Consider the following 70,926-nt stretch of genomic DNA (forward strand, 5'->3'; position numbering starts at 1 on the left):
TCCGCCTCCTGGGTTCAAGCGATTCTCCTGCCTCAGCCTCCCAAGTAGCTGGGACTACGGCACACGCCACCATTCCCAGCTAGTTTTTGTAATTTTAGTCGAGACAGGGTTTCACCATATTGGTCAGGCTGGTCTCAAATTCCTGACCTCAGGTGATCCACCCACCTCGGCCTCTCAAAGTGCTGGGATTACAGGCGTGAGCCACCGTGCCCAGCCACTCTCATTTTAATACTATGAAAAATGCTACTTCGATTTCTTTCTATACTACCTACAATCCAAGTTATTAAAGTTTAAAACCATATGAAAGCATTTATGAAGATCCTGAATTGTATTTCTCATTAAAGGAAAAGAAATGCTTGGTGAGTCATGTCCCGAGGCTTACGTAGAGGAAAAACCAGAAGGCCATTGTCAGTCATTTTGAAAGTTAAAACTCAGCACTTAATGTGAATTTAGATCCATTTAAGAAAGGATTCCTCAGTTTTATGGGTTTGTGCTTCTCTGAGCATCCTCAGGGAAGTGAGAACACAAGACTTCTTCTGTTCTTCTAAGCAAAAATCATTATCAAATGAATTTATTAAAGAGCTATGCCGAGCAAATTGCAATTGTAGGTGTGTAGCTACATAGGCTTCCATGGGAATTGTAAATGGCTAGCTGAGGGCACTTTCAATTGATTCAGAGTAAAACAATCTGAGGCTGGTAACAAATGTACAAAAAACTAAAATCAATGAGTCACTCTAATATGAAGAACCTGTTTGCATTCCTTATGTTACAGTTTGCTTGTAAACTGTATGTATTTTGTTTCTTTTCTCAACACTGTTTTAAAACTCCAGCATTTTCGGCCGGGCGCGGTGGCTCACGCCTGTAATCCCAGCACTTTGGGAGGCCGAGGCGGGCGGATCACAAGGTCAGGAGATCGAGACCACGGTGAAACCCCGTCTCTACTAAAAATACAAAAAATTAGCCGGGCGCGGTTGTGGGTGCCTGTAGTCCCAGCTACTCGGGAGGCTGAGGCAGGAGAATGGCGTGAACCCGGGAGGCGGAGCTTGCAGTGAGCCGAGATCGCGCCACTGCACTCCAGCCTGGGCTGGGCGACAGAGCGAGACTCCGTCTCAAAAAAAAAAAAAAAAAAAAAAAAAAAACTCCAGCATTTTCACCTAAAAGAAAACACAGGCTCTTCATAAATACCTGTGAACAAATAAATGAAATGGTGACTGGGGGCGATTTCTGCAGTAGCTTTCTCTCAAAGATAATGTTTTATCTTGAAGCTAGTGCATCGATTTTTAAAGCTCATTTAATTTTCTACATACTCAGGATTTGCATATTGACTTAAAATCTTGACTATCATCCATGCCATTATCAACTAGACAAAAAAATGTATCAAGCACCCACAGGATGCACAGATCTATCTCTGAAATGGTGTAGTGGTATTAATCTGTTCTAAGACTAGGATTACATTTTTTTTTTTAAAGCTACAATCCATTGAAAAGGAAGTATTATGGTTTTTCTAAATACTGCAGCAGACTCAGGCTTTTCCTGAGAAAAGCCACAAACAAAATCATCTCTGAAATTTTTTAAGCAACAGCTTCCTGAAGCCTGGAATTTACGGGGCCAGTGAGACACTAAAATTCCACAACTCTCACATATGTATCTACCTACGGCTCAGTGAAGAAAATTCCACAACTCTCACATACATGTCTATCTAGGACGCAGTGAAGAAAATTCTACAACTCTCACATATGCATCTGTCCAGGACTCAGTGAAGAAAATTCCACAACTCTCACATATGTATCTACCTACGGCTCAGTGAAGAAAATTCCACAACTCTCACATACACGTCTATCTAGGACTCAGTGAAGAAAATTCCACAACTCTCACATATGTATCTATCCAGGACTCAGTGAAGAAAATTCCACAACTCTCACATACGCATCTGTCCAGGACTCAGTGAAGAAAATTCCACAACTCTCACATATGTATCTATCCAGGACTCAGTGAAGAAAATTCCACAACTCTCACATATGTATCTATCCAGGACTCAGTGAAGAAAATTCCACAACTGTCACATACGCGTCTGTCCAGGACTCAGTGAAGAAAATTCCACAACTCTCACATATGTATCTATCCAGGACTCAGTGAAGAAAATTCCACAACTCTCACATACGCATCTGTCCAGGACTCAGTGAAGAAAATTCCACAACTCTCACATATGTATCTATCCAGGACTCAGTGAAGAAAATTCCACAACTCTCACATATGTATCTATCCAGGACTCAGTGAAGAAAATTCCACAACTGTCACATACGCGTCTGTCCAGGACTCAGTGAAGAAAATTCCACAACTCTCACATACGCGTCTGTCTAGGACTCAGTGAAGAAAATTCCATAACTCTCACATACGCATCTGTCCAGGACTCATTTGAAGATGTTCCTCAGATTTTTGTTTAAGTTAAATTGGTAAAATACGAAAAGAAAATCTGGATTGAGTTTCAAATCATCTTAAATAGCAATCCTATGAACAATTATAACTGCAATTTCAAACACTAAGACTTAAATATATCACTTGATCATACAATTATCTGAAAACATATGATCAAAAACTTTGGTCAAGAGCTTCTTTCATGAATTCTTCAAGGACAGCTACCACATTTTTGGCTTCAGGCATTTCTTCATGTTCCACTTTAACAATCTTCAAAAGTATATCTCCACTACCACAGTTCTTTAGGAACATGTAACATTTAAACAAAGCATAATGATTCATTTCTGCCTGTCGGATAAATCTCTTCAAATTGTTTGTGTCTTGTATGGCCTAGAAAAAGATTACCCAGTTAAAAATGTGTTCAGTGAAATAATAATGAAGCTAAAAAAAATAACTCCTATCCAGCTGAGAACTCAACATATCTTCCTGAATTGTTTGCTTTTCATATTACATATTTCCAAAATTTACAGTGCAGTATGCTTTGCCCTTGGTAGAAGAAAATCTCTCTGTTTTTTTCTTGTTTCGCTCTTGTTGCCCAGGCTGGAGTACAATGGCTCGATCTTGGAGTTTGTTCTCCGCCTCCTGGGTTCAAGTGATTTTCCTGCCTCAGCCTCTGAAGTAGCTGGGACTACAGGTGTGCGCCACCACACCCGGCTAATTTTGTATTTTTAGTAGAGACAGGGTTTCACCATGTTGGCCAGGCTGGTCTCAAACTTCTGACCTCAAGTGATCCACCTGCCTCAGCCTCCCAAAGTGTTGGAATTAAAGGCGTGAGCCACTACGCCCAGCTGAAAATCTCTTATACGAAGTAAAAATACTTTAAAATAATCTCCTGCCTAGCATGGTGGCTCATGGCTGTAATCCCAACACTTTGGGAGCCCCAGGCAAAAGGATTGCTTAAGGGCCGGTAGTTTGAGACTAGCCTGGGCAACACAGTGAGATCCCATCTCTACAAAAAATAAAATAATTAGCCGAGTGTGGTGGTGCACACCTGTAGTTTCAGCTACTCAGGAGGCTGAGACAGGAAGATTGCTTGAACCCAGGAGGTTAAGGCTGCAGTGAGCCATTATTGCACCACTGCACTCCAGCCTGAGTGAGAGCGTAATATTCTGTCTCTTTAAAACAAACAAAACTCCTAAATAAGGTGACAACAAGTCTCCATCAGAATTCTTTTTTTTTTTTTTTTTTTTAGACAAAGTCTCACTCTGTCACCCAGGCCAGAGTGCAGTGGCATAATCTGGGCTCATTGCAACCTCTGCCTCCTGGGTTCAAGCAATTTTCATGCCTCAGCCTCCTGACATAGCTGGGATAACAGGCAGGTGCCACAATGCCCAGCTAATTTTTGTAATTTTAGTAGAGACAGGGTTTTGCCATGTTGACCAGGCTGGTCTTGAACTCCTGGCCTCAAGCACTCCACCTGCCATGGTCTCCCAAAGTGCTGGGATTACAGGCGTGAGCCACCGCGCCCAGCCCCCAACAGAATTTTGAAAACTTAGGCACTGAACCACTTTTTTTGTGCTTTGCAACTAAGATAAGTCACAAATTGTGACCAAGACTGATGTTCCTTAAATATAAGCAAGCATTCAACCCAATTTATTAGAAATGATATGTATACAGAAGCTACCAAAAACTAAAGTAAGTGTCTTCTGATAATTCCAGTTTTGAGAACATCCTAATTAACAAGCATCACAGCTATAAAGCAAGTTTGTTACTCTGTCACTGGTACTAATTAAAATTCAGACAAAAATTTCATGTGCGACTTGGCACACAGCCAACTAATTACCTTTAGTTTAAAGTTCTCCAGTACTTGTCGGAAAAGAAAAGGGTTACCTCCTTCAGCACCATTTAAAAAAGCTTGCATCCAATCCTCACAAAACCGGTTACTTCCTATAAAACATTTCAGAGAGACTAAATAAAATGAAATTTTACAAAGCTTTATTTATTTATTTCAGACAGAGTTTCGCTCTTGTTGCCCAGGCTGGAGTGCAATGGCATGATCTTGGCTCACTGCAACCTCCGCCTCCTGGATTTAAGTGATTCTCCTGCCTCAGCCTCCTGAGTAGCTGGGATTACAGGTGCCTGCCACCATGCCTGGCTAATTTTTTTGTATTTTTAGTAGAGACAGGGTTTCACAATATTGGCCAGGCTGGTCTCGAACTCCTGACCTCCGATCCACCTGCCTCAGCCTCCCAAAGTGCTGGGATTACAGCTGTGAGCCACCAAGCCCGACTCATTTATTTATATATAAAACATCTATAATTAATTATTTAAGACTTATATAATGGCCTAAAAAAAATGGTGTGCTCACCACATGGCTAAGGAATACCAAAATGGCTGAAGCCCCCTGTATGCCCCTTCCCAATCACATCCCCCTTCCTTTCCCATCAGAAAGCATGATCATTCCCACAGACGTCTTTAAACTTTTCCCATATACCTTTGTGTGTGCCAGCCTTATCTACATTATTCTGCATATGTTAAAACTTTTATGTATTTTTTCTTTTATGGTTATTTCACTAAATAGTATGTTTGAGAGCTATATTGACACAAGTAGCTCTAGTTCATTCATTTTCACTGCTCTGTTATATTCCATTGCATGAATATAGCAGTTTATCAGTTTTCCTGTTGATAAACACTTAAATTGCTTCCAATTCCTTCCTTTTTTCAAATAATGCCTTTATGGACATTTTAAAATTCGTCTCCTTATGTACACATACTAGAATTTCTTTATGTACTAGGCGTGGAATTGCTAGGCATAGCATGATTTCCATGTTTCTAGAATTATATTGTTTTCAGCAAGTGGTTTCTCATTGTTTGAGATAACCATGTAAAACTGCGCAAGGCAGGAAGAATAAGGTTGTATCATATGCTCTCAGTGCAAAGATGGGGACTCGCAAGAGATGTAGGAAGGCTGCTTCAGAGGTTGTAGCTCACCTGCATTGCAGAACTGAGGCTGGGAGCTGCTGCAATCGATGACCACAGACTTATGTTGCTCCTCTGTCATGGCCATGCACAAAGAAGTCATGGTGCCTTCATGAATAAGTCCTTGAAGACTGGCCACACTCAGAAACCTGCCACACACACAAGTCCATTTCCACAAACAATATTGCAGGACGGAAGGGTGAAAACAAATTTATTTTGCACTAGGCTGGTGGGGAAGGGATGGGAGGAGCAGTTTACAAACATAGATGTCAATCTTGCTGTGGAAAATATTTTCTCTTTGAAAAAACTGTGTTCTTTACCTGTTAATGTCTCTCTTTGTTTTTTCATCTGATTCTTTAACTTCAACAGGAGTATAACTCAAAGCCTATGAGAGAAAAATGAAACCTGATTGGTATATATATTCCAGTTTTTCTTGAGCAGCTACTCATGACTAAATGTCCCTATAAGTCCCTACCACACTGGACAACGATTGACGGGCACTGGTCACAAACTCTCCAGAGCCTTGTTCAGCCACTGCTCATTAACATTTTATAGAATCAAAATTGCTTTGGATTTTTATTTACCTTTTCAAATTGTTTTGGAAACTATACCTTTCCCAGATGACTTTGAAAAGTAATTATTTTAAAATGTTTTATCCTATTAGGAAGACTTAGCATTTGAAATCCAGCTCTACCTTAGTAATATCACTTTCTAGATCTGAGAAAATAAAGTGTGGTCTATCTTGATAGCAAGCGTAGTTTCAATATTTGGGGAGGGATGGGAGTCATACTCGGAGAAAATCAGTATGTTTCTAAATGATCCAAAGTGATTCTCAGTTAAGGAAATGCTCTCGTTTGGGCAGTACTTACAGCATGTAGCAGAAAGGTAAGCTTTTCCTGAAAGAGAAGAACAACCCTTTGGATTGGGCATACAACATCCTCAAACCAGCTGCTCAGATAGGACTTTCTGTGACTCTCCAGGCCCCTTTCCTAAATCAAGAAAGAATGCCATTTGCTTTAATAGAAGCCTTCCCTTTAGTGGACTTCATATTTTCTTCATCATGTCCTTGATGGTAAAAAAGACCAGGATAGATACCTCCCTTTTTAAAGCTAACACCACCAATTCAAAAAAAGAAACTGCGATATATCTTTCCTGGCTTGTTGGGCAGGGTGAGGATTAATTCTGTGCTGAATTTATTTAAAACACACCAAGAAATACATTCTATAAAATGAAGAGACTGAATTAATAGGGTTCCATGCTATTTCTTCACAGGGAAGAGTTGGGCATTCACATGCCCCTGTCCTCCCACGATACTGTGCACTCAATGGAGATACTCACTCAATAATCCTCATTTCCCCAGCACTTGCGGTACAGTGTCTAAAACATGTATAGTATGAGCTTATTAAGTGCCTATTGAATGACTAAAGGCATGTAGATACAGAATTCATTCGTATTCAGAATGTGAATAGGGAAGGATACAAGTAACTCATCAAAGCACTCCACCCCACTTCAGATGTCAGGCATGCTGAGCACATCTGGCTTTCTAGGCTATGCTGCTCCCTAAAGACCAGTGTCACACAGGAAGAGCTCTAGTCTGGGAGAACAGCTCTATTAGACTTGCATCCCTTGCTCACTCCTGCACTATCCCTTCCTCTCTCCTGCAGTATCTTCTAAGTATGTGAAAAGTAAAACTACTACTATATATGTAATAGGTTGTAAATTTGTGAGAGTCATGACTAACAACTGCTACAAGCTGAAAGCAGTTTTTGTTTGCTTTTTTGGGACAAGGTGTCACTCTGTCATCCAGGCTGGAGTGCAGTGGTGCGATCATAGCTACTGCAGCCTCAACTTCCCAGGCTCAAGCGATCCTCCCACCTCAGCTTTCCAAGTAGCTAGGACCACAGGTGCGTGCCACCATGTCTGGCTAATTTTTGTATTTTTTGTAGAGAAGGGGTTTCACCTTGTTGCTCAGGCTGGTCTTGAACTCCTGGGCTCAAGTGATCTGCCCGCTTCAGCCTCTCAAAGTGCTGAGATTACAGGTGTGAGCCACCACACCCAGCCAGTTTTTCAAAGGTTTGAATAAGTTGATATGGATATGCCTAATTCATAAAAGATCAATTAATGAAAATAGAATGTTTTTAAGAATCTTTGATGTTGAGTTCAAGAACAGCCATACTATTGCATAGCATGTCTTTGTGCCAGAGGCTGCATGGACCACTACTTCTGACCATAATACAAATCTTATATGCCTAGAAATCAGGAAAAGGACATCCTCTTCCTCGCCAGGCATGTTACTACATGCCATTGAATAGATCAAATTTTTCTTTCTTTTTTTTTTTTTTGAGACGGAGTCTCGCTCCGTCCCCCAGGCTGGAGTGCAGTGGCGCGATCTTAGCTCACTGCAAGCTCCGCCTCCCGGGTTCACGCCATTCTCCTGCCTCAGCCTCCTGCGTAGCTGGGACTACAGGCACCCGCCACCGCGCCCGGGCTAATTTTTTGTATTTTTAGTAGAGACGGGGTTTCACCGTGGTCTCAATCTCCTGACCTTGTGATCCGCCCGCCTCAGCCTCCCAAAGTGCTGGGATTACAGGCATGAGCCACCGCGCCCGGCTAGATCAAATTTTTCATAGATACAAAACATCAGAAGTAGTCTTGTGAAACTTTCAGCACTTACAGAACTATGTTCCCTGTATCCCTTTAAAATCACCTGTGCTGGGTGTGGTGGCTCACACCTGTAATCCCAGCATTTTGGGAGGCTGAGGCAGGTGGATTACTTGAGCTCAGGAGTTCAAGACAAGCCTGGGCAAAATGGCAAAACCCCACCTCTACCAAAAATACAATTATCTGGGCATGGTGGTGCATGCCTGTGGTATCAGCTACTTGGGAGGCTGAGGTGGGAGGATCACTGGAGCCCAGAAAAGGCTGCAGTAAGCCATGATCGTGCCACTGCACTCCAGCCTGGGTGATAGAGTGAGACCCTATCTCAAAAAATAAAAAAGAAAAAGAAAAAAAAAAAGAAACCACCTATAGGCCAGGCACAATGGCTTGCATCTGTAATCTCAGCACTTTGGGTGGCTGCGTTGGGAGGATTGCTTGAGGCCAGGAATCCTAGACCAGCCTGGGCAACAAAGTGAGACCCCCATCTCGACAAAAAATACCAAAAGTTAACCAGGAGTGTTGGTATCTGCCTGTAGTCCCAGCTATTTGGGAGGCTGAGGCGAGAAGATTGCTTGAGCCCCAAGAGGCTGAGGCTGCAGTGAGCCTGATCGCACCACTGCCCTGCAGCTTGGGCAACAAAGCAAGACCCTGTCTTAAAAAAAAAAAAAAAAAAAGTCACCTCTCTACTAGCTCACAAAGTGGCAAGTTTCTAGAATATAGGTGTCTTTGTGTCTATATGATTTGACAAGTAGAGCAATCACAGTATATTAATCATTTCAGTCTTTATTTAATTTTTTTAATTCTTTTGAGACGGAGTCTCACTCTGTTGCTCAGGCTGGAGTGCAGTGGTGCGATCTCGGCTCACTGAAACCTCTGCCTCCCGGGTTCAAGTGATTCGCCTGCCTCAGCCTCCTGAGTAGCTGGGATTACAGGCACCCGCTACCATGCCCGGCTAATTTTTCCATTTTTAGTAGAGTCGAGGTTTCATCATATTGACCAGGCTGGTCTCTGACCTTGTGATCTGCCCACCTCGGCCTCCCGAAGTGCTGGGATTACAGGTGTGAGCCACTGAGCCTGGCCCCATTTCAGTCTTTAAAAACCATTAAGTCAGTCACCTTACCTCACAATTCATGTTATTTTTCAGCCCTTGAACGTACTTGTCCAATTCAAGCCTGAAAGTATGTTCTTAAGGAAGCAATAAAGGATGAATAATGAAGACAGTATTTTGTCTCTCAACGAGAAATATAAAATCTCTCAAATAATGTGAGCTGCAAATGCAAGCAAGCCAAGGCAAAATGGCCACATGAAGGTATGAAATTCAACTAAATACACGAGGAGTAGAAAAGCTTTTTGGAGGTTGGTAGTAATAGTCTTCCACCTGCCTTCCCATGTTTTTCTTCCTGATGTTCTCAAAAACCAAAGAAAGGATATAGCTCAAGTCCTTTTTCAGACCCTCCTAAAAAACAGACCACATATTCTGAAGGGTTATGTTCAGAGTCTGTCATTACTGTTTCAGGAAGCAATTTTTCATTTTGGAAAAGGCAGTAATAACAACCAACTCGGTAACCTGGAATTCTAGAAAAGAAAGAAAATGTAAAATGCATTATTTTGGTTACTCATGCATCTATAATTTTGTGGACTGCTCTGAATCTCGGTCATCTTGATCTGGCAACACCATTAAACTGCCCACTAACTCAGAGATTCCCAGACTTCTTGTTGGTGTGCTTGTAGCAGCAAAGAAAAACGAATGTATACCCTGGAGGGCTTTAGTTAAAGCAGCCACTACCATACATGAAATTTCTTTGAATTCTCCTGTCTTACGTGAAGAATTCACACAAATTTCACTCTAGTTCATACCCACGTTTATATTTTTTTAAAAAGCATGTTCTCCCCTCTCCCAAACTTTTACAAATTGATGTTTCAGGCAGATGTGCCTGAAGGTGGCCTCATCCTTGGGATGTGGCCTCAAACTCCTGAGGGAACCTGTATGCTAACTTCACGGCCTGAGTTGAACTATAATTAAGAGGTGTAATGGAGGCTGGACGTGGTGGCTCACACCTGTAATCCCAGCACTTTGGGAGGCCAAGGCAAGTGAATCACCTGAGGTCAGGAGTATGAGACCAGCCTGGCCAACATGGTGAAATCCCATCTCTACTAAAAATATAAAAAGTAGCCAGGTGTGGTGGTGCATGCCTGTAATCCCAGCTATTCGGGATGCTGAGGCAGGAGAATTGCTTGAACTAGGGAGGTGGAGGTTGCAGTGAGCCAAGATCAGACTACTGTACTCCAGCCTGGGCAACAGAATGAATCTCTGTTTAAAAAAAAGAAAGAAAAAAAAATAGAGGTGTAATGGAAAGACAGTTGGAATTGAACTAAGAATGCTCATGTTTAAGCCTGAACTCCATCAATTTGACCAGCCTCATGACCTGAGCTTACATAAACTTCTCTGAGTTTATTTCCTCATCTGAAAATGAAAATAAAAGTACCTGCTATATTTCCCCTTTGTAAGGAAAACTACAAAAGTTTGTGAAAATACTTTAGAAACTGTATACAAATTTAGTTTTAATAATCAACTCTTTCTTCTAAGTACAAAACTTACTAGTCTGGGCAACATAGTGGGATGCCATTTCTACAAAAAAAAAATTTAAAAATTAGTTGGGCATAGTTGTGCCTGCCTGCAGTCCCAGATACTTGGGAGGCTGAGGTGAGAGGATTGCTTAAGCCCAGGAGGTCAAGGCTGCAGTGAGCTGTAATCACGCCACTGCACTCCAGCTTGGGCAACAAAGCAAGACCTTGTCTCAAAAAAATGAGCTAATTAAATAAAGTGCAATTGCGTGCCAGGGTCTCTGCCATTCAGTTAATTCCATTCCACAAATGTTTATGTGTGAGGCTCGGGCTGCCAGAGAACAAAGACAAATTCTGCAGGTCTAGTAGGAGCTGATCTTTTGGAGTTTCTCATCACTTCTCATATTTAGTTCAGAAACAAAAACTCAGGACACAGCACATTTTGCACTTACTTCAGCTCCACAGATGCAACATTACCCAGCCCTTCAAAGACTGCACCTTTTGAAAGACGCTTAGCAATAAAACTGCGCAGCTCTGGCTCCACTTCGGATGGTAGATTAGTATCCGCCAAGGAGAGGCTTGACAAATGAAAGACACACATTCTTTACCAGTGGACTAGTGTATTCACACCCATTAAGTCAGACAGAATGGTACCAAAGCCAGGGGCTCTTTTAAGGACGGGGGAAAGCTGTCCTTATAAATCCTATTGGTGAAGCTCCTAGGAATGTATGTCACTAAGTATGATCTACCTCATCAAATAGCTTAAAATATTCCTATCTTTCCAGCTCATTCTCTCCAGTACTGTGACTCCACTGGAACCCCCAATCCACTGACCCTACCTCTTTTTCACAGTCTCTCAAGTTTCTCATCTCATTTCCCTCCTTATTCCACCTTAATTCCATGGTCAGTCATTATAATCACACCCCTGCACACATTCTTATCTTTTTTATCTTTCAACTTCATTGAGGTATAATTGATGATTTAAAATTTTCAGGGCTGGGACCGGGCGCAGTGGCTCATGCCTATAATCCCAGCACTTTGGGAGGTTGAGGTGGGTGGACCACGAGGTCAGGAGATTGAGATCATCCTGGCTAACACAGTGAAACCCGTCTCTACTAAAAAAATACAAAAAAATTAGCCAGGCATGGTGGTGGGTGCCGGTAGTCCCAGCTACTCGGGAGGCTGAGGCAGAAGAATGGCCTGAACCCGGGAGGCGGAGCTTGCAGTGAGCCGAGATCGTGCCACTGCACTCCAGCCTGGCCAACAGAGGGAGACTGTCTCAAAAAACAACAACAACAAAAAAAAAAAATTTCAGGACTGGGCAAGGTGGCTCATGCCTGTAATCCCAACACTTTGGGAGGCAGAAGTGGGCAGATCACTTCAGTCCAGGAGTTCAAGACTAGACTGGGCAACATGGCGTATTTCTCTATCAGAAATACAAAAATTAGCCAGGCGTGGCGGTCAGTAGTCCCAGATACTGGGGAGGCTGTAGTGAGAGGATCACCTGAGGCCGGGGAGGTTGATGCTGCAGCGAGCCAAGATCATGCCACTGCACTCCAACCTGGGCAGCAGAGCAAGACCCAGTCTCAATTTAAAAGGAAAAAAAAAAGGATTTCTTTCTAGCTAATCACCAAGCACAAGTATGTGGATTTGTTTGTCCCAGCCTTGAATGAACCAGCCAATGAGGAAATCAGGATGAGGTTCCTAGGGGACAGGAGGAATTGATGGTTTGACTCAGGGAAAGCTCAGTGGAAATAGAGTACCCACTGACACGCACAGGCCAGAGATACAGGGAAGATAAAAGCACATGCATGAATTACGGTGAAGCTCTTTTTACCTGAAATCATCACCAGAGGGAGTTTCTGCATTTGTGCCACTTGGGCTTCCGTCATCACTGTCCCCTCGTTGCTGTGCCAATCTGCAAGCCACAAAACCAATAGTGCTATCAATTGTGGGCTCTAAACCAAGAGGAGTATGGGGGCCTTGCAAGCAGGGTAAGGCAAGGAGTCAACTAAAAATGCTGCAAGGTGGAAGTGCACTGCCTATCCTCATGACAAGGAAAACCCATACAGCAGTGCTGACAAGAGCCCCTTCTCTCTCCAGGCCACCTAAGGGATGGAGGAAAGGCTAAATACCCAGAAGGTTCAAGGAGACTCCTTTGAAAACCAAACTTGACAGGGCCAAGAAGGTTCCAGGAAAGTCAGTCAGGAGAAGGGAAAAGAGGAAGCAAGAACAGAGGAAAACCAGAGGGTGGGGATGGGGGTGTGTGGGACAGAAATGGGAGAAAGTGGGGAGATAATGACAGAAAGGAGAGGGGACGGGAACTGAAATTATTGAGCGTGCGGGGCACTGCGCTAAACAAAGGGCAGCCGCAGAGTAAGGAGCTGGGATGATATAGGGGCAGATGAAGGGCAAAGGCATAGTTGGGCCAGGCATACAAGTCCACGATGGGGGCTGGGAAGAGCAGCGTGAGGCAAGGAGCGCCCTTCAGGCCAGAGACCTTGGCTGGGAGAGGAGAAGATGGCTTTTAGGAGCGGCCGGGCCGCCGGGCCGGGGGTGGGGTGCAAGGCCGGGCGGCGGGCCGGGGGCGGGGCCGCAGGGGCAGGCGGGCTGGCAGGCCGAGCTGGGCGCCAGCACCTGCTTCCGCGGTAGCTGTAAAGACAGTAGTGGCTGCTGGACGGCGGCTCGAGTCTCCGCTCCTCGGCTGAGCCTCCCTCCTCGCTACTCTCTAGTTCCTTTTCATCTCCATCCAGCGATTCCTGCAAGGAGGGGAGCATCGCGACGGCCTCTGGGTGGCCCTGTGTCTCCGCCAAACCGCTCCCCTGCTGCCGTGCAGCCGTCAGTATCCGGGCTCGTCCGGCTCCCGGCTCTCGCACACCTGCGTTCCGCTGGTTTTCCCGGGTTCGCAGGCAAAGACTGCCCTGGAAAGGGAGGCTTTTCACCCCACAGGGGCTGACAGGCGTACTGAGTTCGCCTTTACTGAAAAACTTTTACCATTTATTTTGAACTTATTTTCCTTTGAGTCGTCTAGGAAACTTACTATGTGATGAGGGTGGCACAACTGCCTAGCCACATGGAAAAGAATAAGGCTACGTGTCTGCCTCCTTGTTCGCGTGCCAGCACGCACAGACACCCGTTCGATAAAAAAGTTAAGAATTTAAAATGAATTTTGTTAAAGTGAAAATATGGGATAATGTTAATTCTTGAAGTTAAGGAGGTCTTTCCAAACATAATAAAACAGAAATCATACAGGAAAACGTTTTAAAAATCTGACTATGTAAAAACTAAAAGGCCGGGCACGGTGGCTCACGCCTGTAATCCCAGTGCTTTGGGAGACCGACGCAGGCGGATCACTTGAGGTCAGGAGTTCAAGACCAGCCTGGGCAACATGGTGAAACTCTGTCTCTACCAAAAGTACAAAAAATTAGCCAGGCGTGGTGGTTCACGCCTGTAATCCCAGCAGCCCTTCCAGTCTCTGCCCATTACCCAGTTCTAACACCAATTCACATTTTCAGGTGTTTGTTTCTGCAACACCCTATTCTCCGGTACCAGTTTTCTGTCTCAGTTCATTTTATGATGCTATAAAAGGATACCAAAGAGTGGGCAATTTATAATCACCTCTTAAAGGCCCCACTTCTTAATAGTCTTACAATGGCAGTTAAATTTCAACATGAATTTGGGAGTGGACAAACACTTAAACCATAGCACCACGTGAAGGGGGAGGCAGACTGCAGTGATGTGTCTACAGACCAAGGAATGTCAGGGATTAATGGTCATCACCAGAAGCTAGGAGAGGACATGGAACAGATTCTCCACTAGAGGCTTCAAGAGAGTATGTCCCCACCAGCACCTCCATGTCAACTTCTAGCATCCAGAACTGTGAAACAATACATTTCCATTGTTTTAAGCCACCGTGTGTGTGCGTGTGTTTTGTATTTTTTTTTAGTAGTACAAACTTTATTCATAAATAAAACTTCATAAAGTTAAAAGCAGGGGCAGTTCCTACTTTAAAAAGGGAATACTGGAAGGCAGCCTGCCATTTTATTTAAAATTACAAGTTAGGTTTTTCAGATGGATAACAGTTGAGATCATTAAATCCCCTTCCTGCTTCTCAGATTTTCACAAAATAGCACATTAAATCCTCAGTCCTAAGCAATCCCAGCAGAGATTCCAAATTGCCTCTCAATATCAAAGTGGATAGCACAGTTTCTTCTCTTGCAATAAGGGTACTCATTTGATGAACAAGGGAGTATAGCAGTCACATTCTTAAAAGATTGTGTTGCAGAAGTTACTGCCATGTCTTAATTCACAATGTGTATCCTCACCTCTATCTCCCATTTAGTAACATTGTCAGTTTCCTTATCTCTCATTTCAACTACATTTAAAAGAGGATTCTAATTGCGGACAACACACGACAGAGGCATTTCAGATCGGACAGTAGTCTCTTGAGATACACTTGATTTTAGTTTTAAGCAGAACTTCCTGGAGAGGTTAAGTTACAATACCACAGTCACGAGGATGGTAGAAAAACTCATAGTAGATATTTGGCAAAACATAGGTTACAAGGCAACCACCTCCTAGAAACACTTCATCGGGGTTCATATACAAATTGTGAAATATCATGGGTTTAATCCTGGCACAGAACCAAAACTGGGTGCATGATACTTGAATAGCTGACCAGTCCCCAGCACAGGTCCATATCAAGGAATGGAGAAAAAAGAGCCCTTTTAACCCCAAAATGGTCTTCATTTGCCCGGACTGAAAACCAAATCTCACTCAGGAAACAGCTGTATTTTTATTTTTTATAGAGACAGGGTAGAAAGAAAGAAAGAAAGAAAGAAAGAAGGAAGGAAGGAAGGAAGGAAGGAAAGAAAGAAAGAAAGAAAGAAAGAAACTAATACAGAGTCCCCACAACAGCCCTTTCTTCTATTCCAATCTGGATTTCTTCACATTCTTCCCTGTTAATCCCATTTTCTTCTAGATTATGGTTTATTCTCTTAATTTGCTTTAATCAAATCAAGAGGCAGGAGAATCACCTGATCCTGGAAGGCAGAGGCTGCAGTGAGCCAAGATTGTGCCACTGCTCTCCAGCCTGGGCAACAGAGCGAGACTACGTCTTGGGGAGGGGGGAAGAAAGAAATAGAATTTTAGACTGATATGATTGGACATTGAATTCTAGGTTGAAAAGAATTACCCCAGCCGGGTGCAGTGGCTCACACCTGTAATCCCAGCACTTTGGGAGGCTGAGGCAGGTGGATCACCTGAGGTCACGAGTTCAAGACCAGCCTGGCAAACCTGGTGAAACTCTGTCTCTACTAAAAAATATAAAAATTATCCAGGCGTGGTGGCACACACCTGTAGTCCCAGATACTCGGGAGTCTGAGGCAGAAGAATCCCCATGTTGGTCAGGCTGGTCTCGAACTCCTGACCTCGTGATCCGCCCTCCTCGGCCTCCCAAAGTGCTGGGATTATAGGCATAAGCCATGACCGTGACCGGCCCAAATCAGTCATTTCTCCAAGAACCTCAGGTTACTGGAGAATGGTATTATAAACCAAGACCCGGGGGCAAAGTATGCTTGCTATGGGGCATTATTGCTTCTAGGCCCTCTCAGCTGATAAGACAAGGAAATACATGTATCTATACTAACTTGAGTATATACCCATATCCATAAATATTTCTCTGTGTATCTATTTTAAAATAAACATGAGTTCATACTGGTGTCTCCAGCCCTAATCCATGGCCACATGGATCATTCTAGCCTCCTCCCCTTGCTTATCTATAAACCCACTACAACGAGAGGCACAGCATGGTAGCTCATGCCTGTAATCTCAACACTTTGAGAAGCTAAGACAGAAGGATCACTTGAGCCCAGGAGTTCAAGACCAGCTTGGACAACAAAGCAAGACCTTATCTCGACAAAAAATAAAAAAATTAGCAAGGCATGGTGGCATGGCCCTGTAGTCCCTGCTACTTGGTGGGCTGAGGTGTGAGGATCCATTGAGCCCAGAAGATCGAGGCTGCAGTGTGCTACGATTGCATCACTGCACTCTACCATTCTGGGCCACCGAAACCCAGCTAATTTTTATTTTCATAGAGAATAGGATATTGCTTTGTTGCCCAGGCTTGCCTTAAACTTTTGGCTTCAAGTGATTCTCCCACCTCAGCCTCCCAAAGTGCTGGGAATGATCTAGCCCACCAGGCCTTCTTTAATTTCTAACAGCATTTTTTTTTTTTTTTTTTTTGAGACAGAGTCTCTGTCGCCAGGCTGGAGTGCAGTGGCGCAATCTTGGCTCACTGCAACCTCTGCCTCCTGGGTTCAAGTGATTCTCCTGCCTCAGCCTCCCAAGTAGCTGGGACTACAGGCACACGCCACCACGCCCAGCCAATTTTTGTATTTTTAGCAGAGACAGGGTTTCACCATGTTGGCCAGGATGGTCTCTCTCTTGACCTTAAGTGATCTGCCCGCCTAAGCCTCCCAACTAACAGCAATATTTTATTGCTTTCATAGTAAAAGTGTTTTAATCTGTTTGTGGTGCTATAACAATACACTACAGACTGGGGAATTTATGAGTAACAGAATTGTATTTCTTTTCTTTTTTTTTTTTTTGAGATGGAGTCTCACTATGTCGCCAAGGCTGGAGTATAGTCGTGCAATCTCAGCTTACTGCAACCTCCACCTGCAAGGTTCAAGCCTCAGCCTGGGTTCTCCTGCCTCAGCCTCCTGAGTAGCTGGGGTTACAGGTGCCCACCACAATGCCCAGCTAATTTTTGTATTTTTAGTAGAGATGGGATTTTGCCATGTTGGCAAGGCTGGTCTCGAACTCTTGATCTCAGGTGATCCACCCACCTCAGCCTTCCAAAGTGCTGGGATTACAGGCATGAGCCACCACACCTGGCCAGCATTTTATTTCTTTTCTTTTTCTTTTTTTTACCCTGAGATGGAGTTTTGGTCTTATTGCCCAGGCTGGAGTGCAATGGCGCGATCTTGGCTCACTACAACCTCCGCCTCCTGGGTTCAAGCGATTCTCCTGCCTCAGTCTCCCGAGTAGCTGGGATTACAGGCGCCCGCCACCATGCCCAGCTAATTTTTTTTGTACTTTCAGTAGAGACAGGGTTTCATCATGTTGGCCAGGCTGGTCTCGAACTCCTGACCTCAGGTGATCCACCCACCTCAGCCTCCCAGTGTTGGGATTACAGGCGGAAGCCACTACGCCCACTGAATTTTATTTTCTTATGGTCTGGAAATTTGGAAATCCAAGATCAAGGTACTAGTACTCAGTGTCTGATGAGGGCATTCTTGCTGCATCCTCATTTGGTGGAAGGCAGGAGAGAGTAGAAAGTTTAGTTCCTTCCAGCACTTTAATAAACTCACTAATCCACCCATTTACTCACGATTTAATCACCTGCTAAAGCTCCCACCTCTTAATGCTATCACATTGGTGATTACGTTTCAAGCAGTTGGGGGAATATTCAGCACATTGCAATATGGTTTTGAAGTTTTTCATTTTTTAATTCATTTTTTGATAGAGATGGTCTCACTATGGTACCCAGGCTGATCTCACACTCCTGGCCTCAAGCCACCCTCCTGCCTTGGTCTCCCAAAGCACTGGGATTACAGGCTTGAGCAACTGCACCCAGCCTGAACTTCCTTTTTTTTTTTTTTTTTTTTGAGACAGTCTCCCTCTATCGCCCAGGCTGGAGTGCAGTGGTATAATCTTGGCTCACTGCAGTCTCTGCCTCCCAGGTTCAAGTGATTCTCCTGCCTCAGCCTCCCGAGTAGCTGGGGTTACAGGCGTGTCCCACCATGCCTGGCTACTTTTTTTTTTTTTTTTTGGTATTTTTAGTAAAGACTGGGTTTCACCATGCTGGCCAGGCTGGTCTCGAACTCCTGACCTCAGGTGATCCACCCACCTCAGCCACCCAGAGTGCTGGGATTACAGGCGTGAGCCACTGCGCCCAGCCTAAACTTATCCTTTAAAATTCAATTCAGCTCCACACTTACTTTGTGCTTTCGGGCAAATTATTCCAGCTCTCTTAAGTCTCTTTTATCTCATCTCTATTAACAAGTTAACAAGTTGAATAATGGCTCCTACCCCAGAGGCTGAGATAAATAATGTTAAAACTTACTACAATGCTTGGCACACGGTAGGTGCTCCATGGATATCTGCTATTATTTTCTGCTTTTAATAGTAACACATAATTTACATCACTAGTTATTACTATATGCCAAGCTCTGTTCTGAGTGCAGCCAGATGAAGTTTAAGTGCCTTGCCCAAAGTCAGGCAGCTAGGCAGTGGCACTGGTGGACTATGAACCCAAGCACTGGGCTTTTAACCACCTCTCACTTGCATGATCCTCCAGTTGCCCTCTTAGAACTTCTCTGTGCCAGGCCGGGCGCGGTGGCTCAAGCCTGTAATCTCAGCACTTTGGGAGGCCGAGACGGGCGGATCACGAGGTCAGGAAATCGAGACCATCCTAGCTAACACGGTGAAACCCTGTCTCTACTAAAAATATTAAAAAAATAAGCCGGGTGAGGTGGCGGGCGCCTGTAGTCCCAGCTACACGGGAGGCTGAGGCAGGAGAATGGCGGGAACCCGGGAGGCGGAGCTTGCAGTGAGCTGAGATCCGGCCACAGCACTCCAGCCTGGGCGACAGAGCGAGACTCAGTCTCAAAAAAAAAGAAAAAAAGAACTCCTCTGTGCCTTCTCAGAGACTTCAGCCTGAAATCCAACTTCTGACAATGTTTCTAGGGTTTGCCAGAATCCGCCTTTGCTAGCCTCCCTAGGATTATCTCTTGTGACCAGCACCTTCACTGACAGCTCCAGTTTTTTTTTTTTTTGTTTTTTTTTTTTGAGATGGAGTCTCGCTCTGTCACCCAGGCTGGAGTGCAATGCCGAGATCTCGGCTCACTGCAAGCTTCACCTCCCAGGTTCAAGTGATTCTCCTGCCTCATTCTCCAGAGTAGCCGAGGTTACAGGCGCCTGCCACTACGGCTGGCTAATTTTTGTATTTTTAGTAGACAGGGTTTCACCATGTTGGCCAGGCTGGTCTCGAACTCCTGACCTCAAGTGATCCGCCAGGCTTGGCCTCGGCCTCGGCCCCGGCCTCGGCCTATAGTGCTGGGATTACAGGCGTGAGCCACCGCGCCCGGCTATCAGCTCCAGGCTTACCACGACTAGTGTTTTCACGTGCCCAGCCTCAAAGACTTCAACTCTTTGCTCCCTTACTGAGATACCCTTTCCTTCACCTTGCTTGCTCCCTTTGACTCTTCAAGAAACCTTTCTTGTGTCGGGTGCAGCGGCTCAAGCCTGCCGTCCAGCACTTCGGGAGGACGAGGCGGGCGGATCACTTAAGCCCAGGAGTTCGAAACCAGCCTAGCTAACACGGTGAAACCCCATTTCTACTAAAAATACAAAAATTAGCCGGGCTTGGTGGCGCGGGCCTGCAGTCCCGGAGGCTGAGGTAGGAGAATCGCTTGAACCCGGGAGACAGAGGGTGCAGTGAGTAGAGATCGCGCAGCTGCACTCCAGCCTAGGCGACAGAGCGAGACTTCGTCTTAGAAAAATAAAACAAAACAAAGAAAAACAAAACCTTTCTTGACAACCCAATGATCACTACCACTACGGCCGCCTTAGGACTCCCGCTCTCTGAGGTCCTACAGCACTTCACATTTCCCCCAACGCCGCACTGAGAGCTCTGCGTTGTGTACTCGTCTGTCACCAATCTGCGAGTTACAAAGCAGAGACTAACTTCTTTGGTTTAGCATTTAATAGGCACATAATCAACATTTACTGTTAAAACAAAATTAAAATTGGGCGCTGTCTCTATCTCTATTTGTGATCGGCCCTAACTGCACTGGCAGTCTTTCCCGTTTTTTCGTTTTCTGTTTTCCATTTGCATGTGCCTTGGCGTACCTAGGTCTCTGGCTCCTTTACAAAAGAAATCCGAAGCGCTCTGCAAGCACTGACAGCGAAAGCGAAAGACTCTCAAACGGACAAGATGTCAGCCACCTCTTCGCGCCTCTTAGTCCCACCCACTCAGGGCGGAGGTCTGCGTCCTGTGACCCTCCCTTCCTGGCTCCGCCTCCTGCCGCAGTGCCTGACGGGAGGCGGAGCGGCGAACGAGGCCGTCGGCCATTTTGTGTCTGCTTCCTGTGGGACGCGGTCGTAGCCGTTGGGTCGGGAAAGTGAGGGATTTTCGCCTCGTTTCTCCTGCTTCTTTTCTCCTCCCTTTTACTTTGTCGGTAGAACACAGTTATGGGTCGCAAGAAGAAGAAGCAGCTGAAGCCGTGGTGCTGGTATCCTTTGTCGGTTTGAAGTCGAGGTCGCGCTGGGGTGCCGGTTGGTGGGGCCTGGGACTGGGAGGCCTGGGTTTGGCCTATGGCGTGGAGCGTTTGTATTTAAGCGTCGGCGTGGGTGGCCTGGTGGCTGGGATTGGACTTGGGAAGGCTTCTAGGAAAATGGTATTCCGAGGTCGAGAGGATCTTGCAGTTGTGGATCGTGTGACTGACTCAGGTGGATCTTGTTTGGTGCGAATTTTGGACTCTGGGAGGCGGCCTGGACCCCTCCGCCAAGGACAGTGTCCCCTAGGGACTATTCAGCCACATTCCGTTGTTTTGGTGACGATTCAACAAAGGGACTTTTCTTCGAGTGCGATAGGCTTATTAATTCCATGGAGGGTTGGGGAAGAGCTTCCCAGTCTGTCACCCACTTTTTCTGTTTTTATGTACTTTATGGGTGCTTTGTGTTTTTTCGAATTGGCGGTTTAGTAAAGGCCAAAGTTAGTCAACCCTGGTTTCGAACCTTTTTTATTTTTTTCTTCTTGGGGCTGGAGGAGAACTAGCTTCCGTGTCTCACCCAGGGGCGCCTTAATCTGCAGGAAGCGTTCTCACAGGGTGGAGTTTCTGTTACCCAACTTTGTAGGACTAAAAAATGACTATCTTATTAGAAAGGAAAACTCTTACTACAGTGTGGTATTATTTAATACTTTTTCCGGAATCGTTAATATTCTTTACATTAAAATTGATTTTGTTTAGTTTTGTACGTAAAGGCGGCTTGTTACAGTACTGCATTTATGTAACAGCTTTAAAAATAGCTTAAATACGGTTACGAATTCTGTAATGTGATTTTAGGAAAATCTGAGTAGTGAGGTAAGAATTCTGTTTTATTGATTTTATTGATATGTGAATTTAAATACATTGCTTGGCAACAAATTCATTCGGAATTGGAAACAGTTTTGTGGATTGTTCATTCGAAATTATGTGATTATTGTTCACCATGTAATCTTAGATTCTAAATATTGCTAAATTCCTAATCCAGTTATGGCTATCGTCTACGTATCTAGTGAAGTAATTGTCTAGACAGAACCTTGGGGATTTCTTAACTGAACTCCTTCCTGTCCTCAGTGTGCATTTGTAAATGTTGAAATATTTGTAACAAAAGTTTCACAGACATCTCTGTTGAACATAGGAATTTGACAAAGTATATTGCTGATGACTGATGTGTTTTTTGAGGTAGTGAAGAGAGATAGGCTTCTAGGAAATTGAAAATATTGAAATTACATGGCATGTGCAGTCCTTAATTGTGTAATAAATATCAAAAGCAGGGTTTCTGTACAGTACTATTTTGGTTTTAGCTGTTCCTATATTGTAGTGTTATCCGTGTGTTTTTATTACAGGCAGTGTCATCATTATGCTGTTTTTGTGCCTTAACAGTATTGATCAGGTATTGTAATAGAGATTTTGATGATGAGAAGATCCTTATACAGCACCAAAAAGCAAAGCATTTTAAATGCCATATATGTCACAAGAAATTGTATACAGGACCTGGCTTAGCTATTCATTGCATGCAGGTAAGGATTTTTCTTCTGTATTTATTGTCCGCTTGTGATTTGGAAACAACTTGAAAGAATAATCTTTTTTATTTTTTTGAGTTTCAGTCTTGTCGCCCAGGCTGGAGTGCAGTGATGCAATCTCGGCTCACTGCAACCTCCGCCTCCCCAGTTAAAGTGATTCTTCTGCCTCAGCCTCCCGAGTAGCTGGGACTACAGGCGCCCGCCACCATGCCTGGCTAATTTTTTGTATTTTTAGTACAGACTGGGGTTTCACCATGTTGACCAGGCTGGTCTTGAACTCCTGACCTCAGGTGATCTACCCACCTGGGCCTCCCGGAGTGCTGGGATTACAGGCATGAGCCACCGTGCCTGGCTGAAAGAATAATCATTTATTTCTCTGACAACTGTAATTTTTTTGTTGTTGTTGTTCATTTACTTACTGCAAAAGATAAGATAGCTAGTCAGCCTTAAAAAAAAAAATTGTTCGATAGCCATCAAAACAATAAACAAAACTGGCTTTTTATGTTTAAAGAGAGTTTATATTTGTATTTAGTTTGATAGTACCTTACTAGAGTAGATTGGTAACAGATTGAAATCACAAAATATTTCCTGAGTTCTTGGAGCAGAGAACAAGGATCAGCGATTTAGATTTTGTAGGTGGTCTGGCCATAAGGATTAATACTTAATTAGCTGTCATTACTCACTGCCATTGAAGGATTTGTTATTATCTGTAGCTTGGGGCCAGGCTAATTTCAGCAACTTATTTATTGGAATGGCAGCGTTGTATTCTTTGCTTCTAAGAGACGGCCTTGCTTTGTGGCCCAGGCTGGATTGCAGTGACATGGTTATGGCTCACTGCAGCCTCAAACTCCTGGGTTCTAGCCATCTTCCTGCCTCGTTCTCCCACAGCCCTGGGATTATAGGCATGAGCCATTGTGCCAGCCGAGAATTGTATTTCATTTGATAATTTCTAGGTTTCAACCAGGCACGGTGGCTCACGCCTGTAATCCCAGCACTTTCGGAGGCCGAGGTGGGCGTATCACAAGGTCAGGAGTTCAAGACCAACCTGACCAACATGATGAATACAAAAATTAGCCGGGTGTGGTGGGGTGTGCCTGTAATCCCAGCTACTGGGGAGTCTGAGGCAGGAGAATCATTTGAACCCTGGAGGTGGAGGTTGCAGTGAGCCGAGATGGCGCCACTGCATTCCAGCCTGGGCGACAGGGTGAGACTCCATCCCCAAAATAATAATAGTAATAGTAACAATCATTTCTAGGTTTCTTAAGTTCTTTTAGAAAATAGAGCATTGTAACTTACAGTTTTTAAGATCTAGTAAGTACCTTCATGTCTCATTCAACGTTATTCTACTTTTGCTTAGTCCTAGAGCCGTCTGTACTTTTGCTAAATTATACCTTAGAGAAATATGAGAAGATCAAATACCCAATCATTGGAAACTACTGTTGGTGGGAGGTAGAGAGACATGGTTTCTCTGGGTTTAAAGATAAATTGACATAGATCCTTTTCACTCCATATACTTTAACAACAATTTAATACTCACTTTAAAATGTTGACCAGGTGCGGTGGCTCACGCCTGTAATACCAGCACTTTGGGAGGCTGAGGCGGATGGATCACCTGAGGTCAGGAGTTTGAGACCAACCTGGCCAACATGGTGAAACCCCATCTCTACTAAAAATAGAAAAAATTAGCTGGGCGTGGTGGCGGGCGCCTGTAGTCCTGGCTACCCAGGGGGCTGAAACAGGAGAATCACTTGAACCTGGAAAGTGGAGGTTGCAGTGAGCTGAGTTTGTGCCACTGCACTCCTCCAGCCTGGGTGACAGAGACTCCGTCTCAAAAAAAAAAAAAAAATATGTTAGAGAACCTACTACATGTTAGACCCACAGCTGTTCACTGTTGCGGCCACTAGTTACATGTGGCTATTTTAAATTCTATGAATAGCTAAATGTTCAGTGTCTCTGTCACGTAGCTAACTATTATATTGGATAATGTGGATAAGAACATTTTCTTTTGATTGATTGACAGGGTCTCACCCTGTTGCCCAGGCTGGAGTGCAGATCATAGCTCACTGCAGCTTTGAACTCCCTTACTCAAATGATCCTTCCACCTCAGCCTCCTGAGTACCTGGGACCACAGGTGTGTGCCACCATACCCGGCTATTTTTAAAATTTTAGTTTATAGAGACAGGGTCTCACTATGTTGCCTAGGCTGTTCTCCAACTCCTGGGATCAAGCGATTCTCCCACCTCAGCCTCCCAAAGTGGTGGAATTACAGTTGTGAGCCACTGTACCTGGCTGTTTTCTTTAATTCTGAATGAAATGGGGGTTTAAATAGAGATGTATGCTCTGTCACTCTGTCTCAAAAAAAATAAGTAAATAGAGTTTTGCTCTGTCTTGGGCTCACTGCAACCTCCGCCTCCTGGGATTAAGTGATTCTCGTGCATCAGCCTCCTGAGTAGCTAGAATTACAGGCGTGTACCACTGTGCCTGTCTGAGTTTTGTAGTTCTAGTAGAGATGGGGTTTTGCCACGTTGGCCAGGCTGGTCTTGAACTCCTGGCTTCACGTGATCCTGTCTCAGCCTCCCAGAGTGCTGGGATTACAGATATAAGTCACTGCAGCTGGCCTCCGTTAGACTTTTTTTTTTTTTTTTTTTTTTTTGAGATGGAGTCTCTTTTGCCCAGGCTGGAGTGCAGTGGCGCGATCTTGGCTCACTGCAACCTCTGCTCCCCGGGTTCAAGTGATTCTCCTGCCTCAGCCTCCCGAGTAGCTGGGATTACAGGTGCCTACCATTGTGCCTGGCTAATTTTTTTGTATTTTTAGTAGAGATGGGGTTTCAGCATCTTGGCCAGGCTGGTCTTGAACTCCTGACCTGATCCACCTTCCTTGGCCTCCCAAAGTGCTGGGATCACAGGCATGAGCCACAGCGTCCAGCATGTAAGACTTTTTTAAAAGGATTTTTCTGGCTGCAGGGTTGAAAGTAGAGTGCAAAGTACAGTGAGACCAGTTTAGAAGACTTGGAATATTACAGACAAGAGGAGATGGTAACAGAGACCAGAGTTTGATAGGTTAGATATGGGATATAAGAAAAACTGGAGTTAAGGGTGATCTCAAGATGGTCTGGCTAGGTGCGGTGGCTCACGCCTGTAATCAGCACTTTGAGAGGCCGAGTTGGACTAATCACTTGATCCTAATAGTTCGAGACTAGCCTGGACAATGTAATGAGACCCTATCTGTACAAAAAATGCAAAGTTGGGCATGGTGGCATGTGCCTGTGTCCCAGCTACTGAGGAGGCTGAGGCAGGAAGGATCGCTTGGGCTAGGGAGGACAAGACTGCAATGAGCCGTGATAGCACTACTCGGCTTCAACTTGGGCTACAAGAGTGAGACCCTGTCTCAAAAATGTTTTATCTGAGCAGTGTGAAAAATGAGTTAGCATATATCGAAATGTGAAAAGCTACAGGAATAATAGACTTAAGAATGAGAATAAGGGAGGCCTGTGTTAATTTTGAGTGTAGGTATGTTTGAGGTCTATTAAATATTCAGACGGAAAGGTTACCTAAGCAGTTTGATGTACAGGTCAGGAATTCACAGAAGTTAAAACAGGAGATAGAAATGTGGAAGCATATAATGTACGGGTGGCTAGTTTAAGCCATGCTACTAGATTTCCTTTCTAGGCAATCTAATGTGGATGGAAATTAGGTGCTCTCTGCTCTTGGCCACTTCCAACATTTGAAGGTCAGGAGATTAAAAGGAATCATCCAAGGAGATTGAAAGGTAGGAAAACCAAGAATAGTGCCCTGGAAGTCAATGATGTGTTTCAAGGAGTGACTTATTTAACTGAGTCAAATGCTGGTGGTTGGTTCAGTAAGAGGACTGAGACTGGCTTAATAAGGTCATTGGTGACTTGACAAAGAGTCATTGCTAAGAGTGGTGAGGGTGAAGTGTGATTACAGTGCTTTGAAGAGACAAAGGGAGAGGAAGCGGAGGCACTCTTAGGGAGTTGTCCTATATGAAGAGCAGAGAAGTGGTGTGGAAGCTGCAAGGAGGTTAGTTGAGAAACTGTTAGTAACATTATTAATTGTCTGAGTGCCTTTATTTAGTCCTATATTTTCACAGCAACCTGTGAGATAGGCCTGGCAGTTAAATCATACCAGTTTTATAGATGATAAACCCTAAGACATGATTAGTAAGTTAGGTGGTTACCTGCAGTTTCTCATCAATGCTTGCCTCCTGTCTTTTCAACCAAGACCCTATGACTTTGCTTGACAAGGTCCCAAGAAATCTAATTCTGGCTGTACCATAATAGATAACACCTTTAAATTAGTAAATTGTTGCCCTCAGAAATGTAGTGAAGATTAGTGTGTATGTGAATGTAATTGTTTATAGAATGCCTGTTGCGTCATCTCTTTAAGAATAGCAAAATATTCCAAAAATCCTTAGGAAACAGGGCAATTAAGTCACTTGTTGAGCCGCTTTATCCATAAATATTTTAATTGCTATATAAGGAATAGCTTTTAACAATCAGATATTAGCCGGGCGCGGTGGCTCAAGCCTGTAATCCCAGCACTTTGGGAGGCCGAGACGGGCGGATCACGAGGTCACAAGATCAAGACCATCCTGGCTAACACGGTGAAACCCCGTCTCTACTAAAAAATACAAAAAACTAGCCGGGCGAGGTGGCGGGTGCCTGTAGTCCCAGCTACTCGGGAGGCTGAGGCAGGAGAATGGCGTGAACCCGAGAGGCGGAGCTTGCAGTGAGCTGAGATCCGGCCGCTGCACTCCAGCCCGGGCGACAGAGCGACACTCCGTCTCAAAAAACAAAACAAAACAAAAAGATATTAAGATAATTTCTGAGTTTGGTTTGCATGCCCCAGTTTCAAATCTTTAAGTGAGATACATTGCTAAGAAGAAAATACTTACCTTTTTGTAGTTACTTTTCTGTTCATACATGAAAATGTTTTATGAGGAAAGAAAAAATGAATGTTATTTGGGCGAGTATATCTAAGTCATTAGCCTAAATCAGGGCTTCTCAAACTTGAGCATGCATTAGCATTTCCAGAAAGACTTGATAGTCTAGACAAAATACTTTGACGTCTACTTCAGCAAAATGGCTTGCTGAAGAAACCAAGACTGGGAGGGATATTGGCAAAAGTTGTCCAGATCTGAAGATTAGAAACATTTATGTGTAATCCCAGCGCTTTGGGAGGCTGAGACGGGCGGATCACGAGGTCAGGAGATCGAGACCATCCTGGCTAACACGGTGAAACCCCGTCTCTACTAAAAAATACAAAAAACTAGCCGGGCGAGGTGGCGGGCGCCTATAGTCCCAGCTACTCGGGAGGCTGAGGCAGGAGAATGGCGTGAACCCGGGAGGCGGAGCTTGCAGTGAGCTGAGATCCGGCCACTGCACTCCAGCCTGGGTGACAGAGCGAGACTCCGTCTCAAAAAAAAAAAAAAAAAGAAACATTTATGTAGCAAAACAATATAGTGAGGAAAAAAAATCCCAGATTTTCAGTGTGTTGCAAGAAACATGTTGAAGTGCCTCAGGGCCGGGCATGGTGACTCACCGCTGTAACCCCAGCACTTTAGGACACTGAGGCGGGTGCATCCGTTGAGTTCAGGAGTTTGAGACCAGTGTGAGGAATGTAACAAAACCCCATCGCCACAGAAAATACAACACTTAGCCAGGCATGGCAGCGCACACACCTGTAGTCCCAGTTACTTGGGAGGCTCAGGTGGGAGGATGGCTTGAGCTTGAGAGGCAGAGGTTGCAGTGAGCTGAGATAATGTCACTGTACTCCTGCCTGGGCGGCAGAGTGAGACCCTGTCTTAAAAAAAAAAGTAAAATGCCTCACGTAACTCATTAGTTGCAAGTCATACTGATTGTAAATGTAACTTTTCTAGTTTGTAACCAGAGGCTTGTCTCAAGATCTGTACTTAGAAAATTTGCTATTGTAATTATTATTATTATTATTTTTGAGACAGAATCTCGCTCTCTTGCCCAGGCTACGGTGCCATAGTGCAATCTCAGCTCACTGCAACCTCTGCCTCCCATGTTCAAGCGATTCTCCTGCCTCAGCCTCCTGAGTAGCTGGAATTACAGGTGCATGCCACCATGCCAGGCTAAGTTTTGTATTTTTTAGTAGAGACAGGGTTTCACCATGTTGGTCAGGCTGGTCTCAAACTCCTGACCTCGTGATCCGCCTGCCTTGGCCTCCCAAAGTGCTGGGATTGCAGGCGTGAGCCACCGCGCCCAGCTTTTTATTTTTTTATTTTTATTTTTGGAGACAGTCTCGCTGTTTCAGCCCAGGCTGGAACGCTCACTGCAACCTCTGCCTCCCGTGTTCAAGTTATTCTCATGCCTCAGCCTGTCCAGTGGTTGGGATTACTGGTGTGCACTGCCACGCCTAGCTTTTTTTTATTTTTATTTTTGAGGGACTCTTCCCTCTGTCGTGCAGACTGGATTGCAGTGTTGCGATCTCAGCTCACTTCAAGCGATTCTCCCTCTTCAGCCTCCTGAATGGCTGGTATTACAGGCACCCCCCACCACGCCCAGCTAATTTTTGTATTTTTGGTAGGAACAGGGTTTTGCCATGTTGACCAGGCTGGCCTCAAACTCCTGACTCAGGTGAACCACCTATCTCGGCCTCCCCAGTGCTGGGATTACAGGTGTGAGCCACCTCACCTGGCTATATTGTAATTCTAATATGAGGCTGTTTCCTAATCTTTTCTTAATTCACATGTGAAACATCCCTGATTTGGATAGGACTACTAGTTACTGCTAATAATTGAAGTAATCAAGATTATATGATAAACTTGAAAGAATGTTTATTGAATGTTTACTGTGTGTTAGACATCTGGCCAAGTATTTTTTATATATAGTATTTAATCCTAAAAACAACTCTACAAGTTAGCTACTATATAGATGAAGTAAACAGGCTTAGAGGTCCACCGACATGCTTGATATCAGTCACAGAGCTAGTGAATGGCAAAACTGGGAATTGACCCTACATGGCCTCACCATAGAACATTTATTCTTTAACATTATACTAAGTAGTCTTTGATTAATTCATAATTATTCTTAAAAAAAGACTTTTATCTAATGGAAATTGTTGTTGTTAGGTACATAAAGAAACAATAGATGCCGTACCAAATGCAATACCTGGAAGAACAGACATAGAATTGGAAATATACGGTATGGAAGGTATTCCAGAAAAAGACATGGATGAAAGACGACGACTTCTTGAGCAGAAAACACAAGGTAAATATTGGGATAACTTTTCTTTTGTTTTTGTTTTTTTTTGAGAACAGAGGCTTACTCTGTCCAGCCAAGGCTGGAGTACAGTGGTGTGATCTCGGCTCTCTGCATCTTCTGCCTTTGGGGTTTAAGTGATTCTTTTTTTTTTTTTTTTTTGACGTGGAGTCTTGCTTTGTTGCCAGGCTGTAGTGCAGTGGCATGATCTCGGCTCACTGCACTGCAACCTGTGCCTCCCAGGTTCAGGTGATAATCTTGCCTCGGCCTCCTGAGTAGCTGGGGAATACAGGCATGCACCACCACGCCTGGCTAATTTTTGTGGTTTTAGTAGCTAATTTTTGTGGTTTTACCATGTTGGCCAGGCTGATCTTGAACTCCAGACCTTAAGTGGTGATCTGCCCGCTTTGGCCTCCCAAAGTGCTGGGATTACAGGCGCAAGCCACCGTGCCCAGCCTTAAGTGATTATTGTGCCTCAGCCACCTGAGTAGCTGGGATTACAGGTTTGTGCCACCACACCCAGCTGATTTTTGTTTGCTTTTGTTTTTGAGACAGAGTCTCTGTTGCCCAGGCTGGAGTGCAGTGGTATGATCTCGGCTCACCACAACCTCCGCTTCCCAGGTTCAAGCGATTCACCTGCCCCAGCCTCTGGAGTAGCTGGCATTAGAGGTGCGCACAACCACACCTGGCTAATTTTTGTATTTTTAGTAGAGAGGGGTTTCACCATGTTGGTCAGGCTGGTCTCGAACTCCTGACCTCGTGATCTGCTCCTTACCTAGTGATCTACCCGCCTCGGCCTCCCAAAGTGCTGGGATTACAGGCGTGAGCCACCTTGCCCGGCTTGTATTTTTTTTTTTTTTAAATTTATTTATTTATTTTGAGACAGAGTCTAGCTGTTGGCCAGGCTGGAGTACAGTGACATGATTTCAGTTCACTGCAACCTCAGCTTCACAGGCTGAAGTGATTCTCGTGCCTCAGCTGCTCAGCTGGGATTTCAGGCGTGTACCACTATTCCCAGCTTTTTTTTTTTTTTTTTCTCCTGTGTTTTCAGTAGAGACAGTGTTTCACCATGTTGCCTAGGCTGTTCTCAAACTCTTGGCCTCAAGTGATCCACCTGCCTCAGCTTCCCAAAGTGCTGGGATTACAGACCTGAGTCACCACACTTGGCCTAGTTTTTTTTAATATTTTTTAGTAGAAACGGCGTTTCACCATGTTGGTCAGATTGGTCTCAAACTCCTGACCTCAAGCAGTCTACCTGCCAAGGCCTCCCAAAGTGCTGGGATTACAGGTGTGAGCCACCATCTCTCTTCCCTTGTAATAATATTCTTTTTTCAGCCTCACTGAAGCCCATAGTTACTATTTTCAATTATAAATGTAATGGTAGGTTAGTTGCAGTGGCTCACACCTGTCATCCCAGCACTATGGGCAGGCGGTGCAGGAAGACTGCTTGAGCCTAGAAATTGGGAGACCAACCTGGGCAATAGAAAGTGACACGCTGTCTTTACAAAAAAATATAAAAATTAGCTGGGCGTGGTGGCACATGCCTGTAGTCTCAGCTGAGGTGGGAGTATGTCTTGAGCCCTGGGGGTTGAGGCTTCAGTGAGCTGTGAATTCTCCGCTGTGAATTCTCCACTGCAGCCGGGGTAACAGAGTGAGATCCTATCTAGATAAATTAATTGATTAGTCACTTAATAGATAAGATAGATAAAATTGAATGGTAGATCTATCTATTTGGAATTTTAAATTTGAGCTCTGTTTTTGAAGACATGTACTTGATTGGCATATATGCAGTACCATTTGGATCATTCCATTTTCTTATATTATTGTTCATAATTGAATTCCAAATAGAATTAACAAGTGTTAAGGCATATGAAAATGAAGGACCGCCTATAATTTCGGTGCTTTAGGTGGCTGAGGCAGTAGGATCAATTGAGGCCAAAAGTTCGAGACCTCATCTTTACCAAAAATAATAATAATATAATAATTTTTTTAGAAGGCCTGGTGTTGTGGCATTTGCCTGCAGTCCCAGCTACTTGGGAGACTGAGGCGGGAGCATCACTTCAGCCCAGGAGTTTGAGAGTGCAGTGAGCTGCAGTTGTGCCATTGCTTTCCAGCCTGCGTCACAGAGCAAGACCCTACTAAAAATTTAAAAGAAAAAATACTGATTTAGGATAATCATTTTACCTTTTATGGGACAGGGAAAGAACGTTAACCTTGTTTAATATAGGGTGAAAACACATTTGAAGAACATAGAGCAATATTGAATTTTGGGGGAAGAAAAATCTCATTAACTAATTTTACCAATATAAGTATTTTTAAATATTGAATGTTGTAAGTAAACTTTCTTAGTTTTTACTCCATGGAAATAATTAAGATTTTTTTTGTAACAGAAAGTCAAAAAAAGAAACAACAAGATGATTCTGATGAATATGATGATGATGACTCTGCAGCCTCAACTTCATTTCAGCCACAGCCTGTTCAACCTCAACAAGGTTATATTCCCCCAATGGCACAGCCAGGACTGCCACCAGTACCAGGAGCACCAGGAATGCCTCCAGGTAGCATATAGGATTGCTTAAAATCTTACATTTTTAGGGCATTATTTATATTGTATCGAAGTATTACTTTCTTCCCCCTGACTCTTTAATATTTGTTATTATTTTGATTGAAATTCTTGCTTGTAGGCATACCTCCATTAATGCCAGGTGTTCCTCCTCTGATGCCAGGAATGCCACCAGTTATGCCAGGCATGCCACCTGGGTAAGAAAATTTTTTTATTTATCTTGTAGGCTTGTGCCTAGTAATCTTTTTCAATTTGGATGTTATATGAATGAAATGTTAGTTTTCATTTTTTGCTTTAGAAGAAGGTATGGGCTATATAAATCTTGTCTAATAAAGGGATCAACCAATAAATTTAAGGAGTATAAATTTGCCTCTGAATAATAGATTTTTGGGTTTTAGGGTATATGTAAGCAACCATCTACTTCAATTGCATTTACTGTGATTAAAGTAGTTGGTTATTTATAGACAAGAAGCAGACAAACTCTGTAAATGATTTATTTGTCAAAGCATCAAAACTAAAATGAGTATGAGGTGCTTGTGCCCATCACTTTTACTTAAATATTGTTGGATGTGAGAGGTATACAATACACTTTCCCACTGTATTTTGAAAATCACAGTTAGATTTTGATTTTGTCATACATTTTCACAGATTGCATCATCAGAGAAAATACACCCAGTCATTTTGCGGTGAAAACATGTAAGCATCTCATTCATAATGTAATTCAGGAGGTATAATGATACTGTCATTTTTTTTATGTGTGTGTTTAATGGTATCTATTCAGTTGACTTCAGAAATTTTCTAACCTTCCTCACTAAAACTTGAAAGCTAATTAACACAGGTCTCTTAAAGAAGGAAAATAAAACATCTTTTAGGAAATAGTAATAGACCCATATAAACATACTTCAAACGTGCAGTGATTTTTCTCCAAACTATTAAAAGTAATGGGACCTGATAATAAGGGTTAGTATTTAAGAAAGACTATATTCTGTGAAATGTACTTTATTATCATAGGATGTAATGGAATTTTCTAATCTATCAATAGAAGTTAATCTTCTGATAAAAATTTTAAATCAAGAATTGAATTTGCCCACAAAAAATTTAAAAATTTTGAAGAAAATTGACCAATTTGTCGTTTTTTAAGTGAATTGGACACTGATATTTGAAGGTGAGCTCTTTTAGGGGAAAAAAATGAATGGGTTGTGTTTTTAAGTCATGGTTTAGTGTTAGGTAGTTATTGTAAATATTAGGCCATCTGATTTTACTTTTGAGTGTCTTTAATTTTGGTGGTAGCATTTCCTTCCTCTAAAAATGTGTGTGTGTGTGTGTGTGTGTGTGTGTGTGTGTGTGTGTGTGTGTGTGTATGTATGTATTTGAGACAGGGTGTCTTACTCTGTCGCCCAGGCTACAGTGCAGTGGTGCAGTCACAGCTTACTGCAACCTTGACTTCCTGGGCTCAGGTGATCCTCCCACCTCAGCCCCCTGAGTATCTGGGACTACAGGCACACAGTACTGCACCCAGCTAATGTTTGAAATTTTTTTTAAAAAGATACTTTTTTAAAAAAGATATGGTCTCACTTTTTGTCCAGCCTAGGTTCAAGCAGTCCTTGAGCGTTGGCCTCTCAAAAGTTCTGGGATTGCAGGCGTGAGCTGCTGCACCTAGCCAAATAAAAAAATCTCATTTCAAAGGGTACATTCATTCAATCTTTTCCTTTTCAAAATCTGACACAACTCTAAAATAGAGATTTCTTCTTTTTATTTAATACTCTGTGTGGATATTTTACAAGTGGAAAAAGTGGTAATTTTGCTTTCCATTACACGTATTTTAGATGAGGTCTCATATATATTGAGAGTATATTTGTTCTCAATGACTTTAAATGTTTTGTCAACATTTTTTTTTTCTTTTATTGGTAAACCAAAGAGTTTGCTGGGTTTTAAAAAATTTATTTTGATAGGATTGTTACAGTGTGTTGTGTGTTCTTTCAGCTTGATTCATATCAATATTAGAGGTCAGATTCAAGTCTATCTAGTGTTGTTTCAGGCTTTAGCCAGAATATTTTTTAATGGTTTATGCTGTTCATTAACTTACTGTTTCTTGAAATTTGCTTTCTAATAGAATGATGCCAATGGGTGGAATGATGCCACCTGGACCAGGAATACCACCTCTGATGCCTGGAATGCCACCAGGTATGATATGTTAGACAATTTCCTTTTAATATGATGTACAGGCTTTAATTCTAAGTTTTTTTAGACATCTGTGGGCATTGGTATAATGAAATTTAAAAATTTTCGTAAGTTGCAAGTTCCTGTGAGAAGTGTTATATGGGCCCTATTTACAAAAATGTATTTTAGTGGATATCTGAAGACCATGGCCCTTTCTTGAAGTTTGAAATAGATGATAGGTTTCAAAGCAGCCAAAGTGAGTCATGGCCTATGTGCTGAATCTCATGTACTTAAGAGCACTTGTATTTGCTAGGAATATTTTAGACAAGTAATAGAGAAATCCAACAAACTTTTTTTTTTTTTTTGAGACGGAATCTCACTCTCACCCAGGCTGGAGCATGCTCTTGGTTCACTGCAACCTCTGCTTCCAGGGTTCCAGTGATTCTCTTGCCTCAGCTTCCCGAGTAGCTGGGAGTACAGGCACCCACTACCACACCTGGCTCATTTTTGTATTTTCGTAGAGACGGGGTTTCGCCATGTTGGCCAGGCTGGTCTCAAACTCCTGACCTCAGGTTATCCACCTGCCTTGGCCTCCCAAAGTGTTGGGATTACAGGTGTGAGCCACTGCGCGCGGCTCCAACAAACTGTATTAAACGGTGTAGGCATTTATTGTCTCAGTCAACAAACTGAGTGGCTCAGTGATACTTATTAACCCATGCTTTTTTGACTTTGCTAATCTTAGCTTGTTTTCCTCAGAAATGTCATTTGGTTATAAGACAGCTCAGACAAGAAGCAGTGTCAGTAGTAGTGCACTCTCCATTTTCTTTTTCTCCTTTTTTTTTTTTTTTGAAACAGGGTGTTGTTCTGATACCTGGGCTGATGTGCCGTGGCACGATCATAGCTCACTGCAGCCGGATAGCCTCCCAAAATGCTGAGATTACAGGTGTGAGTGAGCTGCAGCACTTGACCTCCCTTTTTCTTCTATTTGGAAGCAAAATAACTTTCCCAGAAGCGCCTTAGCTCCTTACATATTATGCTGTGAGGGAACCTGGGAAATTAAGTATATAGAATTTGGCCTATGAAGCAGGAAATACAGCACAAGGAAAGGGAGGGATTCAGTTGGCCAGCAAGGAGGGATTCAGTTGGCCAGCGAGGTACACCACACGAGGCTGTTTCTTTCTTTTTTTCTTTTCTTTTCTTTTTTTTTTTAGATGGAATCTTGCTCTGTCACTCAGGCTGGAGAGCAGTGGTGTGATCTCAGCTCACCACAACATCCGCCTCCTGGGTTCAAGCGATTCTCTCCTGCCTCAGCCTCCTGAGTAGCTGGGATTACAGGCATGTGCCACCACGCCCGGCAAATTTTTGTATTTTTAATAGAGATGGGGTTTCACTGTGTTGGTCAAGCTGGTCTCGAACTCCTGACCTCTTGATCCACCTGCGTCAGCCTCCCAAAGTGCTGGGATTATAGGCGTGACCCATCGCACCCGGCCCTAGCCTGGTTTTTATGTTGGTGTGTTTGCAATCCGTAGCATATTTAGAGTGCTGAAAATAATTGATGTAAAGGGACACAGGAAAAATAAACCATCAACAAAATACGAATAATTGCCTGGCGGCTCCATATACATTATGTTGTGATACATATTTAGGTATTTAAAAGAATACAGAATAATAATTGATGTTCATTTGATAATATGAAGTCATTAAAAGTTTTGTCATGGCCGGGCGCGGTGGCTCAAGCCTGTAATCCCAGCACTTTGGGAGGCCAAGACGGGCGGATCATGAGGTCAGGAGATCGAGACCATCCTGGCTAACATGGTGAAACCCTGTCTCTACTAAAAAACACAAAAAACTAGCCGGGCGAGATGGCGGGCGCCTGTAGTCCCAGCTACACGGGAGGCTGAGGTAGGAGAATGGCGTGAACCTGGGAGTCAGAGCTTGCAGTGAGCTGAGATCCGGCCACTGCACTCCAGCCTTGGGCGACAGAGCGAGACTCTGTCTCAAAAAAAAAAAAAAAGTTTTGTCATGTTGAGGAAGTTTAAAGAATGTAGTAGTGATGTGTTTAACTTTGGAAAAGTTTTTATTGTTCGTGGTATTTGATTCATAGAGTTTTTATTGTAATTTGCACTAGAGTTCAGGGAACATTTAAATATCTGTCTTGTAGATGATTGAAATAATTATTTTATATATTGCAAGAAGTTTGCTAAGTCATTAGGATCAGTAAGCATAATTGCCAGATGTTTTGTGCATGCAGCAGAGTCTAGTGTTATCTTCCACTTTGTAAAATTCTGAAGCAGTCCAAAGGAAGGGAAAATTTGAGGTAAGACTATTGCATGGGGCAAATGCCTGAGTTCCTTGGATTTAATCGAGTCATTGAGCAGTTAATTGTTCATAACTTTGTAGTATAGAAGTGTTTTTTCCTACACTAAATATTTCAGTGACTCAGTTTCCCCAAACATTTCTTCTCTGCAGGTATGCCCCCACCTGTTCCACGTCCTGGAATTCCTCCAATGACCCAAGCACAGGCTGTTTCAGCGCCAGGTATTCTTAATAGACCACCTGCACCAACAGCAACTGTACCTGCTCCGCAGCCTCCAGTTACTAAGCCTCTTTTCCCCAGTGCTGGGCAGGTAAGGTGAAAATCCTGTAAAGGAGTGCGCTTAAAGATAAAGTACAGTTGTTTACAGAAGTCTTTGAAATTCTCGTAGGTCAGTTTTTTTTTCGTTTATAATATTTTTAATATTATTTATTAAATGTACTAAAAGGTGGCTTATCCACTTCCATGTTTACACACTGATTTCCTCTACCCATAAAAGGTTAAATGGAGCCAAAGTTAGTATGTTACTTTTTCATAGTTGTGAACCCTATTTATTCTTAGTTTTTTTTTTTTTTTTTTTAAGCTAATGAAAGTTTAATATCTGGAGTGTTTAGAAGTTTTCCTTTGCTAGCTGAACTGTGAATGGAAGGACAGCAAAGTCAAAGATGAGCATTCCTAAGATGGTAGCAAATTATTTGTCAGGCTCTGCCTCTAGTATGGAACAGTGATGAGCTACAATGCCACACTTGTGCTAAAATGGCATAATTTAATGGCTTTTGACCTAGGCACACTTGTATTTCTTACTGGTCTTTTTTCAAAGCTTTTACAACTTTTTTTCCGGAGCATAAGTGAAAGATGCTTCTGTTCTATGTAGTGTGCACATAATGGTTAACACCTTTGCTTTTTTCCCTCGTTTCATTGAGAATTAAGCAGATTCAGGTTTAATTTATTCAGAATTTAGATCAGGATGTATGTTTATTCATTTTCTTTTTTAGATTATCCCTTAGATTTTTTTTTAACTGTTTTTTTCTGTTTGTGGGTGCTAAATTAAAAGCATTTTCTTTAAGTGCCTTTTATTAAGCACATTAACCTAGCTTTATGGTGGACGGGAATTTTATGTATTGAGAGATGTAAAATTTGGCAAAAATCTTTTTGTAGAGAATCATTGATACAGAATTGGATTGAAGTGTCAGTATTTATACATAATTATTCTCAGTTTCAGGTATCATTCTTGAAATAATGCAAAACACAGTAGTTTTACAAAAGCTAGTTAACTAGGTTTTATTGGTATAGAATTAAAATTTTGAGGCTCATACTTTAATCTTGTTTATTGTAAATGCATTAACTGCCTGCCTTTTAAAGTAAATGACATTTGATTGCATTAAATTTTGCATTTACAAATATGCAATCTACTAGAAAGTCTACCACATGGCTTATTTTGACCCATTTGTTTGGAGACTTTTCATTGTTTCCTTTCTTTTATGCTACAGATGGGGACACCTGTCACAAGCTCAAGTACAGCTTCATCCAATTCAGAAAGTCTGTCTGCATCTTCTAAAGCTCTGTTTCCTAGCACAGCACAAGTACGCAGGAAGTTGCAGTTTAAAATTGTTAAAATGGCTTTATAACTTAACCCTTTGGACCCTACTTAAAAAATGAATATTTTTCCAAAAATATACTGTTTACTTTTTTAAAGCAAAATTAATGCCGTATAAGTCAAATGGTATTTAAAAATTTTAATTCATGCTAAAAAAACTACCCCGAACTCTTGTGGTTCTAAAGGGTTAAAAGCATGTAAGCAGTAAATGCATTATAGTGGCCAATGGTTAGCCTGATGCATGATTAAGCTATTTTGATTTGTGCTGTTTAATGCATCACATTTAATGTAAGAAAATTTAATACATTGCTTTGGTTCTAAAGTTGGCCTAGTCTACATGTTTTAGATGTGTGGTATTATGAAAAGTAACACATTTGTTTGGTAACTTGTTACTTTAAAAGATCCTGCTAAATTAACCCTTTTGTCCTTGATAATTATCCAGCCATTGTTAATTTGGAGGGGATTATATATATAAAGAATACTACTAAAGGATGTATCTTTAATATGTCACCATTTACACTCGTTCATGTTATACTTAGTAACTGGAATTTAAACTCTCATTCTGTAGTTTTTTGGTTTTTTAGCTGTTTGATAGATTAATAACTAAACTTATTAATAGAACAGTAAAAATAGAACACATGCTATTCTATTATACTGTATTTCAGCAATCTGGAATAAATACAGAGCATTGTAAATTTAATTTTTGGTGAAGAGGTAGAAGACATCTAACAAGTTAAATATAGTCTTATTTCCATTGCTGAGTTGTGGGTGTGACTTTAACCCAGCATCTTTTGATGTTTGTATGGGTTATCTTGAATTTTGTGGAGTGTTTATCACATGTTAACTTTGTTTTAATTTCATTTAAAGTTTGGTGCTTTGATGTTGATGTCTTGTTTTAAGTTAAACTGTTGTAGATATAGTTAATTTTGGGTTTTGAGGTTTTGTTGACGAAGTATTGTATTTTACAGGCTCAGGCAGCTGTCCAAGGACCTGTTGGTACAGATTTCAAACCCTTAAATAGTACCCCTGCAACAACTACAGAACCCCCAAAGCCTACATTCCCTGCTTATACACAGTCTACAGCTTCAACCACTAGTACAACAAATAGTACTGCAGCTAAACCAGCAGCTTCAATAACAAGTAAGCCTGCTACACTCACAACAACTAGTGCAACCAGTAAGTTGATCCATCCAGATGAGGATATATCCCTGGTAAGTTGTTTTTAGTTTTCTACTAGCAGCATTTAATTTAAAGCCATTATAGCAGTTTGTCCCTTTAAAAAGTGTTAATTTGTACTCAGGTGGTCTGTGATCTGGTTTAATGCTAACTAAGTGGTTTTTGCCATTCTGAATCTTAAGAAATCATAAAATACTTAAAGTGAATGGATATTGCATGTTTTGGTCTTAGGTGCTTTCTATCCCCTTCCTCCAGACTGTTTCTAAAAGAAGACAGCAAGTCAGGTTCTTAACTCTCTTAAAAATCATTTTAGTTAAACATAAGTTTGCACATGTTAATTGAAGAAACATTAAGTGTGAAGTAGAATCTGCAGATCCCTTAAGTCCCGTATAAAGGAATTAATTTTGATATAAAGTTAATGTTTAGAATGTTGATAACGGCTGGGCATGGTGGCTCACGCCTATAATTCCAGCACTTTGGGAGGCCAAGACAGGCGGATCACAAGACAGACAAATGACACATCATTAGTTTAAGACTAGCCTGGCCAACATGGTGAAACCCCATCAATACAAAAATTACCCGGGTGTGGTGGCGGGTACCTGTAATCCCAGCTACTGAGGAGGCTGAGGCAGGATAATCAGTTGAACCTGGGAGGCATAGGTTGCATTGAGCCAAGATTACCCACTGCACTCTAGCCTGGGCAACAGAACAAGACTCCATCTTGAAAAATGAAAATAGAATGTTGGCCCGGCGCAGTGGCTCACACCTATAATCCCAGCACTTTGGGAGGCTGAGGCTGGTGGATCACCTGAGGGTCGGGAGTTCGAGACCAGCCTGACCAACATGTAGAAACACCATCTCTACTAAAAATACAAAATTAGCTGGGCATTGTGGCGCATGCCTGTAATCCCAGCTACTCGGGAGGCTGAGGCAGCAGAATCACTTGAACCCGGGAGGCGGAGGTTGCAGTGAGCCGAGACCTGGCCATTGCACTCAAGCCTGGGCAACGAGCAAAACTCTATCTCAAAAAAAAAAAAAAAAAAAAAAAAAAATGTTAACAATACTTAATTAGTTTCTTGTTGAAGCAATTTGTAATTCCTGGAAAGTTGTTAGCCATGCTTCAAGTTTACAAATAGGTGAAGTTTTAAGGTATCTAGAGTTTAAGTAGTTGGATTGGTTTGTCTGGCAAAAGTAAACAGTTGGGATGTAAGGGTAAATTTTTGAAAATTACTCTTAACGTTGTAAGATTTTAGATGCATGCCTTTATGCTTGATGAGCCTCTACATTTGAGTATTTAGCCTTGTGCTTATTTTTATTCCCAGGAAGAGAGAAGGGCACAGTTACCTAAATATCAACGTAATCTTCCTCGGCCAGGACAGGCCCCCATCGGTAATCCACCAGTTGGACCAATTGGAGGTATGATGCCACCACAGCCAGGCATCCCACAGCAACAAGGAATGAGACCCCCAATGCCACCTCATGGTATTCCTCTTTTTATGTTTATCATATTTAGTGGATTTTCTAAGTTCATGCATAAAATATTAAATTTATCTGCAGTATACATTGCATTTAAAAGTACAATATGTAACAATCTATTTTTTGTGTTTGAAATTCTTGTTTTTTAGGTCAGTATGGTGGTCATCATCAAGGCATGCCAGGATACCTTCCTGGTGCTATGCCCCCGTATGGGCAGGGACCGCCAATGGTGCCCCCTTACCAGGGTGGGCCTCCTCGACCTCCGATGGGAATGAGACCTCCTGTAATGTCGCAAGGTGGCCGTTACTGATCTTACTTCATCCAGTCTAATAGGTTTGGAGATTAAACCTTTTCTCAACTTGTGCTGTTTATATAGCCAAGCTTCCGTCAATAAGGCTTCATTGTGACTTTAACAAACATTATCTTCCCACATACCAGGAACTATTGGACATTTATTTTACATGGGAAAAATTATTTGGAATAATAAAGCAGGAACTTTTCCTGAAGTTGCAATTTATACTGTATGGCTTCTTTTTCATGTTTCATCTAGGTTTTTAGAAGTGAAGTATAGTAAATTTGGTTCGTTAAATTGTGAAGGCGCTGGAATTACATGAACATACCACCTTAATAAAGGCAAGTTCTGTAAGCTTACATTGCTATTTGTAAAGTTTGCCTTCACAGCATTTCAGATGCTGTTGGACTTCATGTCCCCAACCTAGCTTGGTGAGGGCTGTAACTGTTTCCAAGTACTTGTACATTGGAAGTCTGAATGTGTAACAATATTTAATGTATTTAGAGTTCCTCATGTTGCAGGGTTTAAGAAATCTGACCCACCAAGGTCATGTGACTTTTCTGTACTGTTAAACTTCATTGTAATAAAACGAGAGAAAAATTTATGCCTTTTTATTCATAACCCAGCTGTGGACCACTGCCTGAAAGGTTTGTACAAATGCATGCCACAGTAGATGTCCACATAATAAAATTTATAGTTACCAATGCAGTTTTGATATATCATTGGATTCTGTCTTTTGAGTTGTAGGTTATTTCTTAGCTGCATGTTTTAAACTGAATATACATAGAGTTGTATGTTAATGTTTCAGTTAAGAGAAAAACTTAGATACATGAGTCATTACCTAATGGGTATGAAATCTTTATAATCACCTTTCCACCCTCTTTGGTGTCAGTACACATCACGTGTCATAGATACTTAAAATGTAAATGCTAACACTTTTCCTGCTGAGATGTTTAGAGCCTAGTGCCAGACCCATTCATTTCCTTTTGATTATTTTTGAGACTTCAGTACTGCATGGACCTCAGAAGCTTTTCAGGTACAAACTTCTAGAAGCTTAGGTGCATGCAGTAATAGCTTCTTGTGCTGTTAATGAGTTGTAATGTATTATTCTAAGTGTAATGCTGAGAATCTAAATGTGTCTCTGTTGGGATGGTTAACAGATGGGTTGGCAATTTTTAATTTTATTATGTTCCTGGAAGATTACATTATTCATTTGAGTACCTTCTGTTATTAAGCCTAGGTAGCCTTACTGTGCAACGTTTTATCCTTGGAAATTTTGAATGTTGTGTTCTTACAGAGAGCTTTTCTGTAGAGATGACTGCTATTCAGTATTTTGTGTTACAACCTCTTAATAGCTCTTGTGGACCTTTTTGGGATCTGTTTTTCTGATCTTTACTTTTGCAGGGTAGTTTTATGATTTTTTAGGCATCATATAACCTGTGCAAAGTATTAATATAATGAACTCAAGTTTTTCTCATTGTAAAGTTAAGACTTCCAAGAAAATGGTAACATTTCTTTATAACTTTACTGTGAAGGTATAGATAAAAGACAGGAACTCTGAAGTTGTAACGAAAAAAGGGCTTTAACTTTGAAGGAAAATATATTGAAAAGTGATTTAGCCATCACAAAAGAGTTTGTATATATGTGACAGGTAGAAGTCATACCTTTAAGCAAAACATTGCAAGTATTATAAAGCTGAATGCTATTTTAACTCTTATTGGCTGGGTGCAGTGGCTCACGCCTGTAATCCCAGCCCTCTGGAAGGCTGAGGTGGGAGGATTGCTTGAGTCCAGGAGTTTGAGACCAGCCTGGCCAACATGGGAAAACCCCACCTGTACAAAACATTTAAAAATTAGCCAGGCGCTTTAGTGTGTGTCTGTGGTCCTACCTGCTCCAGAGGCTGAGGGAGGAGGATCACTTGAGCACAGGAGGTCAAGGCTGCAGTGAGCTATGTTCACTCCAGCCTGGGCAACAGAGCGAGACTGTCAAAAAATAAATTTAAATACCTGATTATTTGGCTTCAATGATTTTATGGCTCCTGTGCTTGTGGTACCATAGTGGTACAAAAATTTTCGTAGTTTGAAAGTAAAACTACCATATTTTGCCAAGAATGTATTTCTTCCTTCTGCCAGCCACCAAGTCTCAAACCACTTTCCCCTCTGAACCTCTGCCTACCTAAATGGTTTCAAAATTAATACATGCTGCTTTGATTTGGCAGCACACTTAATATACTGCCGAAGAAAAACTCGTGTTGAAAATCTTTAAGATAAAAATGGTGAGATTAAATTTACAATGATTAAGTAAGGGATGCTCTCCCAAATTCTCAAGAATTTCATGTACAGGGTTATTGACAAACTGCAATAGGTTTAGTAGACCTGTTTCAGAAATTACGTGAAACTTTATTTGCATTTTATGCAAAGAAGGCTGATACTTTATAGCAAAGTTTTTTGCTCTCTGTATATGTCTGATGGGCAAAAATGGAAATTTTTAATATGGGATAGAATTCTAATTAAAAATTAATTGAAAGTGTTAGGCATTGGCACATAAAACTTAAGCTCATGAGTTCCTGAGTTTGTAGCTATAGGCTCAGAGGTGGTGTACCCATTTAATATATTTGAAGGGTAATTTTTGCATGCATCCAGGCATAATTAAGCTTCTAGAAAATACCTTTTATCTAAATGCTTCTGGGGTCCATAGCGTGGTTGAATCATGAGTAGAGCAAATTACATTCATATAATTGACTCTGACTCAAATTTCCTTAAGTAATAGATGAAGTTGAGTCAAAGTGGATGTGAACTGCCCTCACAGAAGACAGGTTTTGGGACTTGATAATTCAAGCTGATTGCCATAATTAAGGAAGCTGTAAGGTTAGTAGGGCTGGCAGCTTTGGCTCTACCTTACATCCACCCCTTTTAGAAAAACAAACATTTTGTCTGGCACTAGTTTCTGTTGTATAAGTTTTTATACTGTGTAACAGTAACAAGGCCACAGCAGGTGAGGATTAATTTTTGAGTGGCTGCTGGAATTATTTGATTTAAATACTTAGTATTTTAGTAGTCTCTCACACATTTGCCATTAGGTATGATTAAAATATTCCTACTGTACTCCTATTCCACTAAGTTACATTTTGAACTTAGACTCACCTTAATGAAACTTAATTGGGGAGGGGGATTCCCCAACAAAAAGAAGTACGGGCTCAGAATGGAATTGTAGTGGACAGTAGTTTTAAAAACAAAGCTGCTCCTTTTGCTTGCTTGATCATTGGGATTTTTTTTTTTTTTTAAATTTAATGCATGTCTTTTAAATTAATTGGGAACTGTTTTTCTAAAATTAAAATTTTCTTCTTCCTATAGCCCTGCCATAGGACAGGCTGAGGCTGAGTCTCAGTGTTGCCCTGTTCAGTCTGAGGCAAGTGGGATTTATTTTATTCCTTATAGGGGCTTTCACAGCTTTATGGCTGTTGGATATTTATGTCCCCAAACTTGCAGCAAGTTTGGTGAAGGCCCCTAAATTTAATTAAACTTAGGATTTTTATACTCTTTTGGCAGAGAAGGCTCTATATTAATATTCACGTTTGACTGTGGTGTTAATAAACCTAAGTATTTCATATGCATTTTTATGTAATTTGCTTTGTGTTACATAATTAACAGCTTCAGTAAAGCTTGTGTTACTATATTGAACTTTAGTAAATTCACAAAATTGGATGTTTTTGATTTGGAGACATGAAATGTTTTATTCAAATTTTCTACTTTCACTTTTAGGAAAATCTTACTGGTTTTATTTTCTCCATAAACTATTAAATTTAACCTCAAGGATAAGTTTAATCGTTGGAAATGCCACTGGATACTGAAATCTGCATTTTTTTTTTTTTTTTTTAAGACGGAGTTTCACTCTTACCGCCCAGGATGGAGTGCAGTGGTGCGATCTCGGCTCACTGCAGCCTCTACCTCCCAGGTTCAAGTGATTCTCCTGCTTCAGCCTCCTGAGTAGCTGGGATTATAGGCTCCTGCCACCATATCTGGCTATTTTTTAAATATGTTTTAGTAGGGACGGGGTTTTGCCATGTTGGCCAGGCTGGTCTCAAACTCCTGACCTCAGGTGATCCACCCGTCCTCAGCCTCCCCAAGTGCTGAGAGAACAATAGGTGTGAGCCACCACACCTGGCCAAAATCTGTTTTTTTTTTTTTTTTTTTTTTTTTTTTGAGACAGAGTCTTGCTCTGTCACCCAGGCTGGATTGCAGTGGCGCAATCTTGGCCTGGGTTCAAGCGATTCTCCTGTCTCAGCCTCCCGAGTAGCTGGGACTACAGGCATGTGCCACCACGCCCGGCTAATTTTTTGTATTTTTAGTAGAGACAGGGTTTCACCATGTTAGCCAGGATGGTCTCGATCTCCTAACTTTGTGATCCGCCTGCCTCAGCCTCCTAAAGTGCTGGGATTACAGGCGTGAGCCACTGCGCCTGGCCAAAGTCTGCATTCTTATTCACTAACTTATGCATTGAATGTTAAGGCTAAAAGGTCATCTGGAAATGCTTAATTTTAAATATTTTCAAGCCTCACCACATTAGAGCAAATGTTAATGTAGAGCCCTGTTAAGGTGGGAAGGTGGTGTCTTTGTGCGTGCTTTGTGTATGTGGGGATATAGACCATACAGTTGATACAACGAGAATTTGGGTGTTACAGACCTTTCAGCATGGATGGATTGCTAATTTCAGGTATCCAAACTGAAATTTGATACCTGATCATGTGGTAAAGTATGATAAACTATGGTTTTGGAGTGATTATTTTGAGGTTCATTTTCAGCCTCACTGAACAATGTTTTATGGACATGTGAAAAGTATGCACATTTGTTTCCAACTAAAATTTGCTTTTATTTGGTGAGAAAAGTTGTGTGTGTGTGTGTGTGTGTTGTAGGGAATAATTAGAGAAATGGAAGAGAGGCCAAAAACAAACCTGAATTACTTTTGTTTCTTGTGTTTGAGCCACCATTCTATCCAGATAGCAGTTTACTCTGAGCAGTAACAATGAACAGTGTAGCATTTAGCAAACCTGGAATTGTTTGTATATGGTTTTCATTCTTGGAAGCATAAAGAAAAAATATGCATTAAGTGAATTACAAATTTTGACTTGTTAAATAACATGTTTTTCACTGTAAAAGGATTTTAATATTTAAAGAATTTTGTTGCTTCCATGACAAAATATTCCATTCAACTATTTTATAACCTCAGTAATCAACATGTAAGAGTCCTTAATTGGAGATCTGTTTTCTCTATTACCTACCATCCCCCAGTATGCCGAAATCTTTCTAAGTTGCTTGTCGTAATTCTAATGGTGATAATTGAAAAAAGTGTGCTGGAAATACAGGCTCTTATCTGCTTGAGTACTGGGGTGGGAGGAATTTAGTAATGTCATAATTTGTTGAAGGTAATATATATAGATAACTAAGATAGTTCCAGATAGTTCCTTTTTTTTTTTTTTTTTTTTTTTTGTATTTCTCTGACTCAGACAAATAAGATTTCGATAATTATGTAATTTTTAGGTGTCTGTAACATCCACTGGTAAAACTTGGCAAATGAAAGAAAATGGTGAAGTCACCACTTTAACCAAGTCAAAATTTTGTTTGAATAAGCTGATGAAAGTAGACATGTACCCTAGAAGTAGATACCCTAAAATTTATACAGACATGTATGTCTTTTTTAAAAGGTTGTAGTTATTGACCTAATACTGAATAATCTTTCTGCGTTATTCCAAATTGAAATTTGTTTGCTCCTCATTGTAACTTTTATGGAAAAGTCCTTTGAAAGGGGATTCAGTTTTAAGGCTATTTGGCTATAGGGCAGATTTTTATAAGTAAACATTCCCCCAATTCCACTTATGCTAACTATCTCATGACAGTAAAGTTTACTCCTTTTTTAAAACCCTTTCTCAGTATTTCAGTTTCTGTCATTAAATCATTTAAATAACAACCTTTTGTTTTTATAGCAAAGAAGTCATCTGACTTCTGTGTGATGTTTCTTGGCAAAATAAGCACTTGATGTTGTATGGTCGTGTACATAATGGATATTCATTAATTTTGTGATTAGTGCTGAATTTTCTAAACTAGTGTCTTAAGCTCTTAGACACCTTATTATGGATCTAATTCAAACCAATATGTAGGAAATGGAGAAAGTAGGACTTCGGTTTGAGCTTCCCAATAACTTTAAATATATCCACCTTTTCCAAGTGTTTAAGCCCTAAAACATCTGTCTTTATTTTTTTTACCTGGCATTTTTGTTAGAAAGTAGATTAAGTTTTAAAGTAACATTAAAAAAAAAAATTCTTCAGTAAGATAATTGCTTTTAGTAACTACTATTTTTTTTCTTACTCTTGGCTCTATACATTTTTGCATAATATTTTAGTCTAGAAAGGAAAAGCTTTTCATTTTCTTAACTCTGGAAAAGAATAGTTTGGAACTAAATTAGTTTGAGAAATCTGAACCATCTCTCTTTAAATCTGTTCGGTTAGTCTCATGTATTCTCAGGGTAAAATGTCTATTTTACTAAGCAGAAGTAGTAGTCATATTGAGACAGAAATTTGTAGCCCAAATGAGGTAGGTCTTCGCTGAAACTAATTTGAACTATTCCTATTTGAAGCAAATTGAACGCTATTATAAATCCAGACTGGCTAATTAGATGGAAACTTTGATGGTTAGGTTCTTTAAGAGGCATACAATCAGTTATAAGAATGTTTATGTATATGTTTCACTTTTTATCAAAATAACCTCAGAGGAGGTACATGTGAGTAAACTGTCTTAGTGGTTGATTACTTGGACTCCACCCATTAATTCTAAATGATGTCATGGTCTGTAAGGTAGTAATGTGGCACAGCTTCAGTAATGTGTGCTGTGTTTGTAAAAAGGTGAAGTCCTTTATTGGCATTTTCTAAGCCCTCTGACATTGTTAGTGTCTGGATTGGTTGGTTTGCATTTTACCATTATGGTTGAATCTTTGTTCCTTCACCATTAGTTAAGTCTGAGGAACTAACTGTGAAATTCCTTGATGGCCAACTTGGATAAAAATGAAGAATGGTATTTTCCCAGTTTACTACACATGGACCAATAGTGATTATTTGGGAGAGAACACTGGGTAGTGTTGCTTGACTTAAGAACCTTAAATGTATTGAAAAGTAACAGCATTCTTACTCATGGTTTGCATTTGTTACTGAGATCTCACCATATTATTTAATGTAGCTTCTTACTAAAATTTTATAAATAGTTTAGCAATCACAGGGGTCAAAAAAAAAGAGATTTGCACCATCGTATCCCTGTCTTTACTAATAGAATGAGGCTGCTTACCTACCCAAGTGGAGCAAGGGAAGAGTTACTACAGTTACAGTTAGTCTGAGTTAGAAAAAATATGGAGCATCTAGTTATTGAGCAAAGCCCCCTTTTACCTGTTCACTTATTCAAGGAGAAACAGTGGAATTTGCCTCAGTACATGTTTTTGAAATTGAGACTCTCTGATGTGACAAAATTAATTTTTGTGAAAGTTGAATTAAAAGCTTTTAAAAATTGCTTGTCTGTGGGGGTGTGTCTACATACTCGTTTAAATTTAGAAATTGCCACATATTTAAGATATATGCCCATCCCCTTTTTAGAATAATCAATTTCCATCACAGTTCACATACTGGAATACATAGTTTATTAAAATTGAGATGTGTCCAAGAGATTTTCAGTGTTAATTAGCTCATTCTAAATAGCCAATGTAAGGTAACTTTTGTTAAAAAAAAAAAAAAATAGGGAAAAGTTTTAAATGTATTAATATCAGACTCTGAGGAAATTTAATGCACATTGACTTTTTAAACTATGGATTGAACTCCTCAGTTTAATACAATTTGTGTTTTTGTTAACTAGCAGCAGAATTTCAGCATTTGCTACTTACTGGTAGAGAAGAAAAATCCCACAGCCCTGCCAGTACAGGTTAGTTTAATCTGTAAGTACCTGATGTTCCTATTTTTTTCAAACATATCCATATAACTCACACAAGGAAGAAAGCTGTGCGATTACTTAAATGTGAGTATAACTAATAATAGATCCATTGGACACTTTAAACACTCAGTACTTGGGCCAAAGTAGATCTAGGTTTGCTAACCCCAGTTGTAATAAAGGTGTAATACTGCTCCTTTGTTATCTCCTTGTGGTTCAACCTAAGTAGATACATTGTACATAAAAGGAAAAGACAGTTTGAGTTGGCTGTGCCTTTGTTGATAGATGATATGGAGTCCAGGGCTTTGGGTCCAGGGTCTTTTACTTAAGCTGTTTCATGGTGGTTCTCTCATTCACCTTTTAACTTTTTACAGTATGAATCAACCTAAGAAAAAAGGCAAGTTTCCTCACATCTAGAAATGATAAATGGTGTACAGTCATAAGCTAGGATATGTTTTTATAATGCTTTTTTGTTCTTTTAGCAACACTTGTAGATACAAGTACTCCTTTTTTTTCTTTTTTTGTAAACTATAACATATCATGTTGGTGTACCAGTGAGTTCATTTTACTGTGAACTAAGAATAACATACCTTTTTAATATTGAAAGCTGACTACCCATCAAGAAATGTAGCTAGATTCTTCATGTAACACTTTTGAGGGGCAATGGGGACATAATGGGTTGTGGAAGATGTGTTTAACATTTTTATTTTTATTTTTTTCATTCTACCCAAGTTCATTGTTGTTTGAACCATCCTTTAACCTTTAAATGTTGTGCTTTTAGGTTGATACAAATGTAAAGCACTGAGGAGGGAGGAATAAAGCATACAAGTTAATTTCTAATTTTCGCAAGCCTGAACCATCCTAATCTGATGGTAGGATGTATGGCTTCTTCCTTTTCACCTTGTGTGATACCTAATTTGAGACGATCTAGCCATAAAACTAGTTAATCTTGAATTCCTCTTGAACTGGATGGTGGTTAGCCATTGTGATAACAGATTATCTTTATATGGAAATTGTGCATATTGTTAAATTTTAAAACATGGATTTATCAACTGATAATAAAATATATCTTACAAGATATCCACTTGTTTTTTAATGTAAAATTGCACAAGGGCTTAAGTTTCATTGCCTTTCACAGTTTAATTTGTATATGAAATGGTGTAGATGCAGTGGAAATGGTTTTCCTTAAAACCATCTCTTTAAAGCTGCCTTTCTGGTGAGTACTATTTTATGCTTTTTATATATTATGATTTTACCTTCTAAAATTAACTGAACTAGGACACTTTGATTAAAGAGGGGAGCAATCTGAATTTCTACATCTCTTTGGATATTACTTGAATCAAGAATATTAGAAAATTATTTTACCACCTGGCATTTCCCTTTTAATGCTTTTAAAGAAAAAAGTTCACCTTTTTCTGACCTTCACTTAACAGACTACAAATACAAAAACTTTTAACACATAAATTATTTCATTTTCATGAGATGGCATAAATGTTTAAAACTAGTATTAAGAAAGTTCTTAAACATTTTCTTTTTAGCTGGCAGCCAAAAGATTTTTCTCAGTGCTTTGGAGACATTGCATAGGTGTAAAGTTAAGATACCAGAACTTCATTCTGTTCTTGTTGGAGCTGTTGTTGCAGTGATTCATGAGCAGTAAGCTGGAGTTCGGGTGGAAGAGGGGTTTACCAAAATCAAAATTCTTCATGCAGACCAGTTACTTACAGGGTTTCTTTGAGAGGCTTAAACATTTCAAAAGTTTTATTTAAGCCACTCTAACTCTGCATGAAAAATTGGAGTTAGAAATACTGATTTCTGAGACCACGTATACCAGTGAAAGCTTCTGAGTATGTTTCTAATTACTTTATGCCCTGCTTTATTTAGCCTCGGTATATGTAACGCATGGATTATTTTTTCCCTCTAGTTTTTAACTGTATCCTAGATAAAAACTAGCATATACTAAGAATGTTTTTACATTCTGTTTCCTCCTGTGATCTTTGGGAACCAGTAATGAATAGTCAACTCTGATGCTTTTTAGTATGAACAATGATAGTTTTCTGAAATCTGAAAATCGATATCTGAGCATGTGATGTGGCAATGCATTCTTTTAGATAAGCACTAAACAAAGTATGGACCCTCCATTTGTGTCTTTAAGATTTAAAGTGAAGTAAATTTCTAAGGAACTGTGTCCTTTCCTAGCAGGAATAAACAGACAGTGAAAATTTGGTAAGTATGTAACTTTAAGTGCATGTAATAGTGATAAGTAAGTAGCCAAATTTTGATAGCATAAGATAATGTTTAAAAGTGAGCAATAATTATTGCATCTCTTTTGTGACTTAATGTATATATGTTTAACATTTTTTACAAATTTGTGTGCATAAAGATTAAATTGGAACATACCTTACTCCTTTGTCTGTTTTTTTTTATTTTGTATGGTGCTTTAAATACTAATTTTATATTTCAAGCTTTTTGCAGGGTAGAAATAAGTGGCCGTTAAAGAAAATATCTTCAAGAGGAATTATTTCAATGTCCCTTTTTAAAACTTAATGATGGCTTTCAGTTTACTTAAGTCTTCTGTTTTTCAGCTCCAGTTAAAACTGATAATAGGCAGCTATCAAAAATGGAAAAAATCTTGTGCTCTTTCTGGAATATTAGAGGAATCAGTAACAGTAAAGTGATATTAACCCAATACTTGATTTGTAGTTTTTAAAGCAGTTTTTAAATTGAGAGAAAAGGGGCCGGGCCCCGGCTGAGGTGGGTGGATTGCCTGAGATTAGGAGTTTTTGAGACCAGCCTGGTCAACATAGTGAAACCCTGTCTCTACTAAAAATACAAAAATCAGCCGGGTGTGGTCGGACGTGCCTGGAACCCCAGCTACTCGGGAGGCTGAGGCAGGAGAATCGCTTGAACCCAGGAGGAGGAGGTTGCAGTGAGCCAAGATTGCGCCATTGCACTCCAGCCTGGGTGACGGAGAGAGACTCCACCTCAAAAAAAAAAAAAAGGAAAGGTGATGAAATTTGGGAGTCTATTCCCTGGGATGTTGTATTAATAATAAAGTGATAAATGAAGGTTAAAGTGTTCAGTTGGTACACCAGGAAAGATTATTTCTGAGGAAAAGGTCCATTTATTTCCAAACTAGTCTAGTGGTTTAGAGTAAGCATTTTATGAAGTGGTACAAGATCGCAAAGGTTAGTAGAGGGGCCAGGTCAATCTTAAGGCTTCACTTTTACTGGTAAGGGATTATGTGAAGCATAAGTCATACATGGGATATGATTGTAAGGAGGTCTGAACAAAGCGTGATAAATGTTAGACCATGTGGATTATTAAATGGTCTAGTTGAATAAAAAATCATGACTGATAGGATAATTTTTAGTGTAAGTAAACAGGCTCACGAAGGGTAATTAAATACCAGCTTTTAAAATTTAAAGTTCTCACAAATAATATTAGTACATCTTGTCACTTTGATTTGTCACCTAGTTAAATAGCTGGAAGCTTGTGCAAATGAAAAATGAAATGGAAGCCTACATTTATGTGTATTATCTGTATAATTTTTGTCTACTAGTAGGTTCAGAGAGAGACGTTCCTTAATATGTAGCCATGTAATTAGAACTCACAAGGGGCATTGAAATGTTTTTCTTTTTCAGATGGTCTGGGGCTATTAAGTAAGCCAAGTCTACCATTTGAAAAACGGTGCTTTATTTCCATATCTGAAGTCAGAAGTTATTTTTTAGTTTTCATCTAAAAGTGGAAAGATTTTTGCTTCTGCCTTATTAAAAGCCTCTTTGTTTGGAGATGATTATCTCCACTCATTAACCTTTGAGTGCTTGTTATCTATAAAGATGAATAAAATCTTTCGTTTATTATTTATGATACTTGTCTGAGCCCATTTTTAAAATTTGTATCCAGAACAGTTTACATCGAGAAGGTGTTACGATATGCATCAGTTGTCCTGAGCAGTTTTCGTTGTATCCTGGGAACTATAAGGAATAATTATTTTTATTAAATACAGAATGTCTACGGGGAAAAGTAAGGGGTAAAAGAGCACACTTAGTGTGGATATTTTGTATGTGATACAGTGTTGAGGTTGGATAGGTAGATGAGCCAGAAGAAACAGTCATTTAGAGTAAGCATAAAACTAGAGCTTGTAATCAAATGCTTTTCTGTTATTAGTTACATGACCTGGAACAAGTACTTCTCAAATGGTAGTCATAAGTTTCATAGGTTTGTGAGAAACAAGTTAATATATATGTAAAAGAATTTAGCCTGGCACTTTTTAAGTGCTCAGCATTTTCTGTATGTTTACTTGAAAGAACTAACACAGTATACATCTGGGCTAACCTTGTTAGACCACAGGAAATGGTGGGAGCAGACAGTTATTGCAAACCAAAAAATTGCATTTAGCACATATATATGAATGCCCACAGTGTGCTTTGTTATTATCCTTTGCACATAATAAGAGAGAAAGTGCATCTGAGTAGAGACTTTGGAACTGAGGATTTAAGAAGTCAGGGTTTGCACAAAGTCTCATTGGGTAACAGTGTTTTGGGCAGTAGGTGTGCAGAAACCATAAGATGGGAAAGCATAACATCTTGAACAAAAAATGAGGTCTGAATGGTGGATGGGATGGGTGTGTGTGCGCATGTAAGGTGAGTGGAGATTGGAGAGAGATAGGCCAAGTCACACAAGGGACCATGGTTTTAATGTCATTCTAATGGAAGTCTTGAAGAACTTGGAGGTGGTGAGTAATACATGGTTTATGATTAACAGATGATCCTAAGTTGGTTGGCAGTGGGGCAGGGTGGGTTGGTGGGTAGTATGAGGATCAGTTAGAAGGCAAGAAGAACCTGGCCCCAAACATCTCAAGAGTAACCGATGTAATGACCTACTGGATAGTCATTGGAGAAGTTAGAATATACTAACCCTCTTGAATGTGTGAAACACAGGAAAAGGCAAAAAGCAAAATATTGATGCTGGATACAGTGGCTCATGCCTGTAAACTCAGCAACTGACTGAGCCGGGAGGATTGCTTCAGGCCATGAGTTCAAGGCTGCAGTGAACCATGATGGTGCCACTGCACTTGCTGGTGCCTGGGCAACAGTGAGAACCCCCAACTCAAAAAAGGGAAACATTGGAAATATAGTGGGCTGGCTTTGGGGTTTTTTTGTTTGTTTTTGTTGTTTTTTTGGATGCTGTTTAGGCTCCACCTAATCTGTAAGACTTATGTAGGAAATAGAGATACAGTAAGACATTAAGAGTCAAAAATAAGTTTCTTCAAGAGTCTAAGAGGGATAAATCAGTAATAAGGAAGTGAAAATGCCCTCAAAGGAAGTAAAATTTGGAGAAAGCAAATTCCATCTATGTGATCTCAGGATGGTGGCATTTGAAATAGGTCTTGGATTGTTAGGATTTGGGCAAATTGGAAAAAAAAAGTGTTAGAAAAAAAGATGGAAAACCCAACGATACGAGGCATATGAAGGAAAATTGTAAAGAATGAGGTAAGGTCATTTGACTAAAGCGTAAAGGTCCTTGAATACCACATTAGGCGTACACATTTTCTGGAGGAGTTGGGGTGTTTTGGGATTCTTGGCATAGAAACAACATTGACTGCCCGGGCACAGTGGCTCACACCTGTAATCCCAGCACTTTAGGAGGCTTAGGAGGGCAGATCACAAGGTCAGGAGTTCAAGACCAGCCTGGCCAACATGGTGAAACCCTGTCTCTCCTAAAAATACAAAAGTTAACCGGGCATGGTGGTGGGTGCCTGTAATTCCAGCTACTCAGGAGGCTGAGACAGGAGAATCGCTTGAACCCGGAAGGCGGAGGTTGCAGTGACCCAAGATTGTACCACTGCCCTCCAACCTGGACAAGGAGTGAGACTTTGTCTGAAAAGAAAAACAAACACCTTGACAAGAGCAGTGGCTGTGGTTTTGGACCCAATGTCTTTTCAGAAGCACCCAAAGTGTATCACCAGTGGCTGTGGTTTTGGACCCAGTGTCTTTTCAGAAGCACCCAGAGTGTATCACCAGAGGCTGCCACTATTTCCTGGCACTATCAGGATGTTTCCATATCACTACCATCTGAGTGACAGGGAATAATAAAATTTTAGAAACCGTAATTGGGCCTAGACAGCTATTGACTTGGTGAGTTGAAACTAGAACTATCTTATGTTCACTAAGGCCAGCTTAAAATGTTTTGGAAGCCTAATATACCTGAGGCCATTGTTTTTCTTCGTCACTTTACAGACTAAGTTTCTTAATTTTTTTGCTATTCCATGCAATTATAGGACATTGTGCCCCTGCTCAGAAACCTTTGTTATCACTACATGTATTTTGTAGTAATGGAACACCCCCTCTTTCTGAATTCTTCATGGAACTTTTCCTGAAAGCTGATTCTCCACAGAGGGTATAGTTTCTAACAGTTGCATGAATTGAGTGTACTATTCTGGATTATTTGTTCCTGGAGTTTGAGAGGACCAGTAAGCTCATTACCAAAGACAAATTGGGCAATTATAAATACATAAACATACCCCATTTGGGCCGGGCGCGGTGGCTCACACCTGTAATCCCAGCACTTTGGGAGGCCGAGACGGGCAGATCACGAGGTCAGGAGATCGAGACCATCCTGGCTAACACGGTGAAACCCTATCTCTACTAAAAAAAAAAAAAAAAATGCAAAAAATTAGCCGGGCGCGGTGGCGGGCGCCTGAAGTCCCAGCTACTCGGGAGGCTGAGGCAGGAGAATGGCGTGAACCCCGGAGCTTGCAGCGAGATTGTGCCACTGCACTCCAGCCTGGGCGACAGAGCGAGACTACGTCTCAAAAAAAAAAAAAAAAAAAATACCCTATTTGCTTTATGACCCCACCTCACTGCTTTTGATCTGATTCCTGAAAGTTCCCCTTCATTGAAATCTTAGAAATACGATGTAGTAGGTGTTCAACAAATAATTGGAGTGAATTCTTTCTCTGAAGAATGATGATAGTGCTGTAGTGAAGTCAATCACAATTCTGCAGATTAGTGTCTCTACCAGTGTATATTCATACATTGTGGATGTATTATAACCATGTACGATGGAAGTGAGGAGTGCATAACCATGTCTCAATATTTGCTAGGATCATGAAGCTATGAAGCAATTGGTAGTCATGCTTTTCACTTATTCCGCTGGCTATTCCACATCTCTACTTTTGCGATTCATCCCTTGATGCCATAAACACATTTGTCTAATGGCTTTCTGATTCATGAAGGTGGTAAAAGCCAAGGCCTTGAACAAGACCCTACTGTATCTATAAAATCTGTATTTGCATCCTTTTTTATCACATTATACTAGGCATCCATTTACAGCTCTCCTCTTTTACTATGCTCTGGAATCCAACTTCTGCCATCGTAGTGGTCTCTTTGTTCCCTTTTGTGTTTCTTCAGCTTCGTATCCTGTTTCTCTCTCTTTTTTTTTTTTTTTTTTTTGAGATGGAGTCTTGCTCTGTTGCCCAGACTGGAGTGCAGTGGCGCAATTTTGACTCACTGCAACCTCTGCCTCCCAAGTCCAAACGATTCTCCTGCCTCAGGCTCCCGAGTAGCTGGGACTACAGGTGCGTGCCACCACGCCTGCCTAATTTTTTGTATTTTTAGTAGAGGTGGGGTTTCACCATATTAGCCAGGAGGGTCTTGATCTCCTGACCTCGTGATCCACCGGCCTCGGCCTACCAAAGTGCTGGGATTACAGGCATGAGCCACCACGTCTGGCCCCTGTTTCTCATTCTTTTAATGACTCCTTTTTCCTAGGATAAAATTTGCATTACAATTGACATAAGACATAGGAGTCAGGAATGAGGCTCAGGTTTTACCTCTGAAAACTCTTGGCTCAAAGACCCTTAGTAATCTGACTCCTGCTTATCTGTCCAAAATAATTTCTTGCCATTCTCCCTTGGTACTCGGCTTAAGCTCTCAACACCCTCTCTGCCCATTAGTACTTTGACTTGTGTAACTTCCACTTCCTCGCATCTGCCAAATACTAGTTTAGAGTTAATTCCCCCTTACAAATCCCTGAGCCTCTGTGATGACCTTCATATGTGCTTTCACTGCGTTATGTGCTTACCATCAATGTTGCGTGTTTGTATTGGACTGCAACCTCAAAGGCAGGACTGTGTATTGTTCGTTGCATTCCTGAAACTTAGCACATTGTACAACCCTTAAAAAGAGGCACTTAATAATTGCTGGGTTAAATTAACCCATTACTAGCAATGGGTTGATTAATTTTTGTTTTGTTTTGTTTTTGTGATGGAGTCTCGCTCTGTCACTCAGGCTGGAGTGCAATGGTGCGATCTTGGCTCACCACAACCTCTGCCTGCCAGGTTAAAGCAATTCTCCTGCCTCAGTCTCCTCAGTAGCTGGGATTATAGGCGCTCGCCACCACATCTGGCTAATTTTTGTATTTTGTTTGTTTGTTTGTTTGTTTTTGAGATGGAGTCTCATCCTGTTGCCCAGCGGTGTGATCTCGGCTCACCTCTGCGTCCCGGGTTCAAGCGATTCTCCTGCCCCAACCTACCGAGTAGCTGGGATTACAGGCATACCCCACCACGCTGGGCTGTTTTGTATTTTTTTTAGTAGAGATGGAGTTTCTCCATGTTGATCAGGCTGGTCTCGAACTCCTGACCTCGTGATCTGCCCGCCTTGGCCTCCCAAAGTGCTTGGATTACAGGCATGAGCCACCGCGCCCGGCAGGGTTAATTTATTTAATCAAAACGGACTAGAGGTTTAGAGAGATGTGCCTTTATTTGAATATTGTGCAAGTTAAACCTGACTCAGTCATGCTGTCCTTTTGAGCAGGATCTTTAGAACAGGTACTTGTGATTGTCTAAAGAATAACCTCTGACAATAGCAAAGGTCTCTTGGACAGAGCTGTTTCAACAAAACAATGAAATCAGTATTTGTTTAAGAAAATTAGAAGAATTTTTGAAAAGTAGCTTTTCCTGTGGCATGTCTGCTAGAATAAAAGGTTCTCGTTTTATTTATGTGAAAGAGTAGCTTTAGTTTGGAATAGAGGTAGGCTAGACCAGTGATTGCAAACTGAAACACCTACAAGAACCAGACAGGTAATAGAAATGAGTGAAACAAGCCCATTGGAGACTGGGGAACTCATGACCGTTACAGATGAGGCTCATGCTGTGTGCATTGCTTGGCCACAGTGGCCAGCTTTCAGTTTTTTTCTAGAGAAGTTAGATCTCATAGTTATTTAAAGAGAATTTAAACACTATGGGCTAATCACACCTGCAGGACAGTTTTTCTTGTAGTTCGTCAGTGTGGGATTTCTTTGATGAAAGCTGATGTTTCTGGAAATTTATATCAACAGGAGGAAAGCCAGATAGATAATCCCAGAGAGGAAGGTTTGATGACAGACAAGATGTAGATGATGCAGTATGATGTTGGGGAACAAGCCACTTAATAGACTGGTGCAGTTGAACCAGTAATTGGCTATTGTGATTGAGCTACAGGTTGTAGGTGTGTAAATTAAATAAATAAATTAGTGTTCAATATCAATATTTCAGTTCCTAGATGGGCTTTTAGGAAATGCAGTATTCCAACAGACTAAGATCACAAAAGTAAAATTTCAGAACAATCAGTGAACATTTTTGGATGGTGAGGGACCTATCTTGGATATAGTCATAATAGGTGACTAAGTTTATTACTGTGGGGTTTGAAAGAGGTTTTTCTACCTCTGATTCATAGTGCTTGGCACCTAGTGGACAGTAAGTGTTTGTTATATTGAGTAGGTTCATCTCTGATGCCATCCTCAAGTCAAAGAAAGCAATGTATGATAGCTGTCAGGGTGTTAGCAAAGCATACTTCAGTCCTCAGTTTTCCAGTAAATAGTGGTGAGACAAAAAGGCAAAATATTTAACTCTAGTAGTTCATAATTACCAAGAATATATAATGTTTTACCTGTTTTCTGGAAATTTGTAGAAAGTTCATACTGTTCCTTTTCTTAAAAGTACATTTTCTTTATGTTTAAAGTGTTGCGTGTTACTTTTAAAAATCTAAGGCCAGGCGTGGTGGCTCATTCCTGTAATCCCAGCACTTTGGGAGGCCGAGGCAGGTGGATGACTTGAGGTCAGGAGTCCAAGACCAGCCTGACCAACATAGTGAAGCCCCATCTTTACTAAAAAATACAAAAATTAGCTGGGCATGGTGGCGCATGCCTGTGGTCCCAGCCACTGCAGAGGCTGAGGTGGGAGAATCTCTTTGAACCGAGATCGCACCACTGCACTCTAACCTGGGTGACAGAGTGAGACTCTGTCTCAAAATAAATAAATAAAATAAATAAATAAATAAATAAATAAATAAATAAAAATCTAATGTGGATTAAACAAAAGGAATTGTTTTCTGCTCTACTCCCAGCTACAGTCCCCAGGAAGAACTACATTTGTCCTTTGTTATACAAAGACTGGTTCCAGGACTTCCCTTCGATACTAACATCTGCAGATTCTCAAGTCCCTGATATGAAAGTGACGTAGTATGTGGATATTACCTATGCACATCCTCCCATATACTTTAAATCATCTCTAAATTACCTACAACACTTTTTTTTTTTTTGAGACAAGATCTCACACCCATCATCCGGGCCCAGGCTGGAGTGCAGTGGCCTATTCACAGCTCACTGTGGCCTTGACTTCCCCAGCTCAGATGATCCATGTCAGCCGCCTGTGAAACTGAGATTACAGGCACACACAACCATGCCTGGCTAATTTTTTGTATTTTTAGTAAAAACGAGATTTTGCTATGGTGCCAAGGTTGGTCTTGAACTACTGGGCTTAAGTGATCTGCTGGCTTCAGCCTCCCAAAGTACTGGGATTACAGGCATGAGATGAGCCATGGCACCCAGCCCTTTAATACCTTTTTTTTTTTTGAGACCGTCTTACTCTGTCTCCAGGCTGGAGTGCAGTTGTGCAATCTTGGCTCACTGCAGCCTCCATCTCCCAGGTTCAAGCGGTTCTCCTGCCTCAGTCTCCCAAGTAGCTGGGAACCCAGTCATGCGCCACCACACCCAGCTAATTTTTGTATTTTCAGTTGAGATGGGGTTTCACCATGGTGGCCAGGATGGTCTCGATCTCTTGACCTCATGATCCGCCTGCCTCGCCCTCCCAAAGTGCTGGGATTAAAGGCATGAACCACTGCGCCCAACCTAATACACAATGTAATTTATAAGATAGACCGATACCAACAACTAATAAATAATAGAACAGTTATAACAACATTCTGTAACAAAAGTTATGTGAATGTGGTCTCTCTTCATCTCTCAAAATATGATATTGTACTCATCTATTTTCAGACCGCAGCTGACCATGGGTAACTGAAACCATGGAAAGCTAAATTTCAGATAAGGGAGAACGGTACAGACATTTTTTTCTTTTTTTCTTTTTTTTTTTTTTGAGACCGAGTCTGCCTCTGTCGCCCAGGCTGGAGTGCAGTGGCCGGATCTCAGCTCACTGCAAGCTCCGCCTCCCGGGTTTACGCCATTCTCCTGCCTCGGCCTCCTGAGTAGCTGGGACTACAGGCGCTGGCCACCTTGCCTGGCTAGTTTTTTTGTATTTTGTAGCAGAGATGGGGTTTCACCCTGTTAGCCAGAATGGTCTCGATCTCCCGACCTTGTGATCCGCCCATCCCGGCCTCCCAAAGTGCTGGGATTACAGGCTTGAGCCACCGCGCCCGGCACATTTTTTTCTTGACCTCATCTAGGCAGCCTCAGTTTTGTTTTGTTTTGTTTGTTTTTTGAGATGGAGTCTCCCTCTGTCCCCCAGGATGGAGTGCAGTGGCCTGATCTTGGCCTACTGTAACCTCCACCTCCTGGGTTCAGGTGATTCTCCTGCCTTGGCCTCCTGAGCATCTGGGATTACAGGAAGTTTATTTCGATCTTTATCCAGATTGCTGGTTTTGCAATGCCTCTTTGCACAAGACTTTCTCAGACTCACTTTGTTGTGTTCCCTCTTGAATGAGACACTGTTCACTACTCTAGTAGTGGACTAGAAACATCCCTGTTCACCACTCTAGTAGTGGAAAAACCCTAGTCCTGGAAACCCAAGACGCCTGAATTGGTTCTTCCCACCCACCCCCCCCAAAAGAGGGAGACACTTTTAGCTTGTATTTTGGTTTACGGGTTAACAGTTTTACATTAGGATCAGAATGATTGCATCTGGTTTGAAGACTGAAATTTTATTTTTAGACAGGGTCTTGCTCTGTCACCCAGGCTGGAGTGCAGTCGTGTGATCACAGCTCACTGCAGCCTTGACCTCCTGGACTCAAGCAATCCTCTCTCAGCCTCCCAGAGTGCTGGGATTACAGGTGTGAGCCATGCACCTGGGCCTAAGAGTTGAATTTATAAAACCTACTTAAAATTACTGTCTTTATAAAACCGTAAGAAATTAGAACCAGAAGTTGCCTTAAAGATCTAGTCTAATGAGTCTAATCTCATTTTGTAGGAAGATTTGCTTGTAATACCTGTAGGAGATGGCAAAGTAGAACGTGTAACCCTGGCCACGGTGGCTCATGCCTGTGATCCCAGCACTTTGGGAGGCTAAGGCAGGTGGATTGCTTGAGCCCAGGAGTTTGAGACCAGCCTGGACAACATGGCAAAACCCCATCTCTAAAAAAAAAAAAAATTAAAAATTTGCCAGGCATGGTGGTGTGCAACTGTTGTACCAGGTACTAGAGAGGCTCAGGTGGGAGGATCGTCTGAACCTCAGGGAGCTGGAGACTACAGTTCACATCACTGTGTTCACATCACTGTGTTCACATCACTGTACTGCAGCCTGGGCAACAGAGTAAGACGCTGTTTCAAACAAAAACACGTAACTCACAAGCAGCAAAACACTTCTTTGTAAATACAACATTTTAGATTACTGTTTCTTTACCAATAGGACTGTTTTTTGTTTTTCGTTTTATTTTACTCCTTATTTGTAAAATTTAGCTGTATATGTTTCTTACTCTTTGGTCTTGTTTACTTCAAAATCTTTTTAGAAGTTGAGGAGATTGTGAGGCCCAGGTGGGTGGATGGCTTGAGCTCAGGAGTTTGAAACCAGCCTGGACAATATGGCAAAACTCCATCTCTACAAAAAACACACACACACACACACACACGCACACAAATTAGCTGGGCATGATGGCGTGCATCTGTAGTTCCAGCTACTTGGGAGGCTGGGATGAGAGGATCACTTAAGCCTAGGAGGTTGAGGCTGTAGTGAGCTGAGATCACACCACTGAACTTCAGCCCGGGCGACAGAGTGAGACAGCCAAAATAGGAAAAAGAGAAAAAGGGTGGAGGAGAGAGGCATCCTAAGGTGATGGGACATTTTTCTTTTAATTTTAATTTGTATTATTTTTTGAGACGGAGTCTCGCTCTCTTGCCCAGGCTCTGTTGCCCAGGCTGGAGTGCAGTGGTGTGATGTCGACTCACTGCAACCTCCACCTCCCGGATTCAAGCAATTCTCTGCCTCAGACTCTCAAGTAGCTGGGATTACAGGTACCCACCACCATGCCTGGCTACTTTTTTGTATTTTTACTAGAGATGGGGTTTCACCATCTTGGCCAGGCTGGTCTTGAACTCTTGACATTGTGATCTACCCACCTCAGCCTCCCAAAGTGCTGGGATTACAGGCATGAGCCACCGCGCCCGGCCTAATTTTTATTTTTTTTACTCAAGTACATGAATCAATTTTTATTTTTATTTCTTTTTACTGAAGTGACATTTTTCATCTTTATACTGGGGGTTTGTAATTCAGATTTCTAGAATATTTTAATCATCAAAGACAATTATTTCTTTAAAAAAATTTTTTTTTTTTTTTTTTTTTTTTTGAGACGGAGTCTCGCTCTGTAGCCCAGGCTGGAGTGCAGTGGCCGGATCTCAGCTCACTGCAAGCTCCGCCTCCCGGGTTCACGCCATTCTCCGGCCTCAGCCTCCCGAGTAGCTGGGACTACAGGCACCCACCACCTCGCCCGGCTAGTTTTTTTGTATTTCTTAGTAGAGACGGGGTTTCACCGTGTTATCCAGGATGGTCTCGATCTCCTGACCTCGTGATCCACCCGTCTCGGCCTCCCAAAGTGCTGGGATTACAGGCTTGAGCCACCGCGCCTGGCCTAAAAAAATTTTTTTTTAAGATGAAGTCTCACTCTGTTGCCCAAGCTGGAGTGCAGTGGCATGATCTTGGCTCACTGCAACCTCCACCTCCTGGGTTCAAGTGATTCTCCTGCCTCAGCCTCCCGAGTAACTGGGACCATAGGCATGTGCCACCGTGGCCAGCAAATTTTTGTATTTTTAGTAGATACGGGGTTTCACTATGTTGGCCAGGCTGGTGTGAACATCTGGCCTCATGATCCGCCTGCCTCAGTCTCCCAAAGTGCTGGGATTACAGGCATGAGCCACTGTGCCCAGGCAAAGACTATTTATTTATTATTATTTTTCGAGACAGAGTCTCGCTGTGTCACCCAGGCTGAGTGCAGTGGCATGATCTCGGCTCACTGCAAGCTCCGCCTCCCGAGTTCACAACATTCTCCTGCCTCAGCCTCCCGAGTAGCTGGGACTACAGGTGCCCGCCACCACGCCCGGCTAATTTTTTTTTGTATTTTTAGTAGAGATGGGGTTTCACCGTGTTAGCCAGGATGGTCTTGATCTCCTGACCTCGTGATCTGCCCACCTTGGCCTTCCAAAGTGCTGGGATTACAGGTGTGAGCCACTGCTCCCGGCCCAAAGACAATTATTAATCCTATTTCATCTTAGAACTTTTTCTTAAATTTTCATGCATTAGGGTTTTCTCAAGAATGTCCTGTCCTTCTGAAAACTCTTATTTGCCTGTATATTATACTTTACATCTTCAACTTATTTCCTAATAAGTTGTTAGATTTAACCCAGTGTCTTGCTTGTAATTTCCTTCTCTCCAGCACAACTAGTGTACTGTTTATGTTTTCTTGATGTTAATGAAGATTAGTAAAGGGTACCAGGTACAATTTTAAAAATTTAAGTGAACCCAGCTGATACATTTGCCTTAATTTTATTGGTGACAGACTCCATCTAAATATGTGAAAGAGAAAAAGTGATACACATAACTTCAGAAGTTTAAATTGTATTGAAGATAGTGTTCATTTAAGTTTAATTGTTCCAGTTTACACACTGGAACACCTGTAATCCCAGCACTTTGGGAGGCTGAGGTGGGTGGGTCACCTGAGGTCAGGAGTTCAAGACCAGCTTGGCCAACAACATGGTGAAACCCCACCTCTACTAAAAATACCAAAAAAAAAAAAAAAAAAACCCAGGTGTGTTCGTGCCCACCTGTAATCCCAGCTACTTGGGAGACTGAGGCACAAGAATTGCTTGAAACCAGGAGGTGGAGGTTGCAGTGAGCCGAGATCATGCCACTGTACTCCAGCCTGGGTGACAGAGTGAGACTGTCTTTGTTGTTGTTATGGAGTCTCACTCTGTCACCAGGCTGGAGTGCAGTGGTGCGATCTTGGCTCACTGCAACCTCCGACTCCCTGGTTCAAGCAATTCTCCTGCCTCAGTCTCCCAAGTAGCTGGGATTACAGGCACATGCGGCCTAATTTTTTTTTTTTTTTAAGTATTATTAGTAGAGGAGTTTCACCATGTTGGCCAGGAAGGTCTTGATCTCCTGACCCCGTGATCCGCCCTTGTCAGCCTCTCAAAGTGCTGGGATTACAGGCATGAGCCACCTCGCCCGGCGCGAGACTGTTTCTCAAAAAAAAAAAAAAAAAAAAAAAAAAAATTGCTCTGGGCTAGGCGGCTCACACCTGTAATCCCAGCACTTTGGAAGGCTGAGGCTGAAGGATTACCTGAGGTCAGGAGTTCAAGACCAGCCTGGCCAACATGGTGAAACCCCATGTTGTCTCTACTAAAAACACAAAAATTAGCTGGGTGTGGACACGGGTGCCTGTAATCCTAGGTACTGTAGAGGCTGAGGCAGGAGAATCGCTTGAACCTGGAGGCAGAGGTTGCAGTGAGCCAAGATCGCGCCACTGCACTCCAGCCTGGGGGACAGAGTGATAATCTGTCTGAAAAAAAAAAATGGAATAATACAAAATCAGGGCCGGGCGCGGTGGCTCAAGCCTGTAATCCCAGCACTTTGGGAGGCCGAGACCGGCGGATCACGAGGTCAGGAGATCGAGACCATCCTGGCTAACCCAGTGAAACCCCGTCTCTACTAAAAAATACAAAAAACCAGCCGGGCGAGGCGGCGGGCGCCTGTAGTCCCAGCTACTCGGGAGGCTGAGGCAGGAGAATGGCGTGAACCTGGGAGGCGGAGCTTGCAGTGAGCTGAGATCCGGCCACTGCACTCCAGCCTGGGTGACAGACCGAGACTCCGTCTCAAAAAAAAAAAATAAAATAAATAAATAAATAAATAAATAATACAAAATCATACTGAGATTCATTCATGTTATTTTTTGTGGCTGCAGTGCATTCATTTCCACTGTGTAGTATTTCATTGTCTGATATACCAGAATTTATCCACTCTCTTTTTGATGTACATTTGGATTTGCAGTCTTTTGCTTTATGAAAAGTGCTGCCGTAAACATTACTATTGTCTGTGTCTCCTGATGCATCTGTGAAAGGGTTTTTCTAGGAGTGGAATTGCTGGATAATATGTAAATAATAAAGATAAGAAAATGTCAAATTCTTTTCAAAAGTAGTTGAATCAAGTTATACTCCAACAGCAATGTATAAAGAGTTCTCACTGATCCGTATCTTCTCCAACATTTAGGTTTCTCACATTTTTACATTTTTTTGCCAGTTAAATGTACATAATATGTATCTTATGGTTTAATCTTTCTGTTTTTTTTTTAACTAAATCTTTCTGCTTTTATTATTTTCTCTATTGAAAATAGTTTGGTTTAGATTTAGACTTAGACAAGATGGAAAAAAAAGAAAAGAAGAGAACTTGGGCTGGGTGTGATGGCTCACTCCTGTCATCTCAGCACTTTGGGAGACTCAGATGGGTGGATCACTTGAGCTCAGGAGTTCAAGACCAGCCTGGGCAACGTGGTGAAAACCCATCTCTATTTAAAAATACAAAAAAAAATTAGCTGAGCATGATGGTTCATGCCTGTGGTCCCAGCTATGGGGGAGACTGAGGTGGGAGAATGGCTTCAGCCCAGAAGGTCAAGGTTGCAGTGAGCCAAGATTGTACCACTGCACTCCAGCCTGGGCAACACAGCCAGACCCTGTCTCAAAAATAAAAACTTCTTTTTTGTTGTTGTTCTGATTACAAAATTAGCACAAATATATTCATTTTCAACCAATGTTATGAGCTATAATATGTTTCAGGGCCCTGGGGAAATATATTAGGTAAACAAAAAAGACGGGGCCTTCCCCTCATAGAGCTTCCATTCTAGTTTGGGAGATTAATGTTAAACAAAGAAGATAACTTTTAATTTCAGATACTGATAAAGTGCCATGGAGACAATAAAACAGTAAAATAATAGTGGTTGGTGGAGTTGGGACTCCTTTAGATCGTTAGATGATGAAGGACGGTCTTTCTGAGGAATTAAATTATGTGTGAGCTGTATCTAAGTGATCAGAAAGAGCCAGCCATGTGAAGAAGGCATAGGATGAGTGTCTTAGGCAGTAGGAGTGGGAATTCTAAAGGTCGAGAGGTGGGGAACAAACTGGTCAAAATTAAAGAATAAGAAGAAAGCAAGGCAGGCACCGTGGAGCATGCCTGTAATCCCAGTTACTTGGGAGGCAGAGGTGGGAGGATCACTTTATCTCAGGAGTCAAGACCAGTCTGGGCAACATAGCAAGATCCCATCACAGAGGGAAAAAAATGTATATAAAAGCAGGCCGGGCGCGCTGACTCATGCCTGTATCCCAGCAGTTTGGGAGGCTGGGGCGGGCCAATCACCTGAGGTCAGGAGTTGGAGACCAGCCTGACCAACATGGAGAAACCCTGTCTCTACTACAAAGTTAGCCGGGCGTGGTGGTCCACGCCTGTAATCCCAGCTACTCGGGAAGCTGAGGCGGGAGAATCGCTTGAACCCGGGAGGCAGGTGTTGCAGTGAGCTGAGATCACACCATTGCCCTCCAGCCTGGGAAACAAGAGTGAAAATTCCGTCTCAAAAAAAAAAAAAAAAAAAAAAGTAGAACTCACCCTTAATCCAACCATCCAGAGATAACCATGTTAACATTTTTTTTGTTTATTTGTTTTTTGAGATGGCATTTCTCTTTTGTTGATCAGGCTGGAGTGCAATGGCGCAATCTTGGCTCACCACAACCTCAGCCTCGCGGGTTCAAACAATTCTTCTGCTTCAGCCTTCCAAGTAGCTGGGACTACAGGTGCGTACCACCACGCCTGACTAATGTTTTGTATTTTTAGTAGAGTCAGGGTTTCACTGTGTTGGCTAGGATGGTCTCAATCTCTTGACTTCGTGATCTGCCTGCCTTGGCCTCCCAAAGTGCTGGGATTACAGGCGTCAGCCACCGTGCCCGGCCACCATGTTAACATTTTGATGCAAGGTTTTTTTTGTTTTTTTGTTTTTTTCCAAAATGGGAGTCTTGCTCTGTCGCCCAGGCTAGAGTGCAATGTTGTGATCTGGGCTCACTGCAACCTCCACCGCCCAGGTTCAAGCAATCCTCCTGAGTAGTGGGGATTACAGGCATGCAACCAAGCTAGGCTAATTTTTGTATTTTTAATAGAGGCGGGGTTTTACCATGTTGGCCAGGCTAGTCTCGAACTCCTTACCTCATGATCCATCCTCCTCAGCCTCCCAAAGTGCTGGGATTACAGGTGTGAGCCACCATACCCAGCCATTAACACAAGTTCTTGCACACATTTCTCTATGCATCTTTGGTATTTCCCCCTATTTTCTGGTGAGTTAAATAGTAGAGTGTCTTTTTATTTTATTCATGATTACTTTTTTGTAGTAATATTAAATAATATCATGTGAATGTTGTATGAAAGTTTATTGTGGCTTTATAAATGAATTATAACATATTTACATTCTGCTTTGTAGCCACAATTACTATTACTATGCTTATTTTTCTTTACAAGTCTAAAGATTAACTGTTAGTCCTTTCACATCACAAATTCCAAATCAAAAGTGTTTTTTTCTTATTAAAGAAAAAAGTCAGTTGCCTGGATGATATCTTCAGGTATATTTTTCTTATGTTTATGTAAAATACATATAACAAAATGTACCATATTAATCATTTTTTAAAATTTTATTTATTTATTTCTTACCTTTTTTTTTCCCAAGATAGAGTCTCGCTCTGTCACCCAGGCTGGAGTGCAGTGGCACAATCTTGACTCACCACAACCTCCGCCTCCTGGGTTCAAGCGATTCTCCTGCCTCAGCCTCCTGAGTAACTGGGATTACAAGTGCCCACCATCACGCCCAGCTAATTTTTATATTTTTAGTAGAGATGGGGTTTTGCTGGGCTGGTCTCGAACTGCTGACCTCAGGTGATCTGCCCATTCCAGTGAATCCACAGAAAATTTTAGTATGCTGGCAAGCAAGTGATCGAAATGATGTGAATAAAATCTTTTATTTTTCTTTTATTTTTTGTATGTGGCAAGAGGTTCCGTGAAATTAATTTCCTCTGTCAGAATTTGCTCTTCCTTGCTTCCATGACTCTGCTATTTATTTGCCCCTGTTATAATACACATATAGTAAAGGGAGTAAAACAAATTTAAAATAAAAAACTTACTAAATTATAAAATATATTCCTATTTTTTATAAAATATAGAAGGATATATGACTTCTGATTGAGATATTAAAGTGAGTTCAGCTTCAACACAATTCCTCTGCCTCAAACACGTAGCAATAAATAAATGTTCAGAAAGGAAAAACGTGACTAAAAATAGAAAAGAGGCCAGGCAAGTTGGCTCACACCTATAATCCTAGCACTTTGGGAGGCTGAGGCAGGTGGGTCACCTGAGGTCAAGAGTTTGAGACCAGCCTGGCCAACATGGCAAAACCCCGTCTCTACTAAAAATACAAAAATTAGTTGGGCGCGGTGGCGTATACCTGTAATCCCAGCTACTCAGGATGCTGAGGCAAGAGAATTGCTTGAACTCAGGAGGCGGAGGTTGCAGTGAGCCGAGATTGTGCCACTGCACTAGAGCCTGGGCAACAGGGTGAGACTCAGTCTCAAAAAAAAAAAAGAAAAGAAGAGAAAGCTCTAGTGACAAGTGAGGCTCACGGTGAGACTCCAGCTCTGGGTGGAGAATCAGTGTTTGCTGGGACTTTGATCTCTTTCTGTAAAACAGATCCTTAGGAGAACTCCATGGCAGAGACGCCTGGAGCTGGGAGTATTCCTCAAAGCTGGGGCCTGGGATGGGTGTTAGCTTGTGAAAGCAGGCTGATAAAAGGGTTGACTGTCTGGGACTGTTGCTTTGTAAGAAAATGGGCCTAGTGAGGGTGAGGGAGAAAAACATGACTTCTTGACCAAAAACAGTAAAGTAACCTGTCTGCTCAAGTGACTGAATCTGTAATATTAGTGTATCCACACAGAAGGTTCAAAACACTGTGAAGTCCTAGATCTTGATTGAAGGCTGTCGAGGAACAGGTGGAGCCAACTGCACACCTTCTAGATAAAGTAGGAAAAGAGAAAGAAAAGGGAGAGATTTAAAAAGTAAGACGGCGGCCGGGCACGGTGGCTCATGCCTGTAATCCCGGCACTTTGGGAGGCTCGAGGTGGGCGGATCACAAGGTCAGGAGATCGAGACCATCCTGGCTAACACAGTGAAACCCCATCTCGACTGAAAAATGCAAAAAATTAGGCGTGGTGGTGGGCGCCTGTAGTCCCAGCTACTTGGGAGGCCGAAGCAGGAGAATGGTGTGAACCTGGGAGGTGGAGCTTGCAGTGAACCGAGATTGTGCCACTGCACTTCAGCCTGGGCGACAGAGCGAGACTCCGTCTCAAAAAAAAAAAAAAAAGTAAGACAAAACCTTAACTTTCATTCAAGGATATTGAAAAACTTAATGCTAAGGAAGGAATGACAGATCACGTTTGAGAAGATAATCACTGAACATTTTCTAGAATTCAGACCGAGGCAGTGGCTCACACCTGTAATCCCAGCACTTTGGGAGGTCGAGGTGGGTGAATTGCTCGTGCCTGGGAGTTCAAGACCGGCCTGGGCAACATGACAAAATCCTATCTCTACAAAAAATTAGCGGGATATTGTGTTGCTTGCCTGTAGTCCCAGCTATCCAGAAGGCTGAGGTGGGAGGATCACCTAAGCCTGGTGGTTGAAGCTGCAGTGAGCCAAGATTGCACCACTGCACTCCAGCCTGTGTGACCCAGTGAGACCCTGTCTTTAAAAAAAATTATTAAAGGGGCCGGGCGCGGTGGCTCAAGCCTGTAATCCCAGCACTTTGGGAGGCCGAGACGGGCGGATCACGAGGTCAGGAGATCGAGACCATCCTGGCTAACACAGTGAAACCCCGTCTCTACTAAAAAATACAAAAAAAAAAAAAAAAAACTAGCCGGGCGAGGTGGCTGGCGCCTGTAGTCCCAGCTACTCGGGAGGCTGAGGCAGGAGAATAGCGTAAACCCGGGAGGCGGAGCTTGCAGTGAGCTGAGATCCGGCCACTGCACTCCAGTCTGGGCGACAGAGCGAGACTCCATCTCAAAAAAAAAAAAAAAAAATTATTAAAGGGTATACCTCTACAAGAAGAAAAG

The 70,926-nt window shown here is 41.7% G+C and overlaps 2 protein-coding genes, 1 long non-coding RNA gene and 1 pseudogene across 27 annotated transcripts in view; 1 reads left to right on the plus strand and 3 right to left on the minus strand.

Annotated features, from left to right (window-relative positions):
• The window catches only part of LOC135967839 (uncharacterized), a 2,296-nt gene extending 1,472 nt beyond the window's left edge, over positions 1-824 (minus strand). The window contains exon 1 of the long non-coding RNA XR_010582119.2: positions 1-824. This exon is cut by the window's left edge and continues 553 nt beyond it. This is a non-coding gene — a long non-coding RNA (uncharacterized lncRNA).
• A 675-nt stretch (positions 825-1,499) lies between these two features.
• Positions 1,500-13,433, minus strand: C16H17orf75 (chromosome 16 C17orf75 homolog). 2 transcript variants are annotated; one of them, XM_005583403.5, is made up of 10 exons: positions 13,255-13,433; positions 12,455-12,535; positions 11,070-11,195; positions 9,484-9,627; positions 9,173-9,230; positions 6,264-6,383; positions 5,715-5,779; positions 5,407-5,543; positions 4,259-4,362; positions 1,500-2,805 (listed from the first exon to the last, which is right to left on the minus strand). In XM_005583403.5, exons 1-10 carry the CDS (start codon positions 13,392-13,394, stop codon positions 2,590-2,592), a joined length of 1,191 nt encoding a protein of 396 aa, XP_005583460.1. In that variant the 5' UTR covers positions 13,395-13,433; the 3' UTR covers positions 1,500-2,589. The 2 variants fall into 2 exon arrangements, with proteins under 2 accessions (XP_005583460.1, XP_073875093.1); XM_074018992.1 differs by lacking the exon at positions 4,259-4,362.
• Positions 13,434-14,883: 1,450 nt separating this feature from the next.
• Positions 14,884-15,492, minus strand: LOC135967816 (putative oocyte-secreted protein 1 homolog; annotated as a pseudogene).
• A 5,254-nt stretch (positions 15,493-20,746) lies between these two features.
• Positions 20,747-53,121, plus strand: ZNF207 (zinc finger protein 207). Of its 24 annotated transcripts, none has more exons than XR_012425508.1 (15): positions 20,747-20,915; positions 22,342-22,468; positions 29,589-29,727; positions 32,109-32,276; positions 32,403-32,478; positions 32,930-32,977; positions 34,395-34,465; positions 36,911-37,068; positions 38,246-38,338; positions 39,321-39,563; positions 40,851-41,010; positions 41,154-41,337; positions 41,555-41,637; positions 44,650-44,704; positions 49,186-51,658. XR_012425508.1 is itself a non-coding variant. In XM_045375159.1 (13 exons), exons 1-12 carry the CDS (start codon positions 20,875-20,877, stop codon positions 41,312-41,314), a joined length of 1,485 nt encoding a protein of 494 aa, XP_045231094.1. In that variant the 5' UTR covers positions 20,747-20,874; the 3' UTR covers positions 41,315-41,337; positions 52,899-53,121. The 24 variants fall into 24 exon arrangements, 7 of the variants coding, with proteins under 7 accessions (XP_045231094.1, XP_015293637.1, XP_005583455.1 ...); XR_012425509.1 differs by having other exon boundaries at positions 49,189-51,658; XR_010582116.1 differs by having other exon boundaries at positions 41,154-41,637.
• Positions 53,122-70,926: the final 17,805 nt, after the last annotated feature.

This window comes from Macaca fascicularis, chromosome 16 (assembly GCF_037993035.2).
Source record: "Macaca fascicularis isolate 582-1 chromosome 16, T2T-MFA8v1.1".
Classification (NCBI taxonomy): Eukaryota; Metazoa; Chordata; class Mammalia; order Primates; family Cercopithecidae; genus Macaca; species Macaca fascicularis.

What these genes read in the sequence shown, in the direction of transcription:
- C16H17orf75 (XM_005583403.5), bottom strand. Translation starts at nt 13,394, where the DNA reads ATGCTCCCCTCCTTGCAGGAATCGCTGGATGGAGATGAAAAGGAACTA. An exon ending in CCCTCTGGTGATGATTTCAG is followed by an intron (nt 11,196 to 12,454) that starts GTAAAAAGAGCT and finishes TCATTTGTCAAG; the next exon opens with CCTCTCCTTGGCGGATACTA. An exon ending in TCTGAAAAAGGACTTGAGCT is followed by an intron (nt 9,231 to 9,483) that starts ATATCCTTTCTT and finishes TTAAGAACATAC; the next exon opens with TTTCAGGCTTGAATTGGACA.
- ZNF207 (XM_045375159.1), top strand. Translation starts at nt 20,875, where the DNA reads ATGGGTCGCAAGAAGAAGAAGCAGCTGAAGCCGTGGTGCTG. An exon ending in TAGCTATTCATTGCATGCAG is followed by an intron (nt 22,469 to 29,588) that starts GTAAGGATTTTT and finishes TGTTGTTGTTAG; the next exon opens with GTACATAAAGAAACAATAGA. An exon ending in ACCCCCAATGCCACCTCATG is followed by an intron (nt 41,011 to 41,153) that starts GTATTCCTCTTT and finishes CTTGTTTTTTAG; the next exon opens with GTCAGTATGGTGGTCATCAT.